Source organism: Spermophilus citellus (genome assembly GCF_964194105.1).
Source record: "Spermophilus citellus genome assembly, chromosome: 3".
Classification (NCBI taxonomy): domain Eukaryota; kingdom Metazoa; phylum Chordata; class Mammalia; order Rodentia; family Sciuridae; genus Spermophilus; species Spermophilus citellus.
Window position 1 is genome coordinate 142,211,982 of NC_138184.1, and position 72,089 is coordinate 142,284,070.

At 42.3% G+C, this 72,089-nt stretch overlaps 1 protein-coding gene across 2 annotated transcripts; it reads right to left on the reverse strand.

Annotated features, from left to right (window-relative positions):
• Nucleotides 1-5,118: 5,118 nt before the first annotated feature.
• On the reverse strand, nt 5,119-34,335 carry MTURN (maturin, neural progenitor differentiation regulator homolog). Of its 2 annotated transcripts, XR_014021299.1 has the most exons (4): nt 33,691-34,335; nt 23,470-23,592; nt 10,264-10,424; nt 5,119-5,590 (listed from the first exon to the last, which is right to left on the reverse strand). XR_014021299.1 is itself a non-coding variant. In XM_081288527.1 (3 exons), the coding sequence occupies exons 1-3, from the start codon at nt 33,850-33,852 to the stop codon at nt 10,314-10,316; spliced, it is 396 nt and encodes a 131-aa protein (XP_081144653.1). In that variant the 5' UTR covers nt 33,853-34,333; the 3' UTR covers nt 5,119-10,313. The 2 variants fall into 2 exon arrangements, 1 of the variants encoding a protein (XP_081144653.1); XM_081288527.1 differs by having other exon boundaries at nt 5,119-10,424; nt 33,691-34,333.
• Between the last annotated feature and the right edge of the window lie 37,754 nt (nt 34,336-72,089).

Consider the following 72,089-nt stretch of genomic DNA (forward strand, 5'->3'; position numbering starts at 1 on the left):
AGATGATGGATTTTGAATTACAGTCATCCCTTGGCACCTGTAGGAGATTGGTTTCAGAACTTCCCACAGAGACCAAAATCCTGAGATACACAGTCTCTTATGTAAAATGGTGTAGTATTTGCATGTCAGCTATGCAATCCTCCCATACACTTTAAATAAACTGTAGCTTACATATACTTTATACAATGTAAATGCTATGCAAATGGTTGTAGTACTGTGTTATTTAGGGAGTAATCACAAGAAGCATCTGTACTTCTTCAGTATGGGGCCATTTTTCCCAAATATTTCCTCAAGTCCACGGACGCAGAAGACATACACATGAAGGACCACTGTTAAAGTGCTCCACGGGAGGCAAGAGGGCAAGGAGAGAATGGGGGAGGACGGCGGATGGGAAAGACAGACTCACGGACAGTTCTTCCAAAGACGCTCCTGATGAGGGGGAGCGTGTGACCACAACCCCCCCCACAAGCGAGACCTGGGTGCGGGGGGTGGGAGGGGCAGACTGCATGCTCTGTGTGCTTCCACTTCTGGTATCAGATGATTCTGGAATCCGAAAATTTTAAGTTCCTACTTTCCAGGCCCATTCGAGAGCTAATCTTCTACAAGTTTGTATTCTCATGGCCCCTTATATTCTCAGGCTCAAAGGATCCCTTAACATTTCTGCATAGAAGAAACTAAAGAACTAAAAGCAAGGGGCAATCCAGAACACCAAGCCTTCTGTCCCACCATGTGCTCCCTCCACTCTCCAGGGCAGGACAGCTTTATGTTCTTTGAGTATCCATTTCCACCCGCCTCTCCTGACTCACCTCACCTGTGTTCCCTCCTCTCACCTCGCATCATTTGGAAACCAGAGAAGCTGAGCATGTGGGCTCCGCATGCACTCCCCATAGCCACTCCCCAGCGAGCCCATGATTCTGGGGTCGGTGGAGGGTTCCAGTCACAGGGCTGCCTATACATGATGACACTCAGGACCCCAGAAGCAGGAAAGGTGAGTCTGCGTACCGACCTTCCTTAAGGGATACTGACCTGGCAGGCTTTTCTTTCCCTGTGTTTATGAAGGCAACAGGGAAGAGATGAGCCGAACAAGCAGAAGGGCACATAGTGAATTCAGTGTTCTGTGACATGTGGTATCTGGTTTCTATTCATTCCCTCCATGCATGGCCAGCACAGAGCAGCAGTGGGAACCAAGGGTCTGTGGGCTCCTACCTATGCATGGAGAGGGGAAGGAGAGGGCTGAGAATGTGCTGGGATGCTTCAGGGGTTTTTCAGAAGACAAGACCTAGGAAGGAGCCAAAAAGGAAGGCCAAAGGGTTTTCTCCCCAGGGCTTGCCCATGCCTGAAAATCCTGTTTTATAAATCTGTTGCCATTCATTTTTTAATCTTTTTTTTTCCAAATCTTTCTTCCAGCCATTGTCCAATCTTTGCAAGTATGTGGATACCTGGGGGTGGGGTGGGGGAGTATCAGGTTTGGTTTTGGTTTTGGTACTGGGGATTGAACTCAGGGGCACTCAACCACTGAGCCACATCCCCAGTCCTGTTTTGTATTTTATTTAGAAACAGGGTCTTGCAGATTTAGAAATAGGTTCTTGCAGATTTGCTTAGCACCTTGCATTGCTGAAGCTGGCTTAACTCACTATCCTCCTGCCTCAGCCTCCTGAGCCTCTGGGATTACAGGTGTGCACCACAGCACCCAGCAAAAGTATCAGTGTTTTTCCTAATTTCCCCAGCATGGCCAAAAGGATCTAAATTGTTGAGGGCCAAGTTGCCCAGGCTGCCCTTGAACTTAAGATCCTCCAACCTCAGCCTCCTGAGTCACTGGGATTACAAGCATGCACTACCACATCTAGCTTATCATTTTGAAATTTAATGGTACTAGTGAAATTGCTGTTAAGGCACTGAGCATTAAGATATTTTTCTGGGGAGCCCTGGCTTCCATTGTGCTGAGAACTGTTTTCTTTTCATCATATCCCTTCTCAGTGTGGGTCCCAGGCTCAGGCCAATCCTCTAACAAAGGACAACCCACCATACCCTTTAGTCAACTGTGGTGTAGGTGAAGCCTCTTTGGGAGACCTGGACAAGAAGGAGCAACAGAAAGAAAGGGAGGAAATCCTTTGTCCTTTCCCCTTCTGTTCCTTACAGGGCTAAAAGAAAACCCTAGGCCACTCTGGGAGCCTTTGGGGACTCCCAAGGTTACCTCTGGATCAGGATCTGGGCCTAAGTGGTGGGGAAGCCTGTGGCCATCCCTGCATGGTGTTCTTGCCTATTGTGCCTGGGAGCCCCCAGGAATGCCTGCCAGTTTTCAGAGGGTTCCCACTACAATTCTGGCCACATCTCTCAAAGATGCTCAAATTCTCCCATTTGCACTCCTGACCCGTGTAGACCTCAAGAAGGTGGACTTGGGTTCTAAAAAGAAACCTGTGGTCCCTGGAGTCCATTGGGAGCTGCAAGGTTTAGGGAAGTCTGTGGGCTAATAAGCAGGAGACAGACAGAATGCAGAGCGGCTTTGCACCTGCCCAAAGCAAAATGCAGCATGCCTCCACCTCATCTTTGACATTTCCCTACCCCCTCCCAGAGTGAGCTAAATGCCACACTTCATTGATTGGTCAATCAACTAGCAATGTGTGATACGTGGGTGTAGGAGCTGCAGAGAAAGATGGGTGAGAAGAGTCAAAAAACAACACAAGCCAAATTGGAGGGGCTTATATATAAAGAAAAATATACATTTTCCTCTCCTGTGCCCCGCTGGGACAGCCCCTCCTCTCGCAAAGCCTTCACAAAGAGAAAAGGAAAGGGCGTGGGTATCCAGTGCCGGGAAGCCCTTTCTTTATGTGGTGCTGACCTCTAGAGGATTCCAGTTAAAAAGCATCCCGAAGGACCAACTTCACTTCCCTGCAGGTGTTTCCACTCCATGTTGTTTCAGTATTTCATTAGAAAATATCTTTGCTACTTAAATGCTCTCTCCTAGAAAATGCCTACCTTTTCTTTGGCTACCGACTTACAGCTTGCTCAGATTTTTATAAATGTCACGGTTTTCTACTTCAAAGAGGGGGAAAAGGTGGATCAATGAATGGGACAGTATTTCAGAGTTGTTTTTTTTCTTTTCTTTCCCTAGCATGGGACTAAGAGGAAAAAGGTGCAGTGCCTGCTAATTCAGGTTGCATTTATCCAGTTTCCAAACTACCAGATGGCCACATCTGCAAACAGGAGAAAAGAATATTCATTCATCCCAATTCAGCCGGGCACCGGAGAAAACTATTCCCCAGATACTCCTGCTGGTGCACGCGTGCATGCGCACGCTTGTACACACACACACACACACACACACACACACACACACACACCAATCTGCTTGGTCTAACCCTGGTGCAGGCTCAAACAGTGTGTAGTGGGTTTTACTTTATTTCTTGGGTTGCACATCCATCCACACGTGTGCATAATAAGCACTGAGGACAACGTGGTATCACACTTGGCCTGACTTTACAATGGAAACCAGGTTTGTTTCTAAAGGAAATGAGACTCTATTGCATCCTGGAGCAAGACTCTCTGCTCCTCCTATTTTGGTACAGCTTCTGAATTCTTATTACTGACCACAAGGAGAAGGGAAGCACAGGAAGGCAGGAGAGGGTGTTGAGGGATTGACATTTTGGCTCATTATACATCCATGCCACCAGCTGGGGCCTTTGTTTCTAATAAGGGATCCTCTGGACACTGGAGAACAGCTAGTCAATGCCGGTGGCTCTGGGAGACTTTGTGTCCCTTGTGAATCACATCCACCCTCCCTGCTGGCTCCACAGCCAGGTCAAGGCGCACTCCTAATGCCAGTGTCAGAAAGGGGCTCAGCATTGCATCCCCCACTCTTCCTTTTACAAATGAGGAAACAAAGGCTGAGTGGGCACAGAAGGGACAGGCTGAGGGGGTCACAGTCAGTGAGGGCCAGATCTGGGCTAGAACCTTGAGCCCAGCCAACCACTTACAGAATGATTATCTAAAAAGGGAATGTATTTTCAATTTGGTGAAGGGGTGGGTAGAGGCTCAGACACACCCAGCTTGGAAATATATGACTAATACTAGTCCCTGCACTCAAAGGGGCCATCTGCATTTTATAAAATACATTCACAAGAGCAATCAAATTGCAGTAAAAAAGAGATTCCCTCATAAGAAAGGCTTGGTCTGCACCAGACCTGTGAGGTCTAGAAAGGTTTATGAATGGTCCACCTCTTTGAAAACAGCCACACCAGAAAACAAGAACCCCAAATCAAGTTATTTAAAACACACACAAGAGCCTCTGGGCTCTCTATTAAGCCACTCTCAATCTAATTTAACAATCTATAGAGACCAATTTATTTGGAAAAAGAAATTTACTCTTAATCAAATCATGAAACTTACCGCCAACTTTCAGATGTATTATTTAAGTGCTATTGTTTAGTGAATAACGACAGTTGGGAGGAAAGTCACAGGGAAGTGGTGTCACAGAATGGCCACAGGATACAGATTTCTAATTGTGTCATAAAGGACTGCTAACTAAAAGTAAGTCCGCAGGGCATGGTGGCACACATCTGTAATCTCAGTGGTTGGGGAAGCTGAGGCAGGAGGATCACCAATTCAAAGCCATCCTCAGCAAAAGTGAGTTGCTAAGCAACTCAGTGAGACCATGTCTCTTAAAAAAAAAAAAAAAGATAGGGCTGGAAATGTGGCTCAGTGGTTCAGTGCCCCTGAGTTCAATCCCCAGTACCCCCCAAAAAGTCCTCACATACTAAAGTACTAGTTCAGAGGTAGTATAGAAATTTACTAAACACCAGCTACAATGCTGGTAAGAGCTATGGATACCCCCAAACACATATATTATTAACCTCTGGATCTGTTTTATGTAACCACCACCTCCTTCTCCTCTTTCTCCTATTCTTCTTCTTCTTCTTCTTTTTTTTTTTTTTTTTGGCTTACATTTTTTAATTGGGTGACATTCTTTTTTTTTTTTTTTTTTTTTTTTTTTTTTTTTTTAACTACCTCCTTCGCAATCCCTCTGCTCAGCTTTCCTTCCACCTCCACTTCTGCCCATGGTACTTAAGTGTCCATTAGGACCAAACTTTGTGGAGAGAGTAAACAAGAGGCACACACCAGCAGGGTTTGGAAGGCTCTTTAATAGCAAGCGTATGGTAATTACATCGTTGGATGAGATCCTCCCTCCAGGGAAGGGAGGAGGGAGCAGATGTGGACAGGGTGCAGGAGAGATTTTTTTCCACTGTTCGAGGCATCTAACAAAGGGCAATGGTTTTTGGCAACCCATTTCACAGTTTTGTAATTTACAAGAGATTTCTTTCAAAGGAAACGTGAAGGCAAAGAAAGTACACACACCCTACAGGAAACACGTCTTGCCTTAAAAAAAACCCAAAGAAAACCCCCAAAACCAACAAAAACAATTGTTCCTTGCTTCTGCTTCTCCTGTCGATGGCTAAATGTGCTCTCATACACCAACTGGGACTGACAGGCAGATGGGTTCCAATTTGCCTGGCATTAAAGGTTTACTTCCTCCTCTACAAAGCTGACGCTTGTACAGAGTACTCTGCGACTTGACGCTTGTATCAGAAAGTACCTGGTAAAGAAAAGAATCTTGAGAAACAATAACAAAATGGAAGAAAAAACCAGGGGAAGGTAGTTTACCAAGAACAGACTGTCAGCTTCCTCTCTAGTACCAAACAACTTGAGTACAGTTCCAATTCAGTATTGATTTTTGTGTGGCCTGGTACACACCATGAACTGCTTGTGCCTATTCAGCCTTCTGGTGCTGTAAGCGGGGTTTCGAACATGAAATGCTGACAGCACACTGCCACGGACACCCTGGGCTACTGGCATTCTGTCAAGTCTTAGAATTATTCCATATAAAACCTAAAAGACCTCAGCTTCTCATGTCATACCTGTTATAATAAAACCAAGAAAACTGGGTCTTTATGAAAGAAGATTATTTTTTTAATGTAAAAAAAAAAAAAGAGTTAGGCTTCTCTGAAGATGAAGCAACCGACAGGCAGTGACATCTCTTTGGAGTCAGCACTCACTGGGATTTTCATTGTGCTCTTTCTGCAACCCTGAAGCAGGTGAAGCAGATGGTTGTGCCCGACAAGGGCCTCTGGCAGCCTTGGTGAGACCCAAGTTGGGTTCCTGTTCTACCTGCCTGTGATGATAGCTGCTCTTGGATCTGTCAGCACTCTTGGAAGACAGGCTTCTCTGGCCGGCAGCTGGTTTTATTAAGGGAAGGAATGTCACCAGATGTGCAGAACACCTAATGCATCCTTTGGCCTAGGGACCGGGGGGTGTAGGGGCACTTTTAAAATCACAAAGCCATCACCAGCACAAGGCCTTTCCTCTCAGTCCTCTCCGCAGTCAATTCTCTAAAGCTAGGAGGCCCCTAGAGTCATCCAGGAGAACAGTTTTCCTGCGCCTCATGGGGTAACTGTCAAGGGTGCCCCCCCAACTCAAGACACCTGACTTAGAGACCTAACTCCTTCATTGTGCCTATTCCTCTCCTCCCACCCCAAATGAAGTCCTGTGGATTCCTACGTGCCTCTCGCTGTGCGAAGCCAGATTTGTTCATACTAGTTTCCCAGCTCATGAATTTAAACATGCCCAGCAGGTTCCTAAAATATCAACTGCACCGATGCTCTGGGATCACAGCTCCCCTAGGACCATCCACTTTGTGCTCTTATGAAACTGGAACAGTATTCAGAGACGCATATTGTGCTAGAGAACAGTTTCCGTTTATACATGAACAATGACAGTTGCTACTAGAGAAGTTTTCTCTTAAGTATACTGGGAGCCCAATTCTGGCACCAGGACATAAGGACAATCTCCCAACATAACAGACTTTTTGTGTTCTGCTCGTGGAAGAACAATGTACTATGTGCTGCTGTGGGCCTGGGGGACACGGGTGGACACCTCGGTGCACTGAACCCATGGTGGTGCCAGGCACTGCGTGGAGCTTCACCCTCCCTGGGCCTGCAGTCCCTGCAGTTCCCTGAAGCCTGCTCCACACATCAGACAGAGGAAAGCAACCAGGCAGCCAGGAAAAACGTCTCCGTGGTTCACTCAAACCCAGGATCAAGGTTTGGTGTATTATCACAGGCATGATTTCAGATTTCACTGCTGGCCACAGGGATCAACAAGCAATCAGCACATCCCCCACGTTCACCCCCACTCCCCCACTTTACTTTCTCTCTCCTGAATGACAGGGTAAAAGTCAAAGGACTCTTTCACAGTCTTTCAATTGTTCTACATGCAAATCTCCCCTCTCAGTTAAGCTAAATGCATACCACTTCCAAAGCCTCCAATGTTGGGACACTAAGAAGCTATGCCCTCCACAGGCAGCATATGTACAGCTGAGACAAGCACATCTTCTGGGGCTTTCCCTATGCCCTCTCCTAGGAGAAACAGGATTTCATCAGCCACACAGGCAGGGGCCCATCCCAGGCTCCAGAGGTTTGGACACTCACAAATCAACACTTTCTAAAGCAGTCCATGGGGCCAGCATCCTAGGGACAGTATCTTTGGCAAGATTCCAAACACCTTTCTTTTGTGTCTCTAAGTGTCCTTCATGGTTGCTCCTACATACATACAGTTGGTTAAGCAGGTAAAGAAGGCCAGTCTTAAAAGCTGGAAGAGCAAATACCCCTGTTCCAGAGACTAGCCAAATGACTCATCAAGATCACACAGTCAATGGCAGAGGCAAGCCAGGTGTGGCAGTGCACACCTGTAATTCCAGCAACTGGGGAGGCTGAGGCAGGAGGATCTCAAGTTTGAGACCAGCCTCAGCCATATAGCAAGGCCCTAAGCAACTTAAAATAAAAAATAAAAAAGGCTGAGGATGTGGCTCAGTGGGATAGCCCGTGGGTTAAATCACTGGTACCAAAAAAAAAAAAAAAAAAAAAAAAGGCAGAGTCAAGGCTAGAACCTAGGGTCTTTCCTCACCCCAGCACACAGCTGTACCTCCTAGTGAGTGTCTAGGAAAGGTCCCACACCTGTTGCACCACAGAATCAATTCCCTAACATAGGCTGCCCAATCTAACTGACCGGCAGGTGCCAATCCACGGTGTGGGCTGGAGGGAGTGTTTGAGTAAGCACACCAGAGCACTGCAGGGATGTGCACACTGTCAGAGAAGGAAGTTTTAGAGGAAACAATTGGATCTGCTTAAAGCCTTTGGGGTTTTACCATGAAATAAGTCACACAGTGTTCTCTCCCCCATCACTGAGGCAGAACAGAGACCAGAATTCTCAGTGAGTGGCTGACCATTTCAGCTCAATTTTTATACACAGAACATTAACATGGTGATACCAAAATGTGTCTGGTTCAAGTCTAAACATTTTTTTTTTGATAAGATATATTCTACAGTAACAACCATTCCATTCCCAAGCATATGTAAATTTAGATGTAAAACCCTGTGTGTGTAAATTCCAGTTTACCTTAGAACTGGAGCAAGCTTATCACTTATCTTCCTTTTGGTGCAGAAGTCGTTCTTGCAACCATTGTATTAAAATGAAGGGTACCAAACCTTGACACTCTCTGCAGATGTCAGCTCATGATGACCTCTGTTCAGGGCAGAGCCAGTGGGCACGGGGCAGGGCTGCTGAGGCAGGACACACCCCAATGGATGAAACTCTGAATCTGCTTTTGCTAATAGGTTACTCTAGGGAAATTGATCTGACTTGAAATTAACCTTTAATGTGCTTTCCCAATAAAAAGAATAAAACATGGAGACCACCGTGTTATTTACCCGATGACAGAAAAGTACAGCACACTATTAGACCACGAGCAGCCAAGCTCCTCACAGCACCACTTAATTAAACAGAAAAATGCTAAGACGATCAGGTTCACACCAACATGCCTGGAAGATGTACAAGACTCCCATGATTTCTGTGGCCTCTGCTACTGATTTTTTTTAAATTCAAAATACTGACAACCTAACGGGCACATGTGGGCATGTTTGGAACATTCCCAGCCCAGATGCTAGAGGAAGTCAAGTGCTGTAAAAGAGGCATTCATTCCACATCCTACGTGATTAGAACCAGAGATGATGCCCGAGGTCCAAGAAAACGAGTATGTCAAATAGTTCCAACCTGGCATTACAGAGATGTCCCCAGTACGCATTTGTTGGCTAAATGAAGACAGCAGTTGTTTCTGTGAGTTGTCTGAGTATCTTGATCATTAAATATGCCCCCTTTAACCAAGCCACCCAATAATCAAGTTGCCTATTTTCATGTTACTTTAAAAGTTCACTACTATTAGGTCCCTTAAAGTACTTGTTATAATTTTAAACAAATTATAGAACAGGAGCCTTTTCTTGGCTTTTTTTTTTAAGAATAAATGATTAAGAAAGTAAAGGATTCCGTTATAGTTTTTTAAAAAATTTTTATCCCGGTTTATTTTCCTACTAAATTTATCTATGGATCTATGGCTTCAAAGTTTAAGTGGCACTTACTTGATTCTGGACTTTTTTTTTGATTTAACAAGTGGCCATCTCATTAGAAAGACAGAAGGTAAATGTCTCATTTCATATATGGGATGGTTTATAAACTGCTTAAAGAAATTGTTAGTTTTTGTCTTTCACCCCTTTATATTTTCCACTATTAGACTAAATAGTGGCTTTGGAATTAGCATTTTTAAAAAAATTGAACAAGCAAGTAACATTTATATCTAACCAGGAACCAGCTGCTATGTACCAGGTAACCAGCTCAGTGATGGCGAAACACTCCAGGCTTCTCTGCCTCTCTTACCCTCTTAATCCAAAGCTAAGTGATCATCCTTTTCTGCCCTTGTATTTGCACTTGTGCAGTTTAATGACTAGATATTTAAACTCATGCTTTATAAGCAAAACCTTTCACTTATGGACACTTAAAAGGTACATAAAAGTGCAGACTGCATTGCTTCTCTGCCATGCTGTTCCTCAGCCAGGTCACCTGCGAGGACTCAAAACACATCCTTAATACATTCAGAGTTCTCTACATTCCAGTCAGCGAATGTTAATTCTCCAACATAAACTCAAGAGAGAATAGGCAGCCACAAAAGACTCTAAATTCAAAGTGGCAAAGGCTACCAAGACAACTCCATAGAAACCCCACTGAAGCGGGACTGAAATTCAGGTCACTTCTGAGCAAAGCTCATCACAGATATTGTGTGGTCATTAAAAAGGTAATTCATTTTAATTTGGATGCTGGGAGCCAGACGTCCTGTTTCGAAGTGCTAATGCAAAATGCTAACCCAGGAGCACAGAACCCCACCTAGGGTACAGCGGGCTCACTTTCCTTCTCCAGAAGGTGCCCTTGGAGGTTTACTGCTGACTGACCCCCATTTGGGGGTGGTCTGCCTCTGGTTCCTCCTCCTCCACATCTGCACTGTACTCTTCAAATGCATCATCATCTGCATCCGGAAGCCCCAGTAACTAAAGGGAGAGAAGGAGAGAGAAGCAGCTGTGAGCACCAAATGGACCATAGGCAGGAAGACAAACAAAGGCATCACATCCCATTACATAGCACCTCACAGGACTCAACAGAGAAGCTACAATTTGCTCTCCAAGACTCAACTACTCCTACTGCTGATTTTTACTTTGCTTTTTGCAGTACTGAACATTGAACCCAGGGGTGCTCTACCACTGAGCTACATCCGCAATCTTTTTTTTTTTTTTTTTTAGTACCAGGGATTGAACTCAGAAGCACTCAATCACTGAGCCACATCCCCAGCCCTATTTTGTATTTTATTTAGAGACAGGGTCTCATTGAGTTGCTTAGCGTCTCACTTTTGCTGAGGCTGGCTTTGAACTTGCAATCCTCTTGTCTCAGCCTCCCAAGCCTGGAATTACAGGCAAGCACCCCTGTGCCCAGCTCCCCAGCCCTTTTCACTGTTTATTTTTGAGGCAGGGTCTCACTTAGTTACCCAAGCTAGGCTTGAACTTGCAATCCTCCTGCCTAAACCTCCTGAGTAGCTGGGATTACAGGCATGCACCACCCTGCCCCGCCCACTACCACTGTTTTTATAATTTACTGGAAGAGAATATTAATTCTTTATGATTAGTGTCTCAAAGGCTCAGTTTTTCTGGGCAGCCGGTAGAGTCCCTTTTTTTAAGTATCAAACATGCTAGGCAAACATGCAAAATGAATTCTTAAAAAATCATTTTACGTGCATATATAAATATACCACAGGGAAGCTCACCTTTATGCATAAGTAAAAATAACCAATCAAATGTAAATAAATAGAAGAGTGAAAGGAAGTCTAGTAAAGTAGAGGAAGGAGAATGGGGGAGGGCAGGGAAAAGGGAGATCATGAACTGAAGTTGAATTCCATGCATGTATGAGTCTGTCAGGAAGAACCCAACTACTATACACACCCATAAAGCTCTAATTTAAAAAATGCTTTTTTTTTATCAGGGGAAGTGGCACATGCCTGTAATCCCAGTGGCTCAGGAGGCTGAGGCAGGAGGATTGCAAGTTCAAAGCCAGCCTCAGCAACTTAGCAAGGCGCTAAGCAACTCAGTAAGACCCTGTCCCTAAATAAAATACAAAATAGGGCTGGGAATGTGGCTCAGTGGTTAAGTGCCCTTGAATTGAATCCTCAATATAAAAAAAATGCTTTTTGAGCTGTAAAAAAAAGCATACTGTATATCTATGCAGGAACATAAAATCTATGTGCACATGCATATATCTGTGAGGTTAGTGATAGCATATGATGAACAGCACTGACATTCCATCAAGACATTAAAAACTCTGTCTCCTACTCTATTTTCTGCCCCCAAACACATGCTATTATGAATAGCAATTCATAAAAATGTTGAGACAACTAAAATGTTCAGCAGCAAAAGAGTTAAATAAATTATGGTGTGTCAGTAAGATGAACTCTTAACATATCCACTTAAAATGGTGTTTTTGAATTATTTAATGATATAAAAATTGGTACTTAAGTGTAAAATTGCATGTTCATTATGAGACAGTTTTCTAAAAATTTATACATAGATGCGTTAAAAAGACTTCAATAAAATATATCTAAATGTTGAAATTTTTTGGTTCGTTTATGGGATGATGGATATTTTTTTTTTTTTTGCTTTTTCATCTTTTTGTATTTCCCAAACACTCTAAGGATGATCAGGAACATTCAGAGTGAATTCATGATAAACATTTTTGAAAGGCACAGTCAGGTCTTTGGTTGGAAACAGTGCCATTTGCCAGGCCTGGTTATTATGAATCCAAAGCTCTTGTGCCAGAAGGAAGTCTTGACCTTAAGGGATCCTGAGTTTATCGGTGACAACCTGGCAGTGAGTGACCAAAAGACTTTTTTATATAGTGGCCTAGCAACTGATCACTTTCAAGCCACTTCACCAAGATGCCCTAATGGCTGAAACACGAACAGCATTAAGACATAAAAAATCACAGGGCACGGTAGTGCATGCCTGTAATCCCAGCAGCTCAGGAGCCTAAAACAGGAGGATGGCGAGTTCAAAGCCAGCCTCAGCAACAGAGACACTAAGCAACTCAGCGAGACCCTGTCTCTAAATAAAATACAAAATATGACTGGGGATGTGGCTCTGTGGTTGAGTGCCTCCGAGTTCAATCCCTGATACAAAAAAAAAAAAAAAAAAAAAAAAAACAACCAAAAAAAGTCAGCGTCAACGTTATCATTCTGTTTAGTCTGTATTGCCTGTCTATTGTCCTGCCACCTTCTCCCCAACTTCCTCCTAATTGCTCAAATGGGGAAAGAGTAAAAGTAGAGGTCCAATCGAAATAATGCCTGTGCTCTGAAGTTCTAGAACTGCAACTCTCACAGATCCCACAGTGCCCTATAGACATACTCAGGACAAAATCATCTATGAGGCATTATTGGTCATACTATGTACATGGCCTACTAAGGTAGACATAGACCACTGCAGACACATACTGTCCCCTTGGGCATGTACTACAGCTGTCTCAGAGCAACATGGTTACCTTGGAGGGGAAGGGCAGGAAGGGTGGGTCTCAATTTGTCTGGACAGGGTGTGCTAATCTCGGATGTGAATGGGAGAAAAGGGAAGCCCCCTTTTTCTTACTACTGTCTCACTTCTAGGTTTTAGTGGACGGAATAAAACAGTTGCCTCCAAAGAGAGAAAAGATGGCTGGTCACAATGAACACAGATGACCACTGTGTGCCAATGAGGTGGCCAAGTTTTATTTGAAGAGCTGCTTGATGATACAGCAAAGTGGAAGTGTCAGAGTGGTCACATCCCTAATAGCTGGTAAAATACCTTGTTGCCATGACCAGGAATTCCCGAGTCACCTAAACACCAAATGAAGATGCAGAAATTCAAAATAAATTAACTGTTCACTTCACTGAAGGGATGCCAGTAAATGAGAAATGGACAATGGGATCCTCTCACTTAACAGATGTGACTGGTAAGAGCTGCCTGGAGTCCTGGGTTCAGAATTCTGAGGCTCAGGGGGAAAGATTAAGGTCAGTTAGCAATGACTGTCATGGATAAGGAGGGTGCAGCTGAGCCTCCTTGTCCCAAACAGACATGCAATCCACCATTCTTCTTGCTAGGACACAGGTGATACATATTGACCCAAGCTGAAGAGCACTTAACGCTCTCCGGCTCATCAGTTTAGCACACCTTGTTGAAGTGGACCCAGCAAGCCAAGCATGAAGCCAGCTCTCTCCCCCTCCTCTTTCTAGCTCCCTACCTTTACCTTCAAAGCACATGATTTCAAAGCACACAGTCACAGGTCCTAGAGCACCAGCCACATGGGAAGCCCTCCACTTTAGCAGGAAGCGTTTTGATTGTTCTTGGAAGAACTGCTCACCCCTTACATTTTGTGGGGGTTGAAGAAGAGAAGCCCATTCTTGATGGCTTTCTGGGTTGTTCAGGCACTTAGTGCAGGGGATGCAGATCCACTGAGAGGCTGGGAGGGAAAAGACACTGGATCTGGAGTCCTGAAGCCAGGGCTCTATTTGGTGGGGACATCTGCCAAGCCACTGCCTCTGCTGAGTCACAGCATCCTCCTCTGTGAATCGAATCATGAATCATGACGCCTGCTCTAACTCACAGAGGAACAAATGATGGAGCTCAAAGACATGCAGGTGCAGTGGTCTGCAAACAGTCCAGCGTCATGGAAACACCCAGCCAGATTCTCCTGCTTCCCTTATGCTGGGCACAGTCAGCTCAGTTATTCAGGGAGTTCCTGCTGCCTCAGTAGACTGCTTCAGCCAGGCTTCTCTGCCTCTTTCCTGCTGTGCTGCTTTCTAGACCCCCCCTGCTGTGAATCAGTACTCTAGGAAGTAAAAAGTGGTGAACCTCAATCTGTGAGCCTTTTTGGTTTGATTCCAGGCTTGCATTCAGCATCCCACTGAAGGAGGGGATGTCTCATACTTCAATAATGGTGAATATTAACTCACTGTCTGTTAGATATGGTCTTGAGCAGCTTTACATATGCTGATTCCTTTGGTCCTCATAATAATCCTGTGGGGAGGTGCTATTGTCCTGAGGAGGTGCTATTATTATCCCCCTTTACAGGTAAGACCTGGAGAGGCTAAGTAACCTGCCAAACTCACCTGGTAATAGCAAAGCCAGGATCTAAACCCAGGTGATCTGACTACAGACATTCCACACCTAATCATCAGGCTACCCTTGAGATGCTAGTCAATGCTGTGCCTAATAGCTGGATGTTTTAGTGTTCTCTACTGAGAAATACATGTTTTTAAAATATGTAATGCCAGGCTGGGATGTGGCTCAGGTGTAGAGTACTTGCCTACCATGCATGAGGTCTTGGTTTCAATCTAGATGGGCAAAATATTCAAACTGGGGCTAGGGTATGGCATAATGGTAGAACACTTGCCACAGCATATGAGAAGCCCTAGGTTTGATATCCAGCACCACAAAATAATAAAAAACAAAAAGAAGAGAAAATGTGCAATGCTGATGTCTACATTTATGTATACCTATGCACAGTCTAAAATACCAGAATGAGAATTTGCCTAGAATTCTGAGAATATCATGCAGATATAATCTAGCATTCTCATCTGTCTCATTACCATCTATGGAAGCCAAATCTAAATTTAACTCCTGGATCCAAATCTTTCACAGCCAAGAAGAGCCAGATGTGGTGGTGCACACCTGTAATCCCAGCAACCCAAGAGACTGAGGCAGGAGGATCACAAGTTCAAAGCCAGCCTCAGCAACTTAAGTGAGGCCCTAAGCAACTTAGTAGGACCCTGTCTCAAAATAAAAAATATAAAGGGCTGGGAATGTGCCTCCCTGGTTTACCACCCCACCCCAACCCCCTGCATAAAAAGACTGGGAACATAGTTCAGTGGTAAAGTGCCTCTGAGTTCAATCCCCAGTACAGAAGGAAGAGGAGGAAGGGGAGGAGGAGAAGCAGCAGCAATTTTAGAGTCAGGAGTACACCCTGGTGGGTCCTTCCTTTTATTGTGCCCATGCCTTCTGGAAAAGGAGACAGGTGAAAAAAGCTGAAGTGCTGGTATATTTACATTATTCCTGACAGTTATAATCACACATCCCCCCCCCTTTTTTTCTGAGTAAGCTGGGAAATAACAAATTTCTGCTCCTTCTGGCAGGAACCATGGCATTTCCAGAGCCCTGCTGCCCACAGGCTCCCTGGGAGCAACCTCCCATCCCACAGGACCGCAGGCCCCCCATCCCAGCAGGCTGTGTGTGAACGGGATGCTGCCAATGCTGAGAATTAAAGTCCTAAGACCCAGAAACACCAGTCACCTGTGGGTCTGACGAGAGGGCCTCAGGACAATGATATAATCTATCTGACACCACATTCAGCTGACATTTGGCATCACTCTGAAGAGGGCACTCTCTGTATACAGTGGCTAGAGTCTTTATCAGAGGGAAGGCGGTGCCTCTGCCTTGGACAGCAGTCTATCAGTGAGGCCTCTAGTGCATACATTAGGTGCCCTGGGCCTTCATGAAAAGTTCCCTTATGCTGCTTCCAGAGGCTCCCCTCAGCATTTCTTGAACCTTACTGTGTAGGTAATGCACCCAGAAATCGACCTAAAATGCAGTGGGTCTCAGGTGGGACCTAATTCTGCATTTTGAAGAAGCTCCCAGGTAATGAAGATACTTCTAGTCCAGTAGCTACTCTGAGTAGTGAGAAGCTGAAGCATTTGGGTAACCTGACACTACTGATCTTAGTGATCCATGATGTTTGGTACCATCGTGATTCCAAGAAACCCATGATTGAATCCTGATTGGGTTTTTTTTTTTTTTTTTTTTTGGTACTGGGGATTGAACCCAGAGGCACTTAACCACTGAGCCACACCCTAGCCCTTTTTTATACTCTATTTAGAGATAGGGTCTTGCTGGGTTGAGGAGGCTGGCTTTGAACTCACAATCCTCCTGCTTCAGACTCCTAGGCTGCTGTATTATAGACATACACCACCACGCCCCGTTCAGTCTCCTTGATACCAGGAAAAAAAGAGACAGGCAGCAAGACAGGATGTAGGAGCCAAATGGGCAAAAGAGGTAGATGTCTCTTACTTCTAGGGGTCATTTTCCTTTTAAAAAAAACAACAAGGGTTTGAATGTTTCCAACACGAGCAGAAAACAAAAGCCATGATAAAATTAAATTTACCAACACTCAATACTGTTTCTTCAACCCATTAAGTGTACAGAATCTTTTCTCATGGGACTTTGGGACCCACTGGGGCAGCTCCACACAGGTGGCTTCCTTCTCTTCTCAGGCTGTTGTTCAGACAATAGGAGCAGAAGCAAGAATTAAACTATTTTGGGCCACAAAAATTTTTCTGTTGGGAGTCACCCCTGAGTCGTCAGCCATTAGTGGCCACATGAAAATATCAATCTTGCTCATGTCAGTGAGCTGGAATTAGGGGATTTTTTTCTGACAGAAGCATCTTTGTTTCTTGAGAGAAGAAACAGAGTCGCACTGCAACCTCAGGCAAAAGGACCTGAGTCGCTTGGAGGGAGAAACCAAGGGCACCACAGGATCTGATGCCAGGTGGGACCGTCAGAGAGGCATCAACCAGAGCAGCACACTGCACTGCAACAGGCACAGGCTCCGGGGGACCCTGAGGTCCACAGGGCAGAAAGGGAAGGAAGACAACCCTCTAGGAAAGAGCAGTCCCTTGCTACAAATTGGCAAGGATTTGCAAGGGCAAAGATGAGATTGAGTTATGCAGTAAAGTTGGAAATAGTAGGCTATCTCTTCTCATTTATTCAGAGTCAGTCTGTCAATCATCACAAAATAAAAAGATACAAAAACATTGAGGAAAAAAATGAATGGCACAATCACCATTATTGAGATCCATAATCACTGTTTCATTATCTAGCTCAATCCCATGACGGCAGCTACTGTCATCTGAGGGTCACTTAATGCAGGGCTCCAAGAATGGACTTGCAATTTGCCAGTTATTGGTGGAGTTTTTGAAGCCATTTATGGGGAGTAGTGCCTGCCATAGGATGGCAACAACTCCTGCATGTCACTGTCGTTTCCATCCATGTACCACTGGGATATGATGGGCCATATGAAGAGAAAATGAATCACACCTCTGAGCCCCTGGAGTGGAATAGGATGTGGGCCACTCTGGGAGGGAAGATGGTCAGCTGAATCCAGTGAGCATTCCCTAACACCAGCCGTGAGGAAGAAACTGAAACCAACCTCAGCAGGGTGGCTGGACTGTGACAGTCCTTTGTGTCCTCAGTCTGATTTCCTAATGCCCCACTGATCCACAAGACAGTGAAACAGGCACTGTCCCCATTTTAAAGATGGGAAACTAAAGTTGAGCAATCTCCAGGAGGCCACACAGCATGGGGGCAGGGTAGGGCAACTGATCCCACTCCCCAACCTGGGGACATTGCTAAGGACTTGAGTTGAGGAAGCCAAGATGGGCTCTTCCTGGACCTTCTCCTTGGCTAGACAGCTTCCTGCTCTGAGCATGTCTACAATGGAACCTTCTCATGAAACCACTTCCTGGCCCTGTGTGCCTCCACTGGCCCCCTGACTCTGACATTCCTAGCACTTCTAATACATCACAAGCAAACAGCTTTTAAAAAGTATAATGTATAAAAAAGTATAAAGCATCCATGCATCTTTCCTGTAGCCTTAGCACCCAAAGCAGTGAGCCACATGGACTAGCTACTCAGAGTGTTTATTCTGCCCAAAATCAGTGTTGATAAACTTTGTCTTACTTTTAAAAATCCCTTGCCCTAACCAGATGCTTCTGTCAAGCTTGTGATGAAATTAATTAGCAAATTGTTTTCTTTCTCTACCAAAAATCTAAGCCTCCCACCAAAGTTTTCAGTAAGTCCTGATCACCTCTCACAGTATTTTGCCTCATGTCTTCACCTCATCCACATCAATTCTAACATTTATTTAGTGCTTATCACGTATGATGCTCTATAAAAATACCCCAGCAAAATGTGCTGTTTAATCTTCCCAGAATCCCTAAGGTAACTATTATCATTAGCTTACTCAGTTTACCAATGAAAAACTGAGAAACAGAAGAGAATATAAGTAACTTGTCTAAAGATGCCCAGTCAACAAGTGATCCAGGATTCAAACCCAAGTGGCTTGAGCCGGGTGTGATGGCACATGCCTATAATCCCAGTGGTTCAGGAGGCTGAGGCAGGAGGATCAGAAGTTCAAAGCCAGCCTCAGCAACTAAGTGAGGCTCTAAGCAACTCAGTGAGACCCTCTCTCTAAATAAAATACAAAAAAGTGTTGGGAATGTGGCTCAGTGGTTGAGTGCCCCTGGGTTCAGTCCCTCATAGCAAAAACAACAAACAAACTAAAACAAACCCAAGTGGCCTCTCCCCAGAGCTTGACTTCTTCATCACTGTAGGATCCTGATCCCACATAACTGGGCTAAGAAACCACAAACAACACCCTATGTAGTATCTGCTCACAAAAATCCTTTTAGAAATATTTCCCCTAAAGAACCCACAGAGTAGAATAAACTTGTCCAGTGTAGCATCTAGCAGCATGCCTGGGCCAAAATCAATGTCCTACCCTGTACCACGGGGTTTCCCTTTGTTTATAGCTGTTTCTCCTAGCCAGCACCCTGAGGGCAAGAACTAGCCATTTTGTGCCCTGCCCTGCACCCTTCCCAGCAGGACTTTGCAAGGCAGATTGATACATTCTGTTGAAAATGTGATGAAGTAGAAGAAAAACAAGGAGTAAAATGGCTAAAAAGAAAAAAATATATAATTTTTTTCTTTCTTTTAAAAATCCAATAACAGCTTTCTTGAGGGAGGAAGAACTCTGTGTCACTGATTGTTTCAGCATGGGGAAGGCAAGGCAAAGGAGGGGCGCAGGTGTACAGACCCTGAAGTGTGGATGTCATCACACACAGAGCCCCAGGTGGCATGGCCTTGGCAGGGTGTTCCTCAGCACTCAGCTCTTATGCCCATGGACACAGGGTGCCCAAGGTCAAGTGAATGTGTCTGGCAGGGGGCCCTACAGGCAGCTGAGGACTGTCGACCATCAGGTATTTCTCTCTCTGGAGAGACTGCACAGGGCAGGGGCTGGTGATGGGTGACCGTGGAAGACAGGGATTTGAAGGCCTGGATCAGCTGTTCTAAGATGCAGGTGAAGAAATTCCTGCTGGGGACACTCCACTGCAAAGCGGCAGCAGCCACTGCGTGAGCTGATTCAATCACTACAAAGTTCCAGGGAAATGATGCACTGGTCTCGCTGCTCCACAGCCCTGTAGCCCTGGGGTAGGTGCTTCTTCACCAAGTACTTTCAACTCTGGCCACAGCAGCAAAGCCTCCTGTCTGCCTGCTAAACCCAAATCTCCCTTTTCATTGAGCAAACATAAGCAGCACCTCTCGGAAGAAGTGCACTACTCAGTGGAGAGGGAGAGGGCCCAAGTTTCCCCACTCATCTCCACAGTCCTTTACTGGGGCTGGCAGCACTCTTTTTCATCCAATCTGGTGCACATTCTGCCTGGGAGACATCACAGCCCAAAGGCACACAAACTGCTCTTCCCCATCCTGCAAAGAAGCCTCTCACTGGCCTTTCCTGGAGGAGCAGAGACCAGCCAAGGTGGTTCCCTAAGCGTAACCTTTCCTAATGGAAGAGGCTCTTTGCCCGCTCAAGGCCTCTCCACCTGGGGAGTGACACCCCTGCTCACAATGTAAAGCTCCACATTGTTAATAGAACCTGGAAGCCCAGTATCATGGAACTGGATCTGTCTCCATGATACACACAGCTCAAACCGAAAAAAAATACTCAACCAATCTGACTGCTTTCAGCTACACATCTGGATTTTTTGGACTGCAGAATTTTCCTCCATTCACATATGACTGCCAGAATGCAGCCAGACTTAGTAAAGAAAAACAGCAAAACAAATTCTGGCTGGCGCTTACTTCTCCAGGTCAGTCAGTTCCGCAGCTGCTTTGCTCTCCAGCATAGAGGACATCCGTGTAAAGAAAACTGGGTGGCAGGCTAATGAACCAACACCCCCAAAGGAATCAGCTGCAGAGTGGACACTCCTTGCTAATAGGCACTTTGTTCCAGTTGAGATTTGCAGGATTCATTTTTCCTCCTATACTGGAGATCAAATCGGGGTGCTCTACCACTAAGCTATAACCCCAGTCTTTTTTATTTTTTGAGACAGGGTTTTGCTGAGTTGCCTAGGCTGGCCTCAAACTTCGTGATCCTCCTGCCCCAACCTCTTGAATAGCTGAAATTACAGACTGTACCACTGCACATGGTGAGGAATTGATTTTTTAAAAAATTTTGCCTAACTTGATATATCTACTTGGATGTCCAGTAGGTATTTCAAACATCGATATGTCCAAAAGTGAGCTCTGATAGGATCACACCCCAACTTTTCCTCCTACAGCTCGCCCCATCTCAATAACTGTGCGGGTCCCTTCAGTGCTCAGGCAAGAAACTCGGGCGTCATCCTGGTCTCTCTTTTTCTCACATCCCACTTCCAATTCACCAACAAGTATAGTTGGGTCTACTTTCAAGGTGTCCCCAGAATCTGAGCTCTCTACTCCACCTCTGCTGTGTGGTGCCACATCAGGTCTGCCTGGAGGACATGACCGGCCTCCCTGTGGGTCCCTTCTTTCTCCTCTGACAGCTTAATCTCAACAGTCCTTAGAGCAGCCTCTCAAAATCTGAAGTCAGATCACATACCCCTGTAATGGCTCCCAACATCCTTGGGCATCTGCAAGGTCCTGTGTTCCCTGGACTCAATTCACTCTGTCCCGCCTCCCCTCCCCTTCGGCCAGGCTGGTGACTCCTGTCCCTGAAACACAGGTGCTTGCCACCCAAGGCCTGCGGACCTGCTGCTTTCTCTACCTGTGCTGCTATTCCCCTGGATTTCCTCATGGCTCTCTCCTGACTTTGCTTTTACTCCAGTGTTACCCTCTCAGTGAAGATTTCCTTGTTCCCCCTCATCAAACACCTCAGGATTCCTAACACTTCTTAGCCCCATCCATGATTTCTTTCTTTCCTTCCTGGCACCTATTACTGACACATTATATATAAACTTGTTCATCTTGTCCTCCCAGTCCAGAGCGCGAGCTCTGTGAGATCCAAGATGTTCACCCACTCCATCCAAGTGCTGGGACCAGAGCAGTACGTGGTGCCAAGTGAAGTCAGATCACATCCCCTTCTCAAGAAATGTTTATTGGGTGACTGAAAGCAGGACAGACCAGTACTTTTAACCCAAACACCCAATTTGAATGAGCCAAACTGGCTTACAAAATTAACAAACAAAAATGAGCTGATTCGACGATGAATGATACAAACCAGAGAATGTGACCAAAGCCACAGAAATTCCACTTACAGTGGTGACCTAAGAGATGGGCCCCAGCTGTTCCATTGAGAACAAGTAAAATAAGAAAAAAAATCATATTTAATATGGAAAACATGCTCTAGAGAGAGATGCCTGACACAAAGAGCTGCTTTTGTCCTGTAGGCTTCTGCTGACCTCGAAGAAGCAGCTAGAAACTTTACTGCACTCTCAGCCTATTCTAGGAGATGGTGGACCAAAGTCAAAGCATAGAGTCTTCCAAAAAAACCAGACATGATGCCCTGATCCCACTCCAAGCTGAGACCTACAAAGCCTAACACTTCCAGGATAAGGATGAGCTAGGAGAGACCAGTCCTGCAGGCTGATTGTTCTCACCTGGGGCACTCACAGAACTACAAGCCTCAAACTGTCAAAAGTGGTCTCAGACTGACAGGGCCCTGAGTCCTGAAGGAGCTAACAAAACTCTTTCTGGAGGAAGGTAATGTCATCTTAAGCCACAATTTACTCCTATATATAAACTTTTTTTTCTTTTTTCTTTTTGGTATCAAGGATTAACTCCAGGAGTGCCATCCCCAGCCCTTTTTTATATTTTATTTAGAGACAGGGTCTCACTGAGTTGCATAGCGCCTCACTTTTGCTAAGGCTGGCTCTGAACTTGCGATCCTCCTGCCTCAGCCTCCAAGCCACTGGGATTACAGATGTGCACCACCATGCCTGACCTACATAAACTTTCAAATATACTAAATGGCACACAGAGATGATCCAACACACAGAGAAACAAGACACCAAGGAGTAGGAACAGGCAGCAAAAGGGGAAAAAAGAAAGAAAGATGCCAAACAGACTTAGAAATAAATCTCGAGACACTGGAATGTTAGACACAGGCTATTATGCAACCAAGCTACTGTGTTCAAAGAACTAAAAGCCAGAAATTACAGTGGAGAAGCAGATCATATTAAAAACAATTCAAAAAATAAATAGAAATTCGACAGCAAATACCATTGAATATGTAGAATGTTTACAGCAGGCAGGGAATTGAACTTGGGGGGGAACATCATGACGTTGGTCATCTGACCTTAACTTCCAATAAAGACAGGGAAATAGGGAATGTTGAAAGCGGGGGTAAGCATTCATTTTACATGTTTATCTGCTGGCAGGAAAACAGCCTGTCAGCAGCCACAGAAGGATGGATTCCGAAATCCCAAGAGAGAGAGGGGAAAAGCAAGCTCTGCACAAGAGACTTGGTAAAAAGGGAAAGGAATAGAACCAGGATCCAATTTCATCCCCATCTGCACCCACAAACATGGAAGTATAACATTTATATGCTTTCTGGCAAACCCTCAGTACAGACCCCACCATTTAAACAAAACCTCCCAACTGCTTCCAGGCTTGTGGGTTTGAAGTCTACTGGCCGAGAATAGGAACACTCCACTGTCTCACATAGAATCTGTCTGCTCTCCTCCCTATCAGGGATTCTCAACTCAAGTGATGCTAGAAATAACCATCACCCCTGCAACAAGCAGCTGTGTCACATCCCGTCCCCTCCCCCTCCCCCACAGCCTCCCCACACTGGCTGCTATCTTTACGCCACAGGACAGACAAGAGAAAAACAATTAGTCAGCCGGGTTTTGCCCACTTTCCCCACCACCCATATTATTCAAAACACAATGACTGCAGAAAGCAAGCTAGCTTTAGAGGCCAAGCAGGCACCTACAGGTCTGAAGGACTTGAAGACTTTTTCCAAGACTTCATGGAGTGTCTTCTTGCCGCAGGAGGAGATGTAATCCTGCGCTAGCTGCAAGAAAGGCAGGCAGTCCTCACTCTCGCTCCACACGTGCTGCGTGCCCCCATGAGGGCAAGGAGAAAACAAAGACACACAGGTCATTATCCTCGGGGTGAATCACAGACTGCCATGCAGATTTTTTTTTTTTTAATTACATGAACCTGAAGACGGCTCTAGTGCACAGTGAAATCCATATGTTCATTCTGGATTTGTTTGCCTGGAAGGGGGTCAGAAAATCTCTAATCCACAGAAGCCCCAAGCTCTGGTTCCTGCTCTCACCTGTTCTGTTCCCCATCTGCTCACAGGTAGCAAAGAGGTCAGGGGGGGTGGACATTCCTCACTTGTGATTTCCACAGGTCACCTGCTCCAGCAGGCTAAGGGTGGTTTTAAGATGGTAGGAGAAGCCAGAGCCTTTGCCTTCAAACTCCTTATCTTTGCCTTCAGCTATGGCTGAAGGATTAATTAAGCATAGCTCATAATCCGAACTTGGAACAAGATGTTCCTTACCCAGATCAGCCTGCGAGTGGGGGTGGTGGTAAATTTACTTTTTTAAAATGAAATGAACTTAAGAGAGCACAAAAAGTCCACAAGAAGTCAAAGGTTTGGGAAACAAAGGTTTGCTAAAAGCTGACCTCCCTGAACATGCTCTAAGAGAGCACTGCACCCATGCCTCACCAAGCAAGGTAACACACGCAGAGAGGAAATGGGTTTTAAGTTTTATTTTATTCCTAAGGCTCGATAAAGTTTTCCTCCGCATGAGCACATCTTAAAGGTGAGGCAAACCTCTCCCCAAACTGTGCAAGACTCTGGACTACGCCCAAGAAGCAGGCTGGAGAGATCTGAATGCAGAAGCCCCAGCTCTGCATATCTGAGGAAGACTCTTGGGTAACAGGCTTCCAGGATAACAAGGAGTCTGTCAAGTACAAGGATCTGTTTCAATGACAGTTTAACACTGATAAAACTGCATGAGGCCAAGGAGAGGGTTGGATATTTGATGGACTGGAACAAGTCACAGGGGCTAGGCCACAGGGAATGAGATTTTTTGGAGAAATGGCCAATGTCAGGTACACAATCGCCCCCCTTCTATTCATACAAATGATTAAAGAATCACCCTAGAAAGTTATGCTTGACACTCAATAAACACATTTCATTGCCTTCCTTCTCACAGCAGGATTTCCAAGAACTAGATCTGCACACTTCAAATGCTCCCAGATCCAAGTGAGGATAACTAGGTGCTAACGTGCCATTTTCATACCCCAATTATCTGTGTTTCGCAGTTGTAAAGGTCCATTTCCAACACCCGCTGCTCTAATTCCAGCAGACTTCCAGAGCTTCCTCCTCAACCTAATAAAGACAACAGCCAGGCCCTCTAGCTTAAGAGAACAGCTTAAATGTTCTTCCCTATTAATTAGAGACCCTTAATGCTGTCGAGCCACTGAAATGTCACTTATGTAATAGTCTCTTACATTGTACGAAAGTCTGGTAGTACAAAGCACTTTTATATCCATTACCTATATCACTTGATTCTTAATTAACGGAGATTCAGCAAGAACAACAAAGTTCTACTCTATATTTAAAGTTCTGCTCAGCATTCATTTCACCCTCAAATCTGTAAAGTTCCAGCTAATTTCAAATGAGGACCCAACCTGGAACTGAGATTAAAATCTAGCAACTCACAATTTGAAGCCTACCATCCCCAGGCTTAGTGTCAAGGTTAGAAAGTGAAAAGTTGAAATTTTATTAAGTGCTTGGCACAGTGCCAGGCTGGTACACAGTGTGTATCTGAGTAAGAACCTTCTTTCCACTTTTGCATCTGCAGGAGGATGGGGGAGAAACAACTTGTTGGACTTTCTGCCTTCCACATAGCTAAGGTGACTCAATGAATAAACCAGATACCTGGTGTGACTTTACCCTGAATTCAGAAGTAGGTGGATCTATAAAAAACTGGTATACATACTTTTTTGTTGAAAGTGCATTTGGGCTTAAAAGTACAAAGTCAACAGAAAACCTTATAACTTAACAGAATTACAATGTATCCACTACCTCCTGGCCATCAGTTTATTCAGATAAGTATTTGCAGGCATCTCTAACCTCATGAAGAGATTGTTCATGCTGCAATGTCCATTACTCTCCTTTTGGAGTCATTCACTTATTCATACAAATGTTAGAGAAGACCTAAAACCCACCAAAGGGCCTTGTGCCCAATTTCCTTTATTTAGCTCTCTACTTCTCCCTGGAGTCCCAGTTTTGTGGATTAAAACAAACAACCAAAAAAAATTTAATTTAATCTCTCTATCCACATGAGAAAGTAAGGGACACAGGGTTTAGAACTACACAAATCTTGGGCTGGGGTTTTAGCTCAGTGGTAGAGCGTTCGCGTAGCACATGCAAGGCCCTGAGTTCGATCCTTGGCACCACATAAAAAAATAAATAAAATAAAGGTATTGTGTCCAACTAGAACTACACAAATCTAGGTGGACATGGCCACTTAAAAGACACCTCCATTTGCTGACTGCTCATTGTATTATATCCACTGCATCTCAGAACAAAAAGTATTTCACTTTATTTAAGCTGTTTCTGTCCAAAACTAATGAAGGCTGGTGGCAAAGAGTCATAGGATACAAGACAAGCTGAACTGAAAAATAAGTCTGCAGTCAGGGGGAAAAAGGACAAAGGTAAAATAATGGAAGGAAAATAAGCTAAAACTAAGAGTGAGAAGAGGACAGAGGAAGATGTGCGGGCCTGGCCACTTGTTACAGATGGGACACAGAGCTGGTGCTAACGCTTTTTCTAAGCAGCCCAGGCAAAGAAAGAAAAATCACCTCCAATCAGTGTCCCCAGAGAAGACACTCAGGTACTTCAGGACAATCAACAGACAAAGGTTTGAGGGCAGAGGGTTATTTTCTCAGAAAAATAGAGGGGGTCCACATTAAAACCAAGGAAGGCAGAGAGAATGCTTGGGGGCGGGGCTGATGGCCCTGAGAACAGATTTGGTGGTCTAGTCTCATAGAAAGACAAATAGGTAGGCAAAGACTCAGAGTGCTGGGGCCACAAGGCATGGCCATAGTAACTCCAACTGGGAAAATATTTTAAGCATATAACCCAACACCCATCTTTGATTTCAATTCCCAAGAAATTCCAGTGCCAGGCTGGTACACAGTGTTGTAACAGCATGCTGCTGTTCTGGGTCACACTTTGAAAACCAGGCAAAGAGCAGAACTTTAGCTAATCCTATTTAGAGTCATAACGTGGGAGTGGTGGTACATTTAAAATCTTTCTGGAAGACCTCAAGCAATGCCATTATTGACTACAACCAATTCCAAATCTCATATTGGGGTGAGCTTTTGTGAAGTGGCATTCACTGTACCCACAATAAAAGGCCCATATTAGTATAGGCAATCTGTGTCCCTTCTTTCTGTTAAGGTGGGAAAGAGTTTATTATAAAAGCTCACCCAGCTAAGAAAATAAAACCATGCCACCTATAAATAAGCAAATGAACACCTTTCCCTTTTCTACATTGTAGATGAGAATACCTAGTTTGTCAAAAAATGGTATTAAATCATTAAGGCAATTTGATCCTTCTTGTTTTGTGTATAAGCTGTGTGTTCCTACTATTCTAAGTCCTGGTGGGCATGCTGCTGGGCCTCTGGGTGCTTAAGCTAGTAGTGGTTTGTGGGTGTTAAGAACACATACATTTCTACTCTCTGGACAGTTATCTGAGTCAGGGCCTTGCTATGGGCCTCTCTCATTGTAGTGTAGTTGGTCTTTTTATCCACAATTCTGTATGTGCGGCTCCACATCCGTGTAGACTATCAGGAGAAAACTGTGTCTATACTATATATGTGAAAACTTTTTTCCTGACATTATTCCCTAAACAAATAGAGTATATATAACACTTATAATGTATCTTATATTGTATTACGCATTATAAGTCTATAGAAGAGAGTGTGTAGGTTGTATAAAAACACTACATCATTTATATAAAGAGACTTGAGCATCCTCAGATTTTGGTATCCAAGATAGGACCTGGAACCGGTCCATTAAGGAAACCAAAGGTCAACTGAACAGATGTGTGAGTTTTCTGCCATTCTAAGTCCATTCTGAATTGGTGCAGCTTAATCTGGAACTGATTTCTGTCCATAGGACAGCTGAACATAAAAGCCACAAACCACCCAACATGATCAGATGTATCTAAGTAGAGCCTGCTCTTTGTGTCAACCATTGACCCATTTTACCACAGGCCAAACTGAGGCTCAGAAGGGTTAACTTGCCTGTGGTTATACCAGGAGCAAGGGGGAGAGCCAAATATCAAGCACATGCACTTTCAACTGTACTTTGCAAAATGTTTAACTGAACCTCCGTCATCCATTTGTAAGTCAAGGAAGATGATTATATTCACAGGGGGGTTCTAAAGATGACAGGAATCACCTGTATACTGCCTCTCATTTAGCAGAAACCTAGTAAATGCTTATTACCACCTATTTAGATTCATATTAACATAACTTGATTCTCTTAGGTTTACCATTCCACAAACACAAATCACCTATCTTTTCTCAGAAGTGGCCTCTCTGTATGGACAATGCACGGCCCCTGCGGAGTGTCACATGCTGGCAAGCACCTTCGCATCACTACTCACATAAATCCTCATGGTGACTATGCAATGCAGGTATGCCTGACCCAGTCTGATAAATGAAGAAACTGAGGGTAGCTCTGAAGTAGAAGAGGAAGTCTTCTCTTTCCTATATACCACCACATAAACATGATGTGATCTCCTTTAAGTTATATAAGTTTATTTTCTCTCTCCCAAATGAAAAGGTTGTTATTTAATCAACTAACTAGTTGAGAATAGAGACATGTGTAGACCACAAAGGGGGGAAATATACATATATACAATAAGCAAACACACATATATAAAGTCAAAAGACACAGTCCTTCCATACAAAATCTTTTTAATTATGACAATGGTTATCTTTGCTTTTGAATTGAGGGAGGATTAAACTACCCAGAATTTTGAATCCAAGCATGTTTCTGATGAGCTGACAGAGGGGGTGGGTCAATAAAGGAAATGGCTCCTCTCTCCTGTAATCATGAGCACCCAGGCCTGGAGGGGCAGGGCAGAGGAAGGAAGAAGCCCAACTGTGCTCCCAGGAAGGGATACACATGTGGTCACTCTGTGGGTAGGGCACTTGAGCGGCTGCCAACACTCCACCCACTCCTCAGGCCTGACTGAGCCTTGGACCTTCTGAGTTGCAGAGGAATGGGCACACCGGCCTGCCCGGGAGCTCTCGCCAGGGCCCAGGGGCCCTTGCTGTCACACTTGTAAAGTTAGGCAGGGTGGCCTGGCCCTGAACTCCCTCCACAAAAGAAACTGGAGGGGTTTTGGTTTGGGGGCTTTCTTTGCGAAGCTGGGGACCTAACCAAGGGTCTCATGCAGGCTGGGCTGGCATGGCACCACTGAACTGCAGCCCCACAGCTTTTTTATCCAAGGTACTACCCATTCACAGGGAGGGGTCCCAGTCAGGGAGGCAGTCTGGAAAGGAACAACATGGTTGGGATGGCCTGTGAAGTGAGAGGGAAAGAGTGCACAAGGGACCCAGGAGCCATCAAAGTGAAGGGACAATCAAAATAGGTCCTTGCTTCTGGCTCTGAGCTACTGACGTGATCCTGCCTACAGCCACTCTACCTGGTGACAGAACAGGGACCTGGGCTGGGCTTCAGTCCTGCCTCTGTCACTTCTTAGCAGTGTACTTCTTAGCACTGTGGTGAGTACCTTACACTCACCGAGCCTCAGTTTACTCAACCATAGGCAGTAATAATATCTACCTACCTCAAGGGATTTTTGTGAGGCCCAGGAACAAGTCACCCTTGAACTGCAACTGGATTGGATGCCCTGGATTGAATGGTCCAAGAGGAGGTGAGAGAGGCACCAAGAGACACACTATGGAGGGGCTAGAGTCTATCACTCTCGTGATGCTATGTATTCAACCTGAGGCTACAGTCCAGGTCGTTCTACTACTCTTTAACCATGGGTAAGTCAATAAACCTCCCTATACCTCAGTTTCCCCATCTGTAAAACAGGGATAATTATACAGAATACCTGTGACACCTTAAGATTCAATAAATTCAAATATGCAAAGTGTCTGGAACAGTGTCAGATACATAGTAAATTGAACATAAGTGGTGCACTGCTGCCTCTTTGAAGTCTGATTCTTGAAATCTAACCTCTGTCTTCTACACTGGACTGTCACTTATCCACTCTTTTCCCCTTTTTTCCAGTCCTGGCAATTGAATCCAAGGGTGCTTTACCACTGATCTACATTCTTTTTTATTATTTATTTTGAGACAGAGTCTCATCAGGTTGCCCAGACTGGACTTAAACTTGCAATCATGACCTCAGATTCCCAAGTAGCTGGGATTACAGGTGTGTGCAACCAGGCCCAGCTCATTCATTCATTCTTACAAATGTGTATTGAGCATATACCAATTATCTGACACTGTTCCAGGTACTGTGATACAGTGATGAATAAGATAAACAAGGTCTCTGCTCCAGGAACTTGTAGTCTAGTGGAGAACACAGAAAACAAAAAGAGGATATCCAGCCTAATGAGTGCTGATAAGAACAAAAAACATGAAATGAAGGAGGAGAGGTCAGGAAGGCTTCTCCCAGGCCTGCATGCCATAAAGAGCCAGTCATGTAAAGATCTGGGACAAGGATGTTCTAGGCAAGGAGAACAGCAAGGACAAAGGCCTCGGGGCAGGAAAGAGCTTGGCATGAGTGAGGCCAGAGAGATCAGTATAGTAGAAACACAGTAAGCAAGGGAGAAGAATGATCCAAGAGGAGGTGAGAGAGGCACCAAGAGACACTTTATGTAGGGGCTGGAGGCCTGGGCGAGGTCTTGGGTTTTATTGCCAAAGGTAAGGGAAGTCAGTTTAGGTGAGGTGGGGAGTGGGTGGTGGCGGGTGGGTTGTCACCACCCACCCACCACCAACACCACCACTATTTATATTTATACAGGATCCAGATCATATTTTAAATAGCTTTGGAGTGACAGCTGGCTAGAGACTGGCTTGGCATGGGGGCAGGTACTACAAAAGCATGGAGACAAGTTAGGAGATAAGATGAAAAATGATAGTGGCTGAGGCTACTGCGATAGTATGAGAGTACAGAAAAACAGGTGGACACTGCATGCCTTTTGAATGCAATTCTGGCAGAATTTTGGTGAGTTAGATTCAGAGAGTTGTAGAGTGAGGTTAAAGACCTCCTTTAGATTTTTGGCTCCAGGAACTAGATGGACAGTAGAATTTATAGAGCTAACAGCACAATGGGCTACCAGTATTGAGCACTTGTGCTTTCTCAGCCTACTTGTACTCTTTGGAGAATAAGCCAGGAACTACATTCTCAAGCAACCCTGAAGATACTACTAAAACCATGACCCCCCTTGAAGCACCAATCCCAAGTAACCTTGCTAGGGAGGTTACAGATGTTGAAGCTGTGGCATAGAGGGCACAACCCTAACCCTAACCCTAACCCCAGGGCACATGGAGCTGGGACGTCTGACCCCAAAATCTGTGCTAACCATTATGCTACACTGCTTCTTAGCTAGGTAAACTGGCCCCAGGAGCATGAGGGCTATTTGTATGCTAGACAGCTATGGCCCAGCAAAGAATAAGCCCTCAATAATTGATTAAATAAAACAAATGTTGTGAAAATACCTTGTAAATTGAGAGATGGCTATGTAAATAACGTTAACAAATCTTTCAAATAACAGGGATTCCACTCAACTCAAATTTCTACTAATGCTTAACATATTTTCCTGGGGAAAAAAGGAAAAGAACTAGGATAGGACACTTACTAGAAGCAAACAGTAGTTGGACACACCTGGCCTCCAGGGGATTCAAGAAAAAATTTGGTTAAAAAAACTACTGCAGTTGGCATCTTGTCCATTATGGCTTCCAGAAACTTTTGAGAAAGTTACAGTCTACCTGAGGAATCGTTTTTTACTTCTCTCTTCTTATTTATCTTCCACCCGACCTTCTATCTTCTTTATCTATTCCATTTAAATTGTTAGTCAACATTTTCAATGTGGGTGGCCTCAGGAAAATGGCCTAATACAAATAATGTTTCTGAATGATGATTTGACAACATTCCAGGCAAGAGAATGGACTTGTGCCTTCCTCAGTGTACTTGTGCTCTTTGGAGTCATTTCTGTGGTTTGTCCCCTGTAGTCTGGCTGTGTGGAACCCTCCCCATAAAATCCATGAACCATACCCAATTTCACACAGTAGGGAGGAGGAGGGGCACTGGAAAACTAAGGAAGTTGAGAGCTAGGAGAGACTCCTAACCACAACCTAACATTTTACAGTTAGTTGGATCTTGATTCCCTTTCCACCTATCCCTGGGGTTTTTGCATACTTTTCCAATGGAGTGAATCCCAGTACAGTTAACCTGTGCTTACATGTATTAATAGCTTACTTGCTCTTCAAAAGAACCCTATGAAAGCCCACTTTACCGTTGAGAAAACTGAGGTTATTAAAAAAAGAAAGACAAGCTCTAAACTCTGGAAAACAGGTCTCTGAATCCCAAATTTGTACAGCCCTTGCTTAAGAGAGACTGTCAAGGTGTTCTACCTACATAACTATCAGGGCACTGATATTATTACGCTCATTTTGTGGATATATGGAAACTGGGCTCAGGGAAGGGCGTCTGATAATAGCCGCACAGGGAGCACTCAAATCTGGCTGTCACCCAAAGCCACCCCTCTTCCATGGTGACGCAAAACGGGGCTCAGGTGGGTTCCTCCCCTCAGTGAGGTGGGGATGGTGGGAGGGGCGTGCATTATCTGCCAGGCTTGCACCAGACTTCACCTCTCCGGGTCCAAAAAAGGCACTCTAGCTCTAACTCCTTCGCGAACTTCCCGCGGCTGACTGGGGCGCGCGGCAGTAAAAGCCACAGCCCAAGCTTTGTCTCGCCCCACCTGAGGAGCCTGCGCCAGGCCGCGCCTCTGCGCCGCCCCATCCGTCGGCAGGGACAGCAGCAGCAGCGCCAGCTCCAGGCTCAGGCCGGCGACCACACGGTAACCCGCGTCCACAGCCGCCTCCATCTTACATTTGGGGACCATATTTATTCCCCGCGCTTACAAACACTTCATGGAACGCCATCCTCGCTTGGTCTCCACGCCCTTCCACTGCAACTTCCTGCCCTCTGCATCCTCTTCCTAAACTGTCAGTGCCAAGATCCCAAGTGGGCTCAGGATGTGAAGTCGAAGGTATAGACACCGCAGGTTCAGGTCCAGGTCGCTCCTAGCCAAGGGTGTAGGGGATTCCCCTTCCCCTGGAAAAGCCAAAGGGGCTTCAGCATGGCCGCAGCCGCCTCCGGACCGACAGAATCCGCCCCGGTACACGCACCTCACCTCGCTGGAGGCTCAAAGAGGAGCAATGGAAGCACGGGGAAAAGGGGGATAGGCGTGCCCGAGTGCGTGTGTGTGTGTCTGTGTCTGTGTATTGGGATGTATGCGCACGCGCGCGTGCGTTTTTAAGATCCAGGGTGTAATTCCGCAAAGAAGGTCCAGGAGATCGGGCACCGTTAATGTGGACAGAGGCTTTGTGTCCAAACAGGCAGCACAGGGAATAACAGGGAGGGGATTGAGGGTTCTCCCGAACCCGGCAATTGGTGGAGTTGTGTCTGCGCACTGGGAGGGGAACGGGATTCCTCACCCGGACGGGACGCCCGGGTGTAGGAAGCTCCGGACTTCGGATTCTTCAAGAGGGACCCAGTGCCCCAGCCCGGGTCCGTGCGATGCGGCTGACATCCCCAGGATGTTCGAAGCCAAACACAGCCCATCAGCAGTGGGGTCGCGTTCTCAAAATAGCGCCTGCCGCGGGTAAGGGGTGGACTCCGGAAAACGCCACACCTCCCGCCCCAGCCCTGCTCCCCGGATCCTACGGGCGCCCAGCCCGACACCCACACGCCCCACCCGGGGCGCTGACACCGCTGCGCCTGGCCCCGGGGCTTCCCCTACCCAGCTGGGAGCAGCGGGTGCGCGGCGGCCAGCGGGTTACGCCTCCCCACCGCGCGGAAGCTCCGGCGCAGCTACGCGGCCGCTGCGTCCACAGTCCCACCCGCTCCAGCGGTCCCTCCCCCCAGGAGCTCACAAAATTGTCGCCGCAGCCGTTGTCCGGACACAGCACGTAGAAGGAGACGCCGGGGTCGGCGTAGAAATCCATCCTGCGCTCGGTCTCCTCGGTGGCGATGAGCTCGAAGGGCGTGTTGGAGCACCATTTCTCCGCAACGTCCGCCAGCTGCTGGAAATCCATCGTGGCCCGCCGCGCCCGCCGCCGCTCCCTCCGCCTCGGCGCTCGCCGCCCGCCCCGCTCCCTCCGCCTCCCGCCGCCGCCCTCCTCGCTCCTCGGCGCCCTCCTCCCGGACGGGCAGCACGGCGCGACGCTCCGCTAGGCGCGGGTCCGGGGCGGCGGCGGGCCGGGCAGGCGGACTCCCTGCGGGTCCCTGGGCTCGCGCCGACGGGGACTGTTTACATGCGGTGTGTAACGGGGGCGGGCGGCGGCCGCGGACGGCGCGGCGCCGCGCCCGCGGCTCCTCCTCCGCCCCGCCTACCCCCGCCTCTTTCGGGCCGCTGGCGAGGCTGGCGCGGCCGGGGTGCGGGGCGCCTGGCGGGGAGGCGGGTGACTCCGCGGGCCGGCGGTTCTTCTCCTCCGCCCCCCTACCCCTTTATTTTTAAACGAACCGGAGCATCCCGGGGCCCTCGCCAGTGCGGGGCCGCCCCGGCCCGTGACGTCATGGACCTTGGCCAATCCCCGCGCCGCGGCCCGCGAGCCGGGTGACATCACAGCACGGGCCCGGCATCGCGGCTCTGCAGCTTACGGGAAAGCGGGCGACGTCCTGGCACTCCGTTAGCGTTTATGTGGAGTTAGAAAGTCCGGGAAGGGTTTTTCCGACTGCGATTTAAATGCAACGGCGTCCACAGAAGTGCAGATAACTTGAACCTTGTCTGAGGCAAATTGTGGAGGAGCTGAGAAAAATCTAAGGGAAACGGAGCTTTTCCTTTTGCAAAGACTAAAGTTCTGTCTTTAATGTAATGTCTTTAATGTAAAGTTCTGTCTTTAATGTAAAGGAATGTCTTCCGTTAATGCGTTTACCAGACATGGATATGAATGTCTGTTTGGAAATGAAGGGGTTTTTTTTGCGTTTTATATTTCTTAGGAATAAGTCTAGCTTTAGTATTATTCTGCTTGCATTCATATTGCATAACCTAAAATGGTCAACTGCTGGGTTGGAAGAAGAGAAAGCACAGGGCCCAGCGACTGTACCTGTTGAATGCTCCCTGGCTGCCCAGGATCCGACAGACATTGCTGGATTACAGAAAAATGAGTCCTCACGCACAGAACTAAATGACTACCAGCAGAGAGACGTTAAATAACATTCATTCTACAAACTTTCAATCAGCATTTATCCTTGAAGTGTGTCCTGTAGTGTGCATCGCCACTCAATGAACTGGTAAATCAACCAAGGGGCATTCAAGACACTATGAACCCACTGAACACACCTTGTACTCAATGGGCTAGACTTGATTCCGGAAAATAGTCTGCTTTGTATATTTATGGAGTAGGAATTTTTCCCTTGAACCCCCCCCCCATGTTTAAATTAAAACTATGTTTCGGTAGCAAAACACCTCATATCTAAACAATTAGAAACTCTAATTACTTTTTTGGAAGAGAAAGAGGGTAGGGCAGTGATGAGCACAAAGGCATCGGAGGCATTGCATCTTTTCTGATCTTTTTCCTGCTGGGAGCTGTCCTGTTTTAGTTAGCTTTTCATTGTTGTGACCGAAATACTTGACAAGAACAATTTGGAAGAAGAAAAGTTTATTTTGGTTCGAAGTTTCCCAGGTTCAGTCCAAGGTGGGCTGACTCCACAGTTCAGGACCCCAGGCAATGCAGAACATCAAGGTGAAAGGGTGTGGAGTAAGAAAGGAGCTCAGAACATGGCAACCAGGAAGCAGAGAGAGAACTCTGCTCACTTGGGACAAAATATAAACCCCAAAGGCACATCCCTAGTGACCTACCTCCTCCAACCACACCCTACTGCCTACAGTTATTGTTCAATTATTTCATATGGGTGGATTAATCCACCGATTAGGTTATAATTCTTGGCATTGTTTCACACATGAACTTTTGGGATACCTCATATTTAAACCATAGCCTGTCCTTAACTAGAACTTCATGTTCCCTGGAACAATTTTCTGGCCTTGACTGTCTTCCTTTAAAACAACATAGCTCAGTCACTGAGTATGGAGCGTCTACTGGGTACCAAACCAAGATGCATAAGGCCCAGTTTTTGGCCATGGAGGAATTTCCTGACTGAAAACTAGACAGGATTCTAAGATGACTCCCAAGATCCCTGTCCCTCCTGGTATGCACACACACATTTTCCCAATTATTCAGTCAAACAATAGTTTTGGTGCTGCTCTGAAGAATATTGCAGATGCAATTAAACTCAAATCAATTGACCTTAAAATGGGAGATTATCCTTGGCAGGCCTGGCCTAATTAGGTGATCCCTTGAAAGATACTGGGCTCTTCCTGGAGAGAAATTCAAAGCACCAAGTGGCTTCATCACCTCATGAGAGGTTTTCTACTGATGGCTTTGGAGATGGAGGGACCAGAGAGCAGTGTCTAGGTGCTGAAAGCAGGGAGCAGTGCTCACAGCCAGCAGGGTCACAGAGACTTCGGTCCTATCATACAAGGGACTAAATTCTGTTAATGACTCGAGTGAGCTTAAGTAGATTTCCCCCCACAGTCTCCAAACAAGAACTGAGTCTGACAGGGTGGATTAATTAATTAATCGGTGGATTAATCCACCCATATGAATTAATCGGACAATAACTGTAGGCAGTAGGGTGTGGTTGGAGAAGGTATGTCACTAGGGATGTGCTAAGGGTTCACCTAGTTAGCGGAGAACCCAGTTATGTCACAGCTGTGATGGGGCTTTGGACTTTCAGACCAGTAAGACAATAAATGGCGCGTGTTGTTTTAGGCTTCTAAGTTTGCTTAAATTTCTCCTGTAATCCTAAGAAACTAAAACATGGGACAATGAAGGATACAGGGACATGAGTGAAAAAATTTTGTTATACTGTTATACAGTTGCAGGATGATTAATTTTCATTCTTTCAAACTTTAATACAGAAGTGGCAACAACCCTAACTAAACAGTATTAATAATGACCAGCAATATATATAGCTACTATTAAAAGGCAAAACTTAATTTTTACTCAACAATATTGAGAAAATTTGTCTTTTTGGAATGTAAAGACTGCCTGAATAAAAGCTGCCAAGTACTAGATTTGAGGATGTCAACATTTAAGTAAATTTATATGATTCAAGCATAACTTCTGAGCCACATCTCTAGTCCTTTTTTAAAAAAATTTTTATTTTGAGAAAGTGTCTGGCTAAGTTGCTGAGACTGGCTTCAAACTTGTGAGCCTCCTGCCTCAGCCTCCTGAGATGCTAGGATGACAGGCATATCCCACTGTGCCTAGCAGTTCATCTGATTTTTGCATTTAACAACGTAACTAATTTTATCAATAGGATGGTTGATAATCAACCTGATTATAATGCTAAATAGCAAATAATTTTTCACTTTTTAATTTACAATTTGACTTTTATTCCATATTTTTATTGGCATCATAGTGGGATTTTTGTTACAGATTCATATATGCACATGAAAGAACAATATGATTTGATCAATGTAGTTCCTGAGTATTTCCCCTTTCTCTCTCTCCCTTCCTCCCCTGGTCCTTTTCCTCTAGACTACTGGTCTCCCTTCTGGTTTCATGAAACTGCCTCCCATCTTTCTTTCCCTTTTTCCTTTCTAGTTTCTGCATATGAGAGAAAACATACAATTTTTTACTTTTTGAGTTTGGCTTATTTCACTTAACATAATGGTCTCAAGTTGCATCTATTTTCCTGCAAATGATATAATTTCATTCTTCTCTATAGCTGAATAAAACTCCACTGTGTAGATGTACCACATTTTCTTTATCCATTTATCTGTTGACAAACATCTAGGTTGTTTCCATAACTTGGCTATGGTGGGTTGTGCTGATATAAACATGGGTATGCATGTAGCATTACAGTGTGATGACTTTAATTCTTTAGGATAAATACTGAGGAGTGGTGTAGCTGGGTCATAAGATGTTTCCATTCCTAGTCTTTCGAGGAATCTCCTTTATGATTTCCATTGTGATTGTACAAATTCACACTTCAAGCAATAATATAAAGTGTTCCTTTTCCTCTACATCCTCTCCTGCATTTATTATTCTTTGTATTCTTGATGACCGCCATTCTGACTGGAGTGAGATGAAATATCTGTAGTTTTGAGTTACATTTCCCTAATTAGTAAACATGTCAAACATTGTTTCATTTATTTGTTGGCAATTCATATTTATTATTTTGAGAAGTGTTAGTTTAGATTATTTGCTCATTTGTTGATTGGGTTGTTTGTTTTCTGGTATGAAGTTTTTTGGGTTCTTTATATATTTTGGATATTAATCCTCTGTCAGAAGAGTAGCTAGCAATGATTTTCTCCCATTCTGTGGGGTCTCACTTCACATTCCTGATTGTTTCCTTTGCTGCACAGAAGTTTTTTAAATTTGATGCCATCACATTTATTAACCCTTGACATTATGTCCTGAGCCTTAGGGGTCCTATTGAGAAAGTCATTTCCCATGCCTAAAAGCTGGAGTGTTGACCCTATGTTTTTTTTCCTCCCTTAGGAGTTGTACAGTTTCTGCCCTAATTCTTAGGTATTTAATCCATTTTGAGTTGAATTTTGTGCAGGGTGAGAGGTAAGGGTCTAGTTTACAGAATGTTCTTTTTAAAATGTATCTATGGGCACCTCAAGGTAGCACAAGGTTCCTTATCATTTTGCCTGGTTCTGTCATTTAAAACATAATTATATATTAGTTTGGAAATTTCAAAAATGCAAAATTTCTTAAATTTGAGATGAAATTATGTAAAACACATGTCTTTTCTCCTTTTTTGGCAAAGGGGAAGTTAAGTCCATATGTTTTAAAATCCATCAATCAAGTTGTTTCCAAGTGATGGATGACCATAATCACAAAGTTATATTTATTTAACAAATACATTTTGTGGAAAAAGTAAAAACTTCTCAAGATAATATTCTTAGATAGTAGTCTGGCTACAAAGCAGCTGCTCCATGAACTCAAAAGATTCCATTGGTTTCCTTAGGAAGGCATCAAGATAAAGAGCAGAAGCTAGGGGGCTTCATATCTGGGCCTGCCTCTGTAATTGTTATATGTACATCTGCAACTTACTTAATCGCCCTAACTCTCAGTTTTCTTTTCTGAAAACAGGGACAATAGTGAGATAAAGTATGTAAAATCCTTATTCCAGAACATGGAAGTCAGTAAATGTTGTTATTACTCTTAATTTGCTTCTTAGGGATTATTTGGAGAAAAATGAACTGATAAATTTTGACAGTATAATTCAAGCTGGGCATGGTGGTGCACACCTGAAATCCCAGCACTGAGGAGGCTGAGGCAGGAGGACAAGTTTGAGGCCAGTCTTAGCAACTTTAAGCAACTTAGTGAGACCCTGTCTCAAAATCAAAAGGGCTGGGATGTGGCTCAGTGGTTATGCGCCCCTGGATTCAATCCCCAGCACTGCCCCACAGCACACATACAAGTACAATTCAGGAGTGACAGGAGGGTGGTGTTGTGGTGAGTACTAGTCACAGATGCAGTGAAATCTCATTTTTTTCCAAGCTTTTAGAGCAGGGTTTCTGAATGGAAGCACCATTGATACTTGATGTGGGATAATTCTTCATTGCAGGGGCCTTCCTGGGATTGTAGGATATTAGCAGCATGCCGGGCCCCTTCCCACTAGAACAAGTCGCTCTCCCTTCCCTTCTCCCTTTTGTTATCACCAAAAATGTCTCCAGACCTTGGCAAATGTCTTCTGGAGAACAAAATTATCCCCACTTGAGAACTACAGAATTAGAAAAGTCTGGCGTCAGTTCAGTTTGGTAATTCTTATTAACAGTTGGAAAGCATGTGCACATCCAGCAACTGAAGTTCATTCACAAAAGTTCATCTACAGAAGTCGCTCCAACCTTGGTTTCCATAAAGCAAATGGAACTTCCTTCTCACCATCCCACACTGTAAGTCCATTTAATGAGCCTAACTCTTTGGTAAATCTGCTTCCCCTACACAGCTCTCAAATAGAGAGCTTAAGAGGGAAGAACTGCTGCTTCCACACTCACCCTTGGTCTTAGCCCAAGGTTGTTGCGTGAACCCCAAGCTCCAGGAGGCAGAGGGCATCCAAGCCTGTGATTTCTCCTAGAGGGTAGAGATGGTGAGGGAGGTGAGAGGTCACTAGGTTCTGAGAAACGAAGCCCAAGAGGGCTCCACTGGAACTGAGAGTCAGCCCCTCCCACCGGGGCACAGGAATGGGACCTGGGAGGGTAAGTAGAGGGCAGGCACGTGAATTAAGTTTGTGCCATAGCTAATGTTTTATTGAACTAGAGTCTGGAGAAAAAGGAAATTGGGAGATCAGCAGAAATTTTAAATTGACATAAATGAGTCCTTGCGATTTACCCCAAATGCCAATAAAGCTCAGGAGAAGGATTTACTTCAGCGATTCTACCTTCTAACTGGGAAAGTTCATCTTGAATTTTGTTTCTGAAACTGCCGATAATAGTTTTTTACAGATTATTTTTTTTTCTATTCCTCTCTAAGGTTTGGATCTAGAATTTGAGGGGTATATATATGGGTTACACGACTTACCTACATTTTCCTTAAAACATGACTAGGTGAACAAATTTAACTTGCAAATATTTTGCTTTAAGATATGTCAAAGAAACAGAAATATTCACTTCTGATTTTTTACTTTCTTTTTATCCACATGGATATTGTTACTGTTCGGTCACTCCCCTTTATTTTCAGCTAGAATAGTTTCCCATCCCCCCTCCTACTCCTGCATCTCGCTCCAGCAAAGCAGGACACAGCCAACTTCCTTCTCAGCAATATCATAGTGGGTGCCAAGAGGCAAACACAGACTTCAAGGTGGCAAAACTGTACTTCTAACATTTTCCTCTGTTCACCTTCCGATCATGATTACAGCCTTGCGTCTATTTTATTTGTCTGCTGAGGCTAATTAGGGCCCAGGCATATGAGCTCACTCTCCAAGGAGAGGTCCCAGCACCTCCCTCGGGAACTCCTGCGAGGATGTGGGATTTCCTCTAGAAGAGGTGCGTGTGCAGGTCATTTGCTAACCAGAGGCTGCTGCTGTTCTGTGAACAGCCTAACCTCTCATGGCACATCCACTGACCACAGTGCCCCTGCGACCTGGATGGCAGCAGGGGGTGTGCCTTGCTCCAGTGTGCCTGTCATCAGCTACCATGATGGGAAGGGAGCCTGGAAAGACTAGGGTGGATTCATGGCACAATGGAAAGGTGGCAGGTGGCAGAAAGACACTGGAGTTGACACTACTTACAGTGTGGCCTTGGCTAAGTTACCTAACCCCTGGAAACCCAATTCCTCAGCTATAAAAATGGATATATTCCCATGAACCTGTTGTAAGGATTTGAGAAAATAAATATGTGAAGGTGGGTGTGTATGTTTGCATGCAACAGGAGAAAGATACAAAGAATCCAAAAGACATTTTAAAAGTATAAATTTGCCTATATACACAGTTCTTATAGCTGTGGCCATTGCATATAATATGTATAGAGTACAAATTAATTAGAGATTTTGTTAAATCAAGTATGCATGCTGAAATTTTATGGTATTCATTCATTTAATAATAAAGATTTATCTAATAATAAATATCTTGACAGTTTAGGATAGATTTGGCCATTCCTGGATCAGTGGATGAGTGCCTCTTCTTTCTGCTCCATTGTCCTTAGCATCTATCTTCTACTCAGAGTTGTCCTCATGTTCCACAATGGTTCTGGAGTTCCAGCCATCACAGCCACATTCTAAGCTGGATAAAGGAGGGAAGGACAAAGGATCATAGGCCATCTGTTATTACTCTTTTTTAGTGAGTCTTTCCAGAAGTCTTAGCCAACAACTTCTCCTTATATATTAGTATGCCTCTTCTACCTACTTCAAAAATGCAGGGATTTTTTTTTTTTTGGCAAGGCATATTTCTCAGCATTTTACTGTTAAAGAGACATGGAGAATGACTATTGCAGGGTATCTAGTAGTCTCTGCCACAAGGTTAACCACCAAACATTAGAATCTTTGAATTGGAATATTAGAATGAAACCCAATCCCCAAAAAACAAATGCTGAATGTTTTCTCTGATATAAGGAGGATGACTCATAGTGGGGTAGGGAGGGGGAGCATGGGAGGAATAGATGAATTCTAGATAGGGAAGAGGAGTGGGAGGGGAAGGGAGGAGGCAGGGATTAGCAAGGATGGTGGAATGTGATGGACATCATTATCCAAAGTACACGTATGAAGACTCGAATTGGGTGTCAACCTACTTTATATACAGAGATATGAAAAATTGTGGTATATATGTGCAGTAATAATTGTAATGCAAAAAAAAACAAAGTATATGTATAAAGACATGCATTGGTGTGAACATACTTTATATACAAAGATATGAAAAATTGTGCTCTATATGTGTAATAAGAATTGTAATGCATTCCACTGTCATGTATTAAAAATTAATTAAATAAAAAAAGAATGAAAAATATTCCAAACAAGTAGAAAGGAAAATGGGGAATAAAGAAAACTCCATTGATCTAATAAACAGTAAGAAAAGAATAAGAAATTTTGACATCAAGAAAAGTCATTATGAAGAAAATGCACAAAATGAGATGGAATAAATAATTGCAATTAAGTGTAATTATAATCAGTGCAAATACAGGAACCAATGTGAGAGACTAGAGATGGAAGCAGATTGTCAGATAGGATAAATCACATAAAACTCATCTCTATACCATTTACAAGAGACACATTTAAATTGTAACAGAAGAGTCAGAAACTAATGGGCCAATTCCAATTTCCTTTTCCAGAAAGGCATTATCAGGACATTTACACAAATACAAAATGAAACATTAGAAAGTTTATCTAACTCTTTAGTCAATAAGAGAACCTGTAAGATGCTATAAAGGAGAATTTGAAGTACTGTACTTTTGTAGTTGAACCAGGAATGTTGAGATGGATGCATAAATAGATGCAAAGATGGTCAATATCCAAAGGACAATAATGAATTGCATTTCATTGGACGAGTTTTCCATCAGTTTTCAATAACATAGTTCAAAGACAACAAAAGGCACAAGCTCTAGAATCACAGAATTCAGAAGGATGAGTTATAAAAAGATGCAGAGTGTCCCACGGAAAACACCAAGTCACCTTTTGGTTTATTCCAAAGTTTTTCATGATTTTTCCCTAGCGTTTCCTCTCCTTTTGTGATCAACCTCAAAGAAAGATTGTTCTTAACTTGGACTTACAAACACCGAGACCATAAAGAACTGACCAATTACAAAATCAACTTCCCTGTCTAGTTTTCCTAAGAAATCCCAGGATGACTTTTAAAAATACTTGTTATCCTGTGGCTAGGAAACTCTTAACACCAAATTTCTCCTGCAGCATCTCTAAGTTCGGATGAATTTCTTTTTAAATTCTTCAAACTTTCCTGTTTCCTGGCCTGAGAGGAATAGCATTCCCAAAGTGACACTCCAGCTAAGGCCCTGATTTTACAGTTCATGGGGTACAATGTCATTCTAGTAAGAAGAAAAATGGATTCTTTTTTAAAAATATTTTTTCTAATTGTAGATGGACAGCATGCCTTTATTTTATTTGTTTATTTTTTTATGCAGTGTTAAGGAAGGAACCCAATGGCTCACATTTGCTAGGCAAGCACTCTGCCACTGAGCTACAGCCTCAGCCCAAAAAACAGATTCTTATAGAAACTTTGCATGTAAATATAGTACTACAAAAGTAAGGAGGTTAATTAGGAGTTTCTGAATGATGTGGGATCAGTGAAAATCAAATATCATTTTAGATCTTTCATCTCAGTTTACAAAAGCAGAGTCTACTGAATTCTGTAGGTTACACATAACTTAAGAAGAAACAGGGCCTGGGTGGTAGCTCAGTGGTAGAGCGCTTGCCTAGCAAGTGTGAGACACTGGCATAAAAATAAAGGTATTATGTCCATCTACAAAATGGTTAATTTATAATGAGTAACCATCAAATTGGAAGGGGGGCATGCCTGATTATAGTGTAATCAAGAAGGAAATCTGATTGCTCATGAGGCGTGCCAAACAAAGATAAAGTCATTTCAAAAAAGAGAAAAATAAATGATTATTAAGTATAAGCATAAAGCTTATTTGGCCCATAAAATGTAGGAACATGATTTTTGTAGAGGAAAATAATCATGAGTTATAATGGTCCTGAGAACAAGGATTGAATGAAGAGACCCAGGAGGAGGGTTGTGGCATCTTTCTTTTTATAAAGCTCCAGAGATAAATCTGACATGCGTCTCCATTTGCAAAACACTGGTAAGGAGATGCTAAAGTCAAATTAAAAAATGCTAGAATCAAGGGGGGAGGGGGATGGCAATAGGAAAGACAGAAGAATGAATTGGACGTAACTTTCTTATGCTCAGGTATGAATACAGGACCAGGGAAATGTCACATCATGTTCAACCACAAGAATAGTATCCTAGAACCTGGCATGGTGGCATACGCTGTAATCTCAGCAGCTCTGAGGAGGCTGAGGCAGGAGGATTGCCAGTTCTAAGCCAGCCTCAGCAAAAGCGAGGTCCTCAGCAGCTCAGTGAGACCCTGTCTCCAAATAAAATACAAAATAGGGCTGGGGATGTGGCTCAGTGGTTGAGAGCCTCTAAGTCAATCCCTGGTAATCACCGCCCCCCATAAAAAGATAAGAATGGGATTCTAATTAGAATAAGTTATACTCCATGTGTGTATACTATGTCAAAATACACTCTACTTCATGTATATCTAAAAAGAACAAATTTTAAAAGTTTTAAAATTACTAAATTAAAATGATAAGCTATGACCAGGCCAAGGGAACATTTTAAATAGTTCCTGAAATTCGGATTAAGAATGCTACCCTCCTGGTGTCTAATATCATCAGGCAAAGTGCTGCCAGGACTCTGATAAATACAAGAAAACACCACAACACTACTTCAGCAGAGTTCTCATCAGTATCGTCTACAGGGTAAAATGGACATCAGGGCATTGACAAATCTCCTATAAAGCATAGGGTTTCTGAAATACTTATATCAACAGTATTTTACCTACACAAAACTAGGGAAGATCTGTGGAGAAGGCTGAGCATCTCCTCTGACTTCAAGCCCTTTCACAGGACTCCTGTAACAGCAGAGAAAGCCGCAGCCACAGCTTGCTAGGGCGAAGGAGCTAGGCCTGCTGATATTCCAGGCACCCACTGGAAAGTCCCAGAGACAGTTTTGTAACAGATATCCTGATTTTTCGTACATTTAAAAATGGTTTTATTTTCCAGATATTTTACTGTAATAAAAAGGTTTTATAAATATATATGATTAAAGAATGCAAAAAAATATCCTGATTTTATTTTATTTTATTTTTTCAATTTAAGACCTAATTTGTTTGGAAAATGAAAATAAACAAAAAAAAATGTTAGAGGGTATTTGGATACTTAAGACAGGATCGGATCCTAGGTGCCTTAGAAACAGTATTGTATTATCTAATCTAATTATAATCTACCAAGCAGAAATGATCTGGGGTCCTTAATAAGCCCTAAGAGAATAAAAGAGATCAGAACCCTAACAAAAAATTCCAAGGCCCAATGCACGCCTGTAATCCCAGCTACCAGGGACTGAGGCTGGTGGATCCCAAGTTTAAGTTCAGCCTCAGCAATTTAACAAGACACTGTCTCAAGATAAAATAAAAAGGTCTGGGAATATAGCTCAGTGGTAAAGCAACACCGAGTTCAATCCCTAGTTCTGAATGAATGAATACATAAGTAAATAAGTAAATGACTGGGGAGTTAGCTCAGTGAGATAGCACTTGCCTAGCATTTGCAAGACCCTGGATTCAAAATCCCCAGCCCCTCAACCCCTGACCCTCCCACCCCTGCCCACACAAGGTTAAGAACTACTGCTTTAGAACAAAATTACTTTTTCTTTGGAAAACAAAAGTGCATATGCTGTTGTATTTCTTTGTGACCATTGCTCTTAGGTTAGCTTTAATGCTTGTGTTAATTAAGTTTTTAGCCCCCAATTTTTTTTAATATTTATTTTTTTAGGTGTAGTTGGACACAATGCCTTTATTTTATTTACTTATTTTTATGTGGTGCTGATGATCAAACTCAGGGCCTTGCACATACTAGACGAGCGCTCTACCATTGAGCTACAACCCCAGCCCCAGCGCAAATTATTATCATCTGTTTACAATGACCCAAATATATCTCTGCAACATATAAAAACAAGAACCAAAGGTATACAATATTAAATGATGGTTAGTAATCAATGTTTTGGTATTCTACCTTGATCCTTGATTGCATATATAATTGGCCTCCATACCTGTGGGTTCTGCATCCAAGGATTCAACCAATCTTGGATCAAAAATATTTAAAAATACTTGATAAGTTTGAGAAGCACATTATCAGGACATACTGTATTGACCCTTTGTCCCTCCTCTTTCCTGGCTAATTTTTGGTTCAGTGGGAAGAGAGGGTCCTAACACCACTGTAGTGATGAGAGCTGGGGTCATAAATGTCATTGTGAGGAAATGCCTCAAAGATGTCTATTTTGGGGGCGGGGGGTACCAGAGGTACCGGGGATTAAACTCAAGAGCACTCCATCACTGAGCCACATCCCCAGCCTATTTTGTATTTTATTTAGAGACAGGGTCCCACTGAGTTTCTTACCACCTTGCTTTTGCTGAGGCTGGCTTTGAACTCATGAAACTCCTGCCTCAGACTCCAGAGCCACTGGGATTACAGGCATGCGCCACTGCACCAGCTCAATGATGTTTATTTAAAAACTGATCTTTCAGTTAACAAACCAGCCTGGTGGGATGTATTTCATTATCATTTAACCAGTAACAATTCTAAAAGTTTTGTGCATCCACAGGGGCTTAGACCTCCTTTTATAGATTGTATTAATTTATACGCTCAGGTAGGATTTTTCTTAATTCTATCAAAGCTATTGCAGAGCACACTGCCTGAATGTTGATGTGTGTAGCAAAGTGTTTAGTTTCTTTCAATGACCAGCTCTGTAATAGTACATTATGTTTCTAGCAATCTGTATCACTGTCTTTCTTTAGAGGAAGATTTTTCAGAAGTATGGGGGTTTTCTTGTGTTTAGGGTGGTAAGATATCCCCCCCCAAAAAGACAATGCAAGTGAGGTGGGCAGATACAGAGATGTTTTTAACTAGTATGGTAGATAGAATTGATTAAGTAGGAGGGTTGTAAATAATTTTTCATGAATCTTTTTAAATACTGCCCATTAGCTCATGCCTGGTTAGCAAAAGGCCTTAATTTTTTGTATAGAGTATATGACACAGGCTGGGTGTGGTGATGTACGCCTGTAATCCCAGAAGCTCAGGAGGTTGAGGCAGGAGGATCACAAGTTCAAAGCCAACCTCAGTAGCTTAGCGAGACCCTAAACAACTCAGTGAGACTCTGTCTCTAAATAAAATACAAAAAAGGGGGGAGCAGGAATATGGTTTAGTGGTTAAACACCCCTGGGTTCAATCTCCAGTATCAAAATTTTTTTTAATTAAAAAAAAGAATATGTGATTTGGTTGAGGTTTGTTTTTGTTTTTGTTTTGGAGGGTTTGGTTTTGTTGAAAAAGTAAATGCAGGATTGGGAACTCTAACATAGGCCTCGTGTGAAGTTAGTCATAATAACTAAGTTAAACCTCTCATTCTTATTATTTGTTTCGGGCAAACTGATAGGAGAAATACCCACCAGAATAATTTTCCTGGCTGCAGAAAGCATACTGTCAGCCCACGTAGGATACCGACTGCCCCTTGCCACTTTTTAAGTGGTCTTGGCTTTGGTAAGGCCAAGCCCATCATTTCAATGGATGGTTGAGGAAGTAAGGATTTTCCCAAAAATCTTTAGGCAAAAGTGGGTTTTTCTTTGTCTTTTCTCCCTCCTCTCTTTTGCTTTTACTTTTAAATCCCAACTATTCATATTATAGCTGTAGGCATGACAGGCAATGAAAGTAGCAAGGAGATACTGTATCAGCCACTCTGGCCTTAAAACAAAGTTGATGTCTCTTTGGATTTTAAAATTGTTCCTATGCAGCTTATTTTATTTTTGTTTAATCAAAGAAGGGGGTTTTCTCTTGTAAAAAAAAATTACAAAAAAAAAAAAAAAACGCACCTCTAGTGAACATGTATAGACTTTTTTTTGGTGATCATTCCCTAAATAATACAGTATAAAAATTATTCACATAGCATTTACATTGTATTCAGTATTATAAGTAATATAAATATAATTTAATTAAGTATATAGGAAGATGTGCATGGGTTAAATGCAAATATGATGTCATTTTATATAACAGATTTGAGCGTTTGTAGACTTTTGTATCCACAAGGGGGTCCTGAAACAAATCCCTGATGATATTGACTGCAGTAGGAAGGCAACTCAAGCTAACTCAAGTTAAAAAATGAAATGCCCGAGTCTGGTGACTAAGAACAGCTTCAGACATGGCTGAATCTAGGTGCCTAAGTCAAGTTATTGGGTATCTACCTCTCTCCATCTCTTAGATATATTTTCCTCTATGCTGGCTGTTTTTCAGGGCTATCTTCTCATACTAAAAAGCAACCCCAAGCAGCTCTAAATTTGTATACTCTTTAGTGTCTTGGAGCTCAGAAATTGAGAGATTCATATTCTTTCTTTCTTTCCAAGTTTCTTGTTATTCTTCCTTAAAAGTCTGATACCAGAGGCTGTGTCAGGCTGGACCTACCACATCATTCAGAATAGGGATCGTGTTTTCTCCACACCAGATATGATGCTGAATGATGTCACATAAAGGCAGCCTTGTTTGGTGGAGAAGGCATCAGAGGGCTGTTAAAAGATCTATGGCTTAGTTCTGGCTCTATCTACCATCTCCTAACCGTGACCTTGGGTGAGCCACGATTTCCTTGGGCACCACTGCTTTGACTATAAAACAAATGGGTTGGGTGTAAATCTCTATTACTGTATTTTATTAATCCAGAGAGAATCAAGGTTCGATTTTTCTGTTCCAGGGTTCAAAACTAACTAAAAAGTAGGTTCTAATTGTCTTAATAAAGGACTTCCAATTTGTCAATAATAGAAACTCATTCAAACTAGCATAGGGGGGAAGCGTCAAGGGAACTTTGTATACAAATCTAGAGAATCTAGCCGGGAACAATGGTGCATGCCTATAACTCCAGCAGCTCAAGAGGCTGAGGCAAGAGGATCGCAAGTTCAAAGCCAGCCTCAGCAACTCATCCATAAGCAGCTTCACGAGACCCTGTCTCAAAATAAAATATTGAATATAAAAGGGCTGGGGATGTGGCTCAGTGGTTGAGCGCCCCTGAGTTCAATCCCCAGTACAAAAAATAAATAAATAAATAAATAAAATAAAAAATCACAGAATCCAAGGACAGGAGCCGGTCTCATGAGAGCCAAGGATCAGGACCGGGAACTGTACCAGGAACTCGTTTGTTGTTGTTGTTGTTGTTTTTTCCTCTCTTCCCCCACCTTTCTCTCTCTTCATCTGACAACCATCTCTGTCTCTCTGGCTGTATCTTTTTTTCATTGCTTCCCTTACTTTGCACATCAGTTTCCCCTTTCTCTTCAAATGTCCACTTCTCTGCTTCTCTGGGCACGTGGAGGAGAACATGTTCCCATGGTGACACCTTTCCACTCCCCGTGCCTACAAGTCTTCATTCCAGCTAACAGGCAGGACACCACCTCTGGATCCAAACCCAACCTGATGGGCTCCCCTGGGTCAGGTGTCCACCCACAGCCAGGAGGGTAGAGTCCTCGGTCACAGATACAGCTGCCTCGTGGAGATGGAGATGTTCTCAATGACAGGGAGCCAGGGAGACACCCTGAATGGCATCTATTTCAACAGCTGATGTAATATTCCTCTACACACAAATGCAGGAGACTACCAGACAGAAAGAACCACTTTACAATTACAAGGCAACATGTTAGGGAATCATGATTTTAAAACAACAACAATGACAACGAACACCCTGGAAGAGGGTGGATTTGCAGAGTACAGGAAGCTGAGCATGAGTCATAGTAGCCCTATTTAAGAAACTAAGTGGGGAGAAAAGACAGTGGGAAGTGTAGCCCAAAGTGCAACACAGTTTTAGGGTCCTGCATGATCTGTGTGTACTTGGCAGTGAGGACACTGACAGATCCATATATAGATCTGATGGTATTTCTTTTCCAAGCCCAATTAAAATAGCCAGATGGACCATTTCCTACAGCAGCTCCAAAGACAATGTGTTCTGATTCTCCCTCTTAAAATAAAGGCCATTTGATGGACACGCAGGCAGAAACACAAGTTTCATATTGACATTCTCATCTCTTTGGTCATAGCTCTTGGAATTCTTTATGTAGATGCTTCTTGAGTTCTAATGGGGTAACCCAATAAACCCACTGGGAATTGAAAATCCACCTAATGAACTGAACATCCTAGCTTAGCAACGCAGCACGCTGTAGATCAGTGGTTTCCCCCTTGTGATCCTGTGGCTGACTGACATAAAGAGAGAATGTTAGACTGCAGATCATTGGTCCAGAAAGTATCGCTTCTATGAATGTGTATTGCTTTCTCATCCTTAGGAAGTCCAACCATCAAGTCAGGGACCAGCTATATTTCCATCTATAAATCTAAGCATATTGGTTTCCCCTAAGACTCTAAGGCCTATCTGGCTCAGCCTTCTTCAAAAATTCCTATGGCAATTGGAATTGTAGCAACCTAGGTGGAAGGAACTCCTATACAATGAATCCAAGCAGCTTGAGGCTTTAGGCAGGAGAAATGTGAGCACGCTGTATGTGTGGGACAGACCTACACTCAGCAGGCCAACATTTCCCCTGGAATTTGCAGTTATCAAGTTTTGGAACTTTGATCCTGATGATTTATTGATTTGGAAATTTAAACATCATTCTCTTTCAAAATGTGTCTCTGGGCAGAAATATAGAGATTAAAAATCACAAAAGAATCCACCAACTCATTTTCCATGTAAAGTAAAGAACATCAAGAAACTGAATTCTTCATCCCTTTGGCTACTCCCATCCCTTTCAGAGTGTTTCTGACTAGTGTCTTTCTGACATCTAAAAGGAAATGGAATCATGTGCAGGTCAAAGAAGAGGCAGACCTGAGAAAGAAAAGATATGTCTTTTTTCATGTGAAAACCCTGCTGTCTGGCTCATTGGTCTAATCATGGTATGCATCTTTTGACTCTGACATTGGCTCTTTGCTTCATTTTCCCCACAGGTAAAATGGACCATGATTGACTTGGGTTTAAAAAAAAAGGCTAGAAATTTTTTACAGGGTCAGATTGAATGAAAAGTGAATGAAAAATCTTGGAGGTGCAACGGCAGAGCCATGAAGCTTGCCAGGGATGAGGGCCTGGAAGTGCACAAAGATTTTCTTCCAAGAATTTTAAGGAATTCAGTGAAACATTGAAACATACATTTTAAGCTCATCCATTCACTTCTATGCCCATGGAAGAAAGGAAAACTGCTGGTGATTTTTTCAAAGAGGTTCTTAGGGTTTTTTTTTTTAATTAATTTTGGTAAAACATACAAAACATAAAGTTTGCCATTAATGATATTTAGCATATTCATAATGTTATGTAACCTTCGCCACTGGACCATTTTATCCACCCAAGTGGAAACTCCATATCTATTCAACTTCTTCTCTCGCCCCAACCCCTAGAAATCACTAATCTGATTTTGATCCCTATGGATTTACCTATTCTAAATATTTCACATAAATGGAATGCTATGTGACCTCTTGTGTCTGGCTCTTTCACGTAGCATCATGTTTTCAAGCTCTTTCCATGTTGTAGCATGTATTGGTGCTTTGTTCATTCTTGGGGCTAAGTAGTATTTCATTGCACAGATATACCACATTTTGCTTATAGATGCACCAGTTCAGGAACACTCAGGTGGCCTCCACCTTTTGAATTTTACAAAGAGCTTCTGTGATCATCTGTTTACGAGCCTTTATCTGAACACCTGTTTTTAATTCTTCTGGGTATACACCCCGGAGTGGAATTGCTAGACCATATGGTAATTCTATGTTTAACTCACCCAGGAGCTGCCAGACTGTTTTCCACAGCAGCTGCACCATTTTACGTTCTCACCAACCATCTACAAAGGTTCCAATTTCTCCATGCCCTTGCCAACACTTGCTATTGTCTATTTTTCCCCCTAATTATAACCATAGTAGTAAGTGTGGAATGACATCTCATTGTGACTTTCATTTGTGCTTTCCTAATGACTAGGTTCTTAGCTTTTTTGATGGTTGAGAATATTAAGCCTCTCAGATAGCCTCTTCAGGGCTGAAAATACAGTAGGTGATTAATCATTGCCTGTTGACAAATATCTCTTCCTGAGCTTTGTGTATCAGCTCGGTACCAAAAAGAGTTATATTTAGCTCAGGAGGTCAGAAAATCAGAACACATAAATACATCCTAAGATTGTGACAACAGGCTCCTAAGCCAGCAAATTCACACTTTGACATGAAGCAGGATAGAAGCTGTAGAAGCCCTCGAATCCATCGCACCAAATGGTGGCTGAAGGTCAATTCAAGTTAGAAAGGGTATCAGCTGCTGTTTTTATCTCCCTTTTCATTTTTAATAAAATGTGCCTTGGCAGAAACTTGTTAATGCAGATGGGTACCCACTTCTCAGAGGTGTTTGGTGGATTAATTTGAGCAAAGCACTCTGCAAAGATAAGACTTCTGCTCTAATTGAAGGTCGAGATGCTCTTATTAATGAGACTTCCAATGCTCAGCATTTACTGCATGCAAGACAGTGTCCCAGGGAATTTATTAATAGCTGAGAATGTAACACACAGCTCTCAGACATTATCTCAATCTTAATAATAGCTCTTTCCCAGGCTGTAGCACTGGCTCTGTCTGGGTTCACATCTGACTTATGCCACTTGCTAGCTATGAGATTTAATGTCTGTGAGCATCAATTCCTTATCTATAAAGATGGAAATTAAAATGCCCATCTCACAGTTGTTTTGAGGATGAGCTAACGTATCCTTTTAACTTCTAACAACATTTGGTACATAGAGAAAAGTCAATACATGTGAGTTCCCTTTGTTTTCACTTAAAAGTAGGGATATCATAATTGGTATTCCTCTTATTTTGCAGATGAGAAAAGTGACAGCAGCCCCACAGCGACTCTTTTGGAGTATCTTCCTACCTCACAGCCATTTCCAGTTCCCTGGTGACTGCCCCCTGACCCAAGGTGATGGACATACACAGCAGTCATGTCAGTGCCTCCCAGGCCACCATTGATTGAACAGAGGAAGCCAGGAATGGGACCAAAGTGGGCCAATCAGGTTCTTGTCCAAGAAAGTAGAAACAAGGTCAAGAGACTAGAACTAGGTCACACTCCCTAGGATCTGGTGCCACTATATTCAGACATGCAGTGGGAGAAGCAAAGAAAGCTGGTCCTCAGGAAGAGAAAGGGGAAGCAGGTGCTCAGCAAGACGCAGTAATGAAAGCTGAGGAAAGATCCCAATGGCTTTCCAATTCCTGGTTCTCACCTTTTCTGAACCCAGCCCCGCTCTTTCCCCTGAATCCCACGAGACACCTTCCTGCCTGGTTATGATAAATGCCCTCCTGTGGCTTCTCCTACGTTAGTGTGCAAATTTTCCACAGGCCACAAACTCAAATAGGCAAGAGATTGAACCTTATTTTCCTGTAACATAATTTAATGTCCCTTTTGAGACCTCATTTCACCGATGGCAGAAAAATAATCAAGTAAGCTCCAGATAGACCAGTTGTTTTTGCGTTTTCTGAGGATTTTAGGTTTCACTCAATTCAGACTATTTTCACAGGTTTCTTTCTCTCTGCAATGGCACCTCAGGATTTGGGCATCCTGGCACTGGGAGGCATTTGGTCCAGATCATTCCCCTGCAGAGAGATGTAACCCAGAGGTGATGTGTCCTATCTCATCCTGGGTCACCGTGTCCCTGCAGGTCACCCTTCACCCACCTTATTCTAAATGACAGTCCTCTATATGTCTTTGCCCACTGTCAGACATTTTTGTGTCCCTTTTAGGAACTCACCAGTATCTAATATTTAATTTTGTTATCTTTTTTTTTTTACTAACAAGATTTTTAACGAAGTCTAGGCAAACTTTAATCTGCAGTAGAGTCACCTAGTTATTCTTTCTAATATGCTGACAATGTAAACCCTATCTTTTGATCTTCTTCTATTACAAATTTTAAGAATCTCATTTCAAACTACCTTGAAACTTTGAGTCTCAAAAACCTAACTTGCCCAGTGATACTCCACATCATGTACAACCATAAGAATGGGATCCTAATTAGAATAAGTTATACTCCAAGTATGTATCATATGTCAGAATACACTCTACTGTCATGTATATCTAAAAAGAACAGATTTTTAAAAAGAAAAAAAACACCTAACTTGCAAAAAAAAAGAATAATTAATAAAAAACACTCTAACTTGGAAGTCAAATACATATGGCCAGCACACTGCATAGCACTGGAAACTGGGAAGGGCCATGGAACAACTTCGAAGAAAGGCACACATGTTTGTAATTTTTTGTTGTTGTTGTTGTTACCAGGGATTGAACTTGGGGGCATTTGACTACTGAGCCACATCCCAAGCCCTATTTTGTATTTCATTTAGAGACAGGGTCTTACTGAGATGCTTATTGCCTCGCTTTTGCTGAGGCTGGCTTTGAACTTTCGATCCTCCTGCCTCAGCCTCCTGAGCTACTGGGATTCCAGGCATGTGCCACCACACCCAGCCCTGAGCTGATCTCTTGATTATTGTGAGCAGAGAGCCCCAGTCTCTGGAGGATGCTTTCCATCCTTCAACTCTTCCTGCTTTACACAATTTCCAGGATTGTCTCCTCTCAAATATTCAATCTGCCTTCCTCAATCCCTCTATCAACTGTCTCAGGATGCAGGAGGCAGATGGAAAGGCTGTGCCAGAGCTAGACCTACCCTGGCAAGACGGAGTGAAACAGGGTGCCTGTGACCTTGCAGTCAAATTGCTTTTAGACAGGGGGACGGGGAGTGCCATCCCAGGCAACATACTTGTCATTTCTGAGCCTCGGTTTTAGGTCATCTTTTTCCTCTGGCCTATGGAGAGGCTTGCTATTAAATTCTGTTCCCTCACAGCCCATATATAGCAACTGTGTTGGAGGACTACTTCAGACATTCCCAGCTCCACTGGGAGAGCAATTTCCGCCAAGAAAGCTGGAATGGGGGAGTGTCTGAGTATTTAAGATGTACAGCAATTGGAGACTAGAAATATAATCAAGTTACTCAAAATAGTCAATGAAAATCACTTCTGTAGGAGACAGACAACAATATCTTCTTTAAATATAGGCATCTATTAGTGGCACAAAGCTGATTAAGATTGTAGGGCTCTTAGTATGGATATCTCCTACCCCCCCACCCCCACACTTTTTTTTTTATTTCTAGGATATAGAATAGTACACTTGCAGAATGGCTGGCCAAATCCATGCATGACGATGCCTTTATCCTTAAGTTGTTTAAGATGGAAGTTTTTTGTTGTGGTTGTTTAATTGTGGTACTGGGTGGGGATGGAACCTAGGGCACCGCATATGTAAAACAGGCACTCTACTCCTTTTATTTTATTTGGAGACAGGGTCTCACTAATTGCCCAGGCTGACCTTGAACTTGTGATCCTCCTGCCTCAGCCTCCAGAGTAGCTGGAATTGCGGTTGGTAGTTTTTTAAATTAATTTCAATGACATAAGAAAAATACAACATAATATCAGGTGGAAAAGTCATGTGTCAACAGATGCGCCCCTATGAATCCAGTCACACAGTACATATGTCTGCACATATACGTGTGTGTATGTATATTTAGATACATAGAAGTAAACACATAGTGGTGATTTCTAGTAGTGGTATCATGAATAGTTTGCATCTTCCTTCCAACACTTTTATGCATGTCCCCAACTTTTTTTTTTAATTGATCTTCTGAGGAGAAAAATAACATATTTTAAAGGTTGATATGAGAACTTTAATTTTCAAAAGAGAAGAAGGAGGAAAAGATACGTTGAAAACTCTCCTTCCACATTGCCTGGAAATGCTCAACAAAATCGAGCAAAAATTATTTTAAATGCAAGGATGAATTGGTAAGAGGAAAGGAAGGCTCTGAGGGTGTTAGTGACAAAAAGGAAGGAGCGTGACAAGGCTGTGGGATGCTGCGACAGCTGGGGTTAGGGAAAAACTGCCATGGTCTCCGAAGGGCTGTACCCACCTGGAAGAGTAGATCAGGAAACACGTCACTGGCACAGAGAGACACAGAAGAATTCGTATGCCTCTGGATGGGGAATAATGTTCATCTGGAAAACAAATTCTTCAGGTCTGTTTCCTCCTTAAATTGGAGATTCAAATTTTTGCAGGTGATCCAGGAACCAAGATGATAAATGTCCTCGGAGAAGACAGACAAACAAACAACAACAACCAAAAAAAAAAAATAGTCCAGGTGTGGTGAGCCTTCTATGGAAAATGAAAAAAGAGCTCTTGAGGGACTCATCTGCCACCCAGGTGACAGGGGAGTCTCAGAGAAAAACAAGCCTTTCTAAAGATGGGCTCATAAACCAAAAAGATGATGCAATAAGTTGCACCGGGAGATTCCCCCAAACTTCACATCCTAGAATGATAATTTGAAAGACATGTAAAATAATCGTTTAAAATTAATTAAAGTTCAAGAAGATGTAATTAAACACCAGAAAAGTACAAACCCCATGAAAGCACTATGGAATAGTTAGGAGCACAGGCACCAGAGCCAAAGAGCTGGGTTTAAGTGCTAGCACCATCTGGGTGACCTTGAGTGAGTCACTTAATATTGCTGTGTCTTAGATTCCTCATCTGTAAAGTGGAGCTTCTAATGGTGCCCGCATTGGTGGGTTGTGAGAATTAACTGATATGTGTAAAGTGCTTAGAAGATGGCATATGTGTTTGAAATCAGCTATTGTAGTAGTTTGGATATTGAAGACTCCCGAAGGTCTAAGGATTAAAGGCCTGGTCCCCAGGGTGATGCTATTGGAAGGTGGTGGAACTGTCAAGAGGTAGGGCTTAGTGAAAGGTCTTTATGTCACTAGGGCCATGCCCACGAAAGGGATTGTGGATCCTTAAACCCTGATTCTCATTTTCCCCAAGCCTGTTTCCAGCTTTATTAAAGATACTTTCCATAAACCATCTTGGTATTTCAGGCAGAACATGAGCGGACACAATCGTTAACAGTATGTAACAACTTTCAAATTCCCTTTTTTGAATGGGCTGCTAAAATCAGAAAGCCACTAAAAAACCCTATGAAGTCTTTGTGTGATGCTTTGAATAGGGAAATTTTAGAGCAAGGGTTGACATTTCACATTTACCATGTTGTTTAATGACTTTTCATGAGCCCACACTGACTTCCAGGAAGTGAAATAAAAATGGAAGAATTGTTAATCCGAAGATCCACAGTCTAGAAAATGAACTGCTGCTCTTTTCACAGGCTCTATCTCAATGATGTTACTGGAAAGTCCAGCTTGCCCGCCACACTGGTAGAATCAGTTGTTGGGAGTCGGGTTCCAACAGGTCTCTGGGTTTAGGGGAGTTAAATCTATGCCCGTGGCACATAGGAGAGGAGGATGTAAAGATGAGTTTAAGTGCTTCCACACCACACGGCATTTGTACCAAGGTAGCCATGTGTGCCCACATCAGGGAATCCCTCCTCCTAGAAGCCAAGAGAAAGTCTCTCAAAACAAGCAGGGAGCTGGGTGTGATGGCACATGCCTGTAATCCCAGCCTCTCAGGAGGCTGAGGCAGGAGGATCGTGAGTTTAAACCCTGCCTCAGCAACAGAGAGGTGCTAAGCAACTCAGTGAGAACCTGTCTCTAAATACAATACAAAATAGGGCTGGGGATGTGGCTCAATGGTCAACCACCCCTGAGTTCAATCCCCGATACCCGCCCCCCAATTAAAAAAAAACCCGCAGAGAAAGGTGCTTCCCATGGCAATCCAGCTTTGGAGACTTTCTATCAGTGACTTCTGTTCTTTGCCCCCACGCAAGGAAGTGTTCTGTGTGCTAAAAACAGGGCTTAAAAATAAAAACTAAAACTAAATTCTGCATTTTTATAAAACTTGATTTAAAAAAATAGCATTTCAAACTGTGCAGTCACGCGAAGTCCACAGTTAGCACCAGTGCTCAGAGTTCACCTGGCATCTCCAGCACCTTCAACTTTCTGTGCCTGCTCTGTTTTGGCATTTCCATTTTCTGCAGGGTTATTCCCGTCCTTGCCAGTGTCGGCTTTTGTAAACCCTTCCTCTTTTTCTCTTATTTTTTTCTTTTAATTTTTCATGGACTCCAAAACTGTGAGCCAAAATAAACCATTTATCTTTATAAGTTAATTATCTCAGATATTTTGTTATAGTGACGGAAGACTGACTAACAGTTATTATTATAACAACAAAAGAGATTTTTGAAAAGAAACAGAATGTCTAAATTTGACAATTTATAGCCATTGACATTATTTATTTACTTGTTTATTTTATGATGCTGGGGATTAAACCCAGTAGATCGAACACATGCTAGGCAAATGCTCTACCAGTGAAATAAAAAAGTTAGTGAGCGGATGAAAAGGAAGCTGAAGAGAGAATTAATAAGTGAGAAATAGGAGGAAATTATTCAAAACACAGCAAAAGGATAAAAAATTGGTAAATGTGAAAGGAGGTTAAGAGACAAAGAATGAGAGCCCAGTATGTATCTAACAGGAATTCTAGAAATATCAATAGGGAGAATTGTAGACAGGCAGTGTTCAAAGGGATAATAGTTCAGACTCTTCCAGATCTGAAGAAAAGAATCCTAGAATAAAAGCATATACTGAGTCCTTGCATAAGAAATGAGAAAATCTACCGTGAACACCACACAGAGAAACACAGAACACAAAACAAAGAGATCTTAAATGCAACCAGACATGAAAGACAGACTACTTATTATAAAACAAGACTAGGCTGACAACGAATTACTCCATAGTCACAACAGAGGCCTGAAGAAAAAAGAAACATATCCTTCAAATGTGCAGAGAAAATAAATGACGACCTAGAATTTTTCTAACTTGCTAATATATTTTCCCCCCCTTTTTCTGGTACTGGGGATTGAACCCAGGGGTGCTTAACCACTGAGCTACATCCCCAGCCCTATTTTTATATTTTATCTAGAGACAGGGTCTCATTGAGTTGCTCAGTACCTTGCTAAGTTGCTGAAGCTGGCTTTGAACTCATGATCCTTTTGCCTCAGCCTCCTGAGCCGCTGGGATTACAGGCGTTTGCCACCGTGCCTGGCCTAGGTTTCAAAAGTATGGTAGAAAACAAGAAATAGTTTTTTAGGCAAAGACTGAGAAAATTTTCCACTCAGACCCTCACAGAGATTTTCTTATGGGTGTGCTTCAGAAAGAAGGAAATCAACACTAAAGGCAGAAGGCAAAAAGAACAATCTCCAAAGAAACAGCAAAGGAGTGGATAAAGGTGATCAGTCCCTGAATCCTACAATGGCCCCTGGTTACTAGCAGTGAGGACGACTAATTTGAAATTCGGGAAAGTGGGCTGGGGTTGTGGCTTAGAGGCACAGCGCTCACCTACCATGCGTGAGGCCTTGGGTTTGATCCTCAGCACCACATGAAAATAAAATAAAGACATTGTATCCACCTATAAGTAAAAAATAAATATTAAAAAAAAGAAATGCAGAAAAGCAAGGAGGGTTACAAACACCAGAGTACAAGAACATGTAAGATGAGGCAGGGGACCAGAGTTGAGGTGCTGTAAAGCCATTTATTCTTTTTGGGAGAAAGGTGGAGAGATTGGTAAACTTTAGACTTGTTAAGCATTCATACTAAAATTTTAAGGGTAATTACTACAAGAATAGAAATAGGACATATAACTTCTAAGCCAAGAAGAAAGGGGAAAATGAATAAAAATTGATCTATTCAAGAGAGGAGATAAAAGGAGGAAAAAGCAAAAACAAAAGAACAATCATGATAAACAGAACGCTTAGGGCTGGGTTAGAGCTCAGGGGTAGAGTGCTTGTCTGTCATACCCAAGGACCTGGGTTCCGACCCTAATAGCACACACACATAAAAAGCTTAAGAAGGTGGTTTAGGTAAATTAAACTGTATCAGTAATTAATTCATACATATATGTGTATATAAACACACATGTATACACATACACAAACATAAACACACATATAAGTATATTATATCTGTATTCTAAATCCATGCATTTAAAAACAGACTTTCAGATACCAGACCCTAAATCCCAACCATACTCTGCTCACAATAGACACGTTTAAAATCCAGTGATGTAGAAAGACTGGAAATAATGGGATGTCGAAATAACTGTATCAGGTAAATAATTCACAGCACATGATTTAATGGCCACAACAGAAGGCAGAAGACAGGTAATTATGCTGATATTAGTTAAAGAGATTTTAATGCATTATAGGGGTTAAAAGTTTATGTGTCAAAAAAAGAAATCTTAAGGGAAATAAGTAGACACTTGACACAAAAAGCCACGACAGCACCATGTCATAAAGCCTGAGGAGAACAGCTAAAGCAGAGCTTGGGTTATCTGTGGCCTTAATTGCATATATTAGAAAAGAAGGAAACCTACAAATAATAAGATTAATGTAGCTTTTATAATTATAAAACTGATATACAATCACCAGTATCTAGAAGCTGGGAAATAAGAAAAATAAACAGAATTAATGAGACAGAAAACTGAGAAACAATAAATAAAAATTACAAAATCAAGTTGCCACAGCCTTGGCTGGGCACAGAATCACGAGCCACCACACAGCTTTGTAGATTCAAACAGCAATTCTTTATTCCCGAACTCACACCGGCCTCCACACACGTTCTGGGGCAATCCCAGTTCTGCTGCCACATAATTCACCTACTCCACGAGGCTTTTTTCCCAAAATGCTCTCTGAATCTCACGAGAGCTCAACGGGAGCTCAGGTAGCAGGAATGCCCTATTTCCAGCAGCAATAATCCTCAACATCGAACTTCCCTAAAACCCAAGGTCTTAAACTGGGAACGCCCTAAACCCAAGGAGCGGGATACTATACTTCCTCAAACTGCAGGATACACCCTAATCCTGGATCCACCCTCGTCCTTGAGTAGGGTCATCTTTCTCAAACACACATGCAAGGTCACAGCAAATTTAACATGGGGTACGCTGGCAAGGAAATCGATGCGTCATTCCTACTTGGTAATGGCCCTCAGCATCAAGTTGTTGAATGAAAGCAGTTAAATGAGATGACACAGAACAACCAACACAATCTAGCAAAAGAACAAAGTTGGAGGACTCACCCTTCCTGATTTCTGTAACACAATCAAGTTAGTGTGGCATTCATAAATGGCTACGTTAATGGTCAGCTCATTTTTGACAAACATGCTAAGAAATTAAATATGGGAAGGAATAACCTTTCCTACAAAGAGTACCTGGGACAAGTATGTATCTACCTGCAAAACCTCACATCATATACAGAAATTAACTCAAAATAGATCATAGATCTAAAACTATAAAACCCTCGGAAGAAAACAAAGGAGTAAATCTTCACGATCTTAGATACAACAATGACTTTTTAGATATAACACAAAAGCACAAGCAATAAAACAGAAAAAAATGGATAAATTGGACTTCATCAAAATGAAAAAACCTCTACCATTCAAATGACACCATCAAAAAAGTGAAAAGATAAACTACAGACTGTGAGAATATATTTGAAAATCACATATGGGGAAGGAAACTTGCACCCAGAATATATAATACACCCTTATAATTCAACAATAAGAAAACAATTCAATTAAAAGTTGGGCAAAGGATTTGGATAGACATTTCTCTAAGGAAGATACACCAAGGGCTAATAAGCACATGGAAAGCTGCTGAACATCATTAGTCACTGGGGAAATGCAAATCAAAACCACCATGAGATACCGTTTTACATCCACCAGGACGACTATAATTGAAAACAAAACAAAATAAAAACCAGATAACAAGCATGGATGAAGATGTAGAGAAAATGGAACCTTTACATATTGCTGCTGGATTGTAAAACGGTGCAACTACTTTAGAAATGGTTTGGCAGTTCTCCCAAATGTTCAACATGGTCAGGCATGGTGGCACACACCTGTAATTCCAGTGACTGGAGAGGCTGAGGCAGGAGGATTGCAAGTTTGAGGTCAGCCTCAGCAACTTAGGAAGACCCTCAGTACCTTAGAGAGAACTTATCTCAAAATAAAAAATAAAAAAGACCCAGGGATGTTTCTCAGTGGCAAAGCATTTCCAAGTTCAATTCCCAGTAACACCCCCCCACCAAAAAAGTTAAATATGGAGTTACCATATGACCAAATAATTCTGATTCTAGATATATATCCAACAGAAAAAGGAACACAGATCTACACAAAAACCAGTATATAAATATTCCTGGCAGCATTATTATCAGTAACCAAAAATTGAAAATAATCCAACTTATCAACTGAGAATGGAAAGCAAAATGTGGAATACTCATATGTTAAGACTTGGATCTGGAATGTTCCCAAAGGCTATGTGTTGAAGGTTTGGTCCCCAAATGTAGCAATGTTTAGAGACAGGACTTAAGGGAAGTGATTGGATCATGAGGGCTCTACCTTCATCAATGGATTCATCCATTGATGGATTCATAGCTGAATGAGCCAATGGGAAGGTACATGAACTCACTGTAAGGAGGTGAGATCCAGTTGAAGGGAGTGGATCCTTGGGGTCATGCCCTTGTGGACTCTATCTTTTCCCCTGTTCTCACCTCCCCAGCCCTGCTTGCCAGCTGCTATGTGGTGAGCGGTTCTGCTCTACCTTGATGCTCTGCCTCACCATAGGCGCATAGCAATGGAGCCAGCCTACAATGGACTTAAACATGAGTCAAAACAAATCTTTCCTCCATGAAGCTCATCTTCTCAGATATTTTGTTACAGTGATAAAAAGCTAACATATCATACAATGAAATACTATGCAGCAATAACGAGGAATAAAGTACTAATATATATTATAATATGAATGAACCTCAAAAAATGCCAAGTCAAAGAAGTCAGTCATAAAACACCACATATTGTATGATTCCATTTATATGAAAGGTCCTGAGTAGGAAAAACCTACACAGATAGAAAGCAGATAAGTGGTTGCCTAAGGCTGGAAGAGGGAGGAATGGAGAGTGACTGCCTGATGAGTACAGGGTTCCTTTATGGGTAATGAAGATATTCTTAAATTATATTTTAATGAGAACTGCATGGCTTCATAAGTAAAATAAGAACTGTTGAATTGTATGCTTTAATTGGGAAAAATTCATGACATAATTTTTTCTCAATACAATTATGTTTTGAAAGATTAAATAAGATGACATTAAATGCAATGTGGTATTCTGTATTGGATCCTGAAACAGAAAAAGGACATGAGTGAAAAGTTTCTTTCAATAAGAATACATAGTTACATGAGATTAGGCAAACTAAATGCAGGGTAGATAAGAATTTTATACTATGTAAGTTTTCTATAAATCTAAAATTATTCCAAACTTAACACATAACCATAACAAAATCTTCAGCTTCAGTGCAATTGATTAAGAGAGTGAGAGATGAGAGAGAGAGAGAGAGACAGAGACAGAGATCACACAATTAGGCGTGACAACGGTAAAATAGTGGAGATCTGTGCATAAGAACAATTATGATCAAAGGATGTGCAAGATAGATTCCTTCACTGTCACCACCTGCCAAGTTTCTGGGCTCAGGATGAATTCCATAATGTTACATGATTAGGATAAGACACAGCTGTATTGGGGAAACCCATGACATAAGCGTGTGTGGGTAGACAGGGGGTCCTCTGCGTGCAAAGTCAGGGCAGGAGCAGGATGACAGACAAGACTGCAGTGGGCTTGCATCTCCTGGAGAACCACTGCCCAGTCCTCTGTCCTACAGAGCAAACACAGGAATTTATCTTTTCTGTGGAAGGCAAATGGCCTGCTTGGCATGAGTCATATGGTCCGAGTTCTTGCTTTTAGAGAAGTTGCTGAGGAAGCCAGGTGCCTGGCACTGGTGGTGGTGGAAAGACAGGGGGTCTGGGAAACAGAAGGCCCTTCTTCTGCAGAAAGGAAGCTACTGGTCCTGTGGGAAGCTGAGCCCCTGTCTCTAGGAGAAGGTGGGCTTGTCCTAGCTATCTTCTTGTGCAGTTAGTTCTCAGGGTCCTTATGCACAATTCTACTTAACACCAATAATCAGGAACTTGAAAACATAGACCAAATGCACAGCTTCTTAGAAAAACATAACCTAACAATTATTTAAGAGGAAAACCAATTTACAGTAAGACTTATAATTTGGATCAAGTGTTTCTAAATCAATCCTCTCCACTCAAAAAAGAAAAAAAAGCAACAAACAGAAAAGGAGATAAAAATAAACTAACCCCTGGAGCTCAGAGGTATAAACAGTGAAGGCCAAACTTCAAAGAACAGATCATCATCTTACACAAACTGTTCCAGTGTATATAAAATTGAGGAACATTGCAGACCTTATTCTATGAAGTACATTAATTCTGATGGCAAATCAGGCAAATCAGATAAAGACAATATGAGACAGGAAAGTTAAAGGCTAATCTTACTTCTAATTATAAATACAAAATCCTAAAACGAAACATTAGGCAACTGAATGGTCTAGAAATACCTGTTAAAAATATTGCCAGATTGGATTCATCCTAGGAATGCAAGGATGGTTATGATTGGAAAATCTCCTAATGAGATTTACCATATTAATTGGTTTAAGGAGAAAACTTTATGGTCATTTCAATAAACATGGAAAACCTTTCTATATTCAACATTGTTTCATGATCTCCCTATTAAACTAGATAGAGAAAGCAACTTCTTTAGCCTGGTAAATAATTGCCATCAAAAAACCTATAGGATGAATTATGTGTAACAGTGAAATGTTGAAAGCATTCTCTTTCAGATCAGGAAAAAAGAGAACATCTTCTGCCATCACTTCTATTCATCGTTGTACTAGAGATTTTTGCTAATACAATAAGAAAAGAAAAAGGAGTACAAGTTATAAAGCTTAGAAGAGATTTTTGCTAATACAATAAGAAAAGAAAAAGGAGTACAAGTTATAAAGCTTAGAAAGGAAAAAACCTAAGAAATACAAAGAACCTATAAACTACCAGAAATAAGAGTTTGTAATGGTTGTTGAAAGCAAAACAAATATAAAAAATAAATAACAAAGCTATTTATCAGCAATCAATATTAGAAAACATGATTTTTATAACAATATTTTTCAAAGACAGAAATAAAATAAAAAGAATAAATCTAAAAAAATAATAAAAATTTTATTAATAAAATGATAAAACTTTATTGGAGAATACAGTAGTAGGTGGAAAGATAAACCATACTCTGGCCTGAGCAACACAGCAAGACTCTTTCTTAATTTTAGAAAAGACGAGTCAGATTCATTGATTACAAGGTGCAATTTCTCCATGTTAGTCAGCTTTCCATCACTACAACAAAATACTTGAGGTAAGCAACTTTCAAAGAGAAAAAATTCATTTTGGCTCATGGTTTTAGAGGTTCCAGACCACGTTTGGGCAGATCCATTGCTTTCAGGTATCCGGTAGGGGTACTGCATGGCTATGGTGGGAGTTTGTAGGGGAGCAAACTGCTTTGTCCAGGAAGCAAAAGAGCAAGAGAAAAGCTCTGGGGGTTCCACTATTCCCCTTCAAGGACACTCCCCAGTGACCCAAGTGCCTCCTACTAGACCCCTTTTCTTAAAAGGTGCACCATCTCCCAATAGTGTTGGTACCCTGGAAACCAAGCCTTTAACACAGGAGTCTTTGGGGAACACTTAATATCCAAACTATAGTACTGGCAAAGTCGGTATAATGGCAATAAAAATGCTAACAATACATTTTTCAGAACTTAGAGCTATGATCCTTAAATTCAGATAGAAGAATAAGAAGACAAAAATAGCCAAAGAAATTTAAAGAGGAAAAATAACATATGTTTACCTTCAGGGGAGGGATCCAATCCCAGAAGGTACTGAGATCTTTTAATAGTATAGTATTGGCCCAGAGAGAGACAAATAGACAAATAAATAGAACAGAGGACCTAGAAGTAAACTCATGCATATATGATAGTGGTGACAAGTAAAGTGTAGGAAAGGATAGTTCCGATGGTGTGAAGACAAAGTGTCTATTCATGAAAAACAGAATCAATCCAAATTACATTCCATATACACAAGTAATTTCCAGATGGTTTAAAAGACCTGGAGATGAAAAAGTTATACAAATATTAGAAAAAATAAATTTTAAAAGCCATAAAAATATTAGAAAAAAAATCACATATTTTAGTGATATTTGAGTGGAGCATTATTCTCTAAATCAAACCCACCCACAAAGCACTAACCATAAAAGAATAAATGGATTGCATTTGATTATATTAAAATTAAACTTGCATACAACAAATGACATAGTGTACAAAGAAGACAAGACACCGTCTATGAGAAGATGATCACTGCTTGTGTAACGAATATAAACTAAAAAACGATGAACAAGGGAAGAGAACAGAAGAAAGATGAACTTGCTCACTAGTGAGTTGTCTATTCAGATCATCCTTTCTATATTTTTTCAAATTGTGTTTTGTGTATTTTCAAACTGGTTTGTGGGAATTCTTGAAATTTTAAACTTGCTCTTTTGATATGGCTGTTTGGGCTGGCTTGCAATGTCCACCCTGCTGCTTCAACCCTGTTATTCAACTTTTAAAATCAAATATAACTTACATATGGGGAAATGAGAAGATCATAAGTGGGCAGTCAGACGAGTTTCGACAGAAGTCCACACCCATGTGACCCACAGCACCAGCCAGACATGGACGGTTCCCATCACCCCAGAAAGGGATGTTGTTTGAGGTTTTTACCAATCAACGCCCATCCTCATAATCCAGGGACCCACTGTTCTGATTTTTTCACCATAGATTAATTCTTCTAAGATTTCATATATATAGAAAAGGATAATATGCCCTGCTGTGCGTCTGGCTGTTTTGCTTACCATGTTTCTGAGGTTCCTTCATGATGCTGGGGGTATCAGCAGTTTTCTCCTTGTTATCACTGAACACTTTCCCATTGTTTGCATACACCAAAATTTGTTTATCTCAACAAAGTGCTAAGAAGGTGAATAGATATATCAGTCCAAGAAAGGATGGATAATTTTGGAATACTGGGGGAAAAAATCCTTTCTTGCACAAGAGACAGGGTAGGAACATGTTTAAATGAAATTACCAGATCAACTTCTAAGTGGTTATACCATTTTATATGCCAATTAACAATGTCTGAGACACAACAAAAACACCTATTATTTTTGTTCATAATGTTAGCCACACTATCGGATATATGTAGTGGAATCTCATTTTGGTTTTAATTTGTGTCCCTCTAGTGATGAATGATACTGAGCTCATTTCATATTTTACTGGCATTTATATATATATATCCATTTGTAAAATACCTGTTTAAGTCATTGTGTTTTTAATTATTTCTTTCAGTCTTCTTCTTTTTGTTCCCTGTAATGGGGATTGAACCTAGGAGCTCATGCATGCTAGGGCAGTGTTCTACCACAGAACTACCCCTCTGGGCTTTTTGGTTGTGTTTTTATTGTCGAGTTGTTAGAGTCCTTTGTATATTATAAACACAAATCTTTTCCCAGAAATATGTATTATGAATATTGTCTCTCATCTATGTCTTATCTATTGGTGTACTTTTTAGGAGCATAAATTTTTAGTTTTGATGAAGTCCAATTTATTTATTATTATTATTATTATTATTATTATTATTTTATTGGTTGTTCACAACATTACAAAGCTCTTGACATATCATATTTCATACATTAGATTGAAGTGGGTTATGAACCCCCAATTTTACCCCAAATGCAGGTTGCAGAATCACGTCGGTTACACATCCACAATTTTACATAATGCCCTATTAGTAATTGTTGTATTCTGCTACCTTTCCTATCCCCTACTATCCCCCCTCCCCTCCCCTCCCATCTTCTCTCTCTACCCCATCTACTGTAATTCATTTCTCTACTTGTTTATTTTCCCATTCCCCTCACAACCTCTTATATGTAATTTTGTATAGCAATGAGGGTCTCCCTTCATTTCCATGCAATTTCCCTTTTCTCTCCCTTTCCCTCCCGTCTCATGTCTCTGTTTAATGTTACTCTTTTCTACCTACTCTTCCTCCCTGCTCTGTTCATAGTTGCTCTCATTATATCAAAGAAGACATTTGGTATTTGTTTTTTAGGGATTGGCTAGCTTCACTAAGCATAATCTGCTCTAGTGCCATCCATTTCCCTGCAAATTCTATGATTTTGTCATTTTTTATTGCTGCATAGTACTCCATTGTGTATAGATGCCACATTTTTTTTATCCATTCATCTATTGAAGGGCATCTGGGTTGGTTCCACAGTCTAGCTATTGTGAATTGTGCTGCTATGAACATCGATGTGGCAGTATCCCTGTAGCATGCTCTTTTAAGGTCTTCAGGGAATAGTCCGAGAAGGGCAATAGCAGGGTCAAATGGTGGTTCCATTCCCAGCTTTCCCAGGAATCTCCAAACTGCTTTCCAAATTGGCCGCACCAATTTGCAGTCCCACCAGCAATGTACAAGTGTACCCTTTTCTGCACATCCTCGCCAGCACTTGTTGTGGTTTGACTTCATAGTGGCTGCCAATCTTACTGGAGTGAGATGGTATCTTAGGGTGGTTTTGATTTGCATTTCTCTGACTGCTAGAGATGGTGAGCATTTTTTCATGTACTTGTTGATTGATTGAATATCCTCCTCTGAGAAGTGCCTGTTCAGGTCCTTGGCCCATTTGTTGATTGGGTTATTTGTTATCTTATTGTCTAATTTTTTGAGTTCTTTGTATACTCTGGATATTAGGGCTCTATCTGAAGTGTGAGGAGTAAAAATTTGTTCCCAGGATGTAGGCTCCCTATTTACCTCTCTTATTGTTTCTCTTGCTGAGAAAAAACTTTTAAGTTTAATTAAGTCCCATTTGTTGATTCTTGTTATTAACTCTTGTGCTATGGGTGTCCTATTAAGGAATTTGGAGCCCAACCCCACAATATGTAGATAGGAGCCAACTTTTTCTTCTATCAGACACAGAGTCTCTGATTTGATATCAAGCTCCTTGATCCATTTTGAGTTAACTTTTGTGGATGGCGAGAGAAAGGGATTCAGTTTCATTTTGTTGCATATGGATTTCCAGTTTTCCCAACACCATTTGTTGAAGATGCTATCCTTCCTCCATTGCATGCTTTTAGCCCCTTTATCAAATATAAGATAGTTGTAACTTTGTGGATTAGTCTCTGTGTCCTCTATTCTATACCATTGGTCCACCTGCCTGTTTTGGTACCAGTACCATGCTGTTTTTGTCACTATTGCTCTGTAATATAGTTTGAAATCTGGTATCGCTATACCGCCTGATTCACACTTCCTGCTTAGAATTGCTTTTGCTATTCTGGGTCTTTTATTTTTCCATATGAATTTCATGATTGCTTTATCTATTTCTACAAGAAATGCCGTTGGGATTTTGATTGGCATTGCATTAAACCTATAGAGAACTTTTGGTAATATCGCCATTTTGATGATGTTAGTTCTGCCTATCCATGAACAGGGTATATTTTTCCATCTTCTAAGATCTTCTTCTACTTCTCTCTTTAGGGTTCTGTAGTTTTCATTGTATAAATCTTTCACCTCTTTTGTTAGGTTGATTCCCAAGTATTTTATTTTTTTTGAGGATATTGTGAATGGAGTGGTTGTCCTCATTTGCATTTCAGAGGGTTTGTCACTGATATACAGAAATGCCTTTGATTTATGCGTGTTGATTTTATATCCTGCCACTTTGCTGAATTCATTTATTAGTTCTAGTAGTTTCTTTGTAGACCCTTTTGGGTCTTCTAGGTATAGAATCATGTCATCTGCAAATAGTGATAATTTAAGTTCTTCTTTTCCAATTTTTATGCCTTTAATTTCTTTCGTCTGTCTAATTGCTCTGGCCAGTGTTTCGAGAACTATATTGAATAGAAGTGGTGAGACAGGGCATCCCTGTCTTGTTCTGGATTTTAGAGGGAATGCCTTCAACTTTTGTCCATTCAGAATGATGCTAGCCTGAGGCTTAGCATAGATAGCTTTTACAATGTCAAGGTAAGTTCCTGTTATCCCTAGTTTTTCTAATGTTTTGAACATAAAGGGATGGTGTACTTTGTCGAATGCTTTCTCTGCATCTATCGAGATGATCATATGGTTCTTATCTTTAAGTCTATTGATGTGGTGAATAACATTTATTGATTTCCGTATGTTGAACCATCCTTGCATCCCAGGGATGAATCCTACTTGATCATGGTGCACAATTTTTTGATGTGTTTTTGTAATCGATTCGCCAGAATTTTATTGAGGATTTTTGCATCTAGGTTCATTAGAGATATTGGTCTGTAGTTTTCTTTCTTTGAGGTGTCTTTGTCTGGTTTCGGAATCAGGGTGATGTTGGCCTCATAGAATGAATTTAGAAGAGCTCCCTCTTTTTCTATTTCCTGAAATAACTTGAAAAGTATTGGTATTAGTTCCTCTTTAAAGGTTTTGTAAAACTCCGCTGTATACCCATCCGTTCCTGGGCTTTTCTTGGTTGGTAGTCTTTTGATGGCTTCTTCAATTTCATCCATTGATATTGGTCTGTTCAGATTGTGTGTATCCTCCTGACTCAGTCTGGGCAAATCATATGACTTAAGAAATTTATCGATGTCTTCACTATCCTCTATTTTATTGGAATATAGGTTTTCAAAATAATTTCTAATTGTCTTCTGTATTTCTGTAGCATCTGTTGTGATATTGCCTTTTTCATCCCGTATGTTAGTAATTTGAGTTCTCTCTCTTCTGTTCTTCGTTAGCATGGCTAAAGGTCTGTCAATCTCATTTATTTTTTCGAAGAACCAACTTTTAGTTTTGTTAATTTTTTCAGTAGTTTCTTTTGTTTCAATTTCATTGATTTCCGCTCTGATATTAATTATTTCTTGCCTTCTGCTACATTTGCTGTTGTTTTGCTCTTCCTTTTCTAGGGCTTTGAGATGAAGTGTGAGCTCATTTATTTGTTGGTTTTTTCTTTTTTTGAGGAATGACCACCAGGCGATGAATTTTCCTCTTAAAACTGCTTTCATTGTGTCCCATAGATTCCGATATGTTGTGTCTGTATTTTCATTTATCTCTAAGAATTTTTTGATTTCCTCTTTTATGTCTTCTGTAATCCATTGATCATTCAGTAACATATTGTTCATTTTCCATGTGATGTAGGATTTTTCCTTCCTTCTTTTATCATTGATTTCCAGTTTCATTCCATTATGATCAGATAAAATGCATGGTATTATCTCCACCCCTTTATATTTACTGAGGGTTGCCCTATGGCATAATATATGGTCTATTTTTGAGAAGGATCCATGTGCTGCTGAGAAAAAAGTATATCCATTTGATGATGGTTGATATATTCTATATATGTCAGTTAAGTCTAGGTTATTGATTGTGATATTGAGTTCTATAGTTTCTTTATTCAACTTTTGTTTGGAGGATCTGTCCAATGGTGAGAGAGGTATGTTGAAGTCACCCATAATTATTGTGTTGTGGTCTATTTGATTCTTGAACTTGAGGAGAATTTGTTTTATGAATGTCGCAGCACCATTGTTTGGTGCACAAATATTGATAATTGTTATGTCTTGTTGGTGAATGGTTCCTTTTAACAGTATATAATGTCCTTCTTTATCCCTTTTGATTAACTTAGTCTTGAAGTCGATTTTATTCGATATGAGGATGGCCACCCCTGCTTGCTTACGAGGACCATGTGCATGGTATATTTTTTCGCATCCTTTCACGTTCAGCCTGTGTATGTCTTTTCCAATCAGATGTGTCTCCTGGAGGCAGCATATTGTTGGATTTGTTTTTTAAATCCATGATACCAGCCTATGTCGCTTTATTGGAGAGTTTAAGCCATTAACATTCAGAGTTACTATTGATATATGGTTTGTACTTCCATCCATGTTTGATTATTTATCCTTTTTTTAAAAAATTTAGTTTGTTTCTCCATGATTATCTTTCCCCTCGCCCTCTGTCTTTACCGAGGCACTTCCTACTGATGGTTTTGGTTATTGTTTTTCATTTCTTCCTCGTGTAGTGTTTTGCTCAAAATGCTTTGCAATGCTGGTTTTCTGGCTGCAAATTCTTTT

Bases quoted from the DNA above. Each gene is read 5' to 3' on its own strand.
- MTURN (XM_081288527.1), bottom strand. From the start codon at position 33,852: ATGGATTTCCAGCAGCTGGCGGACGTTGCGGAGAAATGGTGCTCCAAC. The intron at 23,593-33,690 runs GTGAGCTCCTGG...GGGGGCACGCAG, and splicing joins ACGGCTGCGGCGACAATTTT to CACGTGTGGAGCGAGAGTGA. The intron at 10,425-23,469 runs GTAGGTGCCTGC...CTCTCCCTTTAG, and splicing joins TCTTCAAGTCCTTCAGACCT to TTACTGGGGCTTCCGGATGC.